Genomic DNA, 72089 nt, shown 5'->3' on the forward strand with positions numbered 1-72089 from the left:
TCCAGTTCTGGGTATCACATTTCAGGAAAGATGTGGACAAATTGGAGAGAGTACAGAGAAGAGGAACAAAAATGATTAAAAGTCTAGAAAATATGACCTATGAGGAAAGATTGAAAAAATTAGGTTTGTTTAGTCAGGAGAAGAGAAGACTGAGGGGGGACCATGATGATAGTTTTCTAGGGATAAGGGTGAAAAATTCTTCTCATTAACCTTTGAGGATAGGACAAGAAGTAATGGGCTTAAATTGAAGCATGGGAGGTTTAGGTTGGACATTAGGAAAAACTTCTTAACTGTCACTCTTGCTAGCTTCCTAACTGTTAAGCACTGGAATTATTTGCCATGGGGAGGTTGTGGAATCTCTGTCATTGGAGGTTTTTAAGAACAGGTTAGACAAACACCTGTCGGGGATGGTCTAGTTATTATGCAATTCTTCCTTGAGTGCAGGGGACTGGACTAGATGACCCTTCCAAACCTGTACTTCTATGATTCTATGTAACTAGCTTTTTTGAAGTAGAAGCTCATCATTCAGATCCAGCATTCCATCCTGGGATTTCCCTGTGCTTTCTGGGCTTGATTCATGCTTCACGTCCCTCTATAAGACATTTACATTCATTTAAAAAGTTTCCTTTCAGACTCTCACTTGTTAGAGCTACTTTGCCAACATTATCATTGATATACCAGCCCACAGGAACAAGGGATTTTTCTTTCTTCCTTTTCTCTGGCTCTCTAACTTCCCTTCTCTCTGTAGCTCATAAAAGCATCCTAGCTCAGCATCTTCTATTGCCTGTAATGGTTGTCCAGAATCTGTGCTTAACGATTAGCTTGCCTATGAGCTCTCCAGACTCCTTTCAGACTTTCTGTTATCTGAAATTTTATTCAATATGGCTTGCAAAAAAACAGCCTATCTTGCTTGGGACAGATTATAGAAAATCACGTTAAGCAGCAGAAGCTTTCTTCCCTTCAAGAAGATTCTGCTAGTCACCAGACAATTCTTTCTTATCCCAGGTGTTCCAACAAGAAGTGTGACCGCGAACAGCAATATACAAGTTCCAAGGGTCACATTTTCATCACTGGCACTTGCATATGAAGAGAGTTTCTGTTTTCCTTAGTTAAAACTTCCCCATTAATGAGCACACCTGTTTTTAGTTTATTGGCATATAATGCAACTTTCTGATAGAACATGTGAAGTTGAGGAACTATTAACTATGGTTTGTAACCTGTCCTTTAAATTGGCTTCTGTACCCAATGACTGGAAGATAACTAATGTAATGCCAATATTTAAAAAGGACTCTAGAGGTGATCCCAGCAATTACAGACCGGTAAGTCTAACGTCAGTACCGGGCAAATTAGTTGAAACAATAGTAAAGAATAAAATTGTCAGACACATAAAAGATCATAAATTGTTGTGCAAAAGTCAACATGGTTTCTGTAAAGAGAAATCGTGTCTTACTAATCTATTAGAATTCTTTGAAGGGGTCAACAAACATGTGGACAAGGGAGATCCCGTGGACATAGTGTACTTAGATTTCCAGAAAGCCTTTGACAAGGTCCCTCACCAAAAGCTCTTATGTAAATTAAGTTGTCATGAGATAAGAGGGAAAGTCCTTTCATGGATTGAGAACTGGTTAAAAGACAGGGAACAAAGGGTAGGAATAATTGGTAAATTCTCAGAATGGAGTAGGATAACTAGTGGTGTTCCCCAAGGGTCAGTCCTAGGACCAATCCTATTCAACTTATTCATAAATGATCTGGAGAAAGGAGTAAAAAGTGAAGTGGCAAAGTTTGCAGATGATACTAAACTGCTCAAGATAGTTAAGACCAAAGTAGACTGTGAAGAACTTCAAAAAGATCTCACAAAACTAAATGATTGGGCAACAAAATGGCAAATGAAATTTTATGAAGATAAATGTAAAGTAATGCATATTGGAAGAAATAACCCCAACTATACATACAATATGCTGGGGGCTAATTTAGCTACAACGAATCAGGAAAAAGATCTTGGAGTCATCATGGATAGTTCTCTGAAGACATCCACGCAGTGTGCAGTGGTGATCAAAAAAGCAAACAGGATGTTAGGAATCATTAAAAAGGGGATAGAAAATAAGATGGAGAGTATCTTATTGCCCTTATATAAATCCATGGTACGCCCACATCTTAAATACTGCATACAGATGTGGTCTCCTCATCTCAAAAAAGATATACTGGCATTAGAAAAGGTTCAGAGAAGGGCAACTAAAATGATTAGGGGTTTGGAACGGGTCCCAGATGAGGAAAGATTAAAGAGGCTAGGACTCCTCAGCTTGGAAAAGAGGAGACTAAGGGGGGATATGATAGAGGTATATAAAATCATGAGTGATGTGGAGAAAGTGGATAAGGAAAAGTTATTTACTTGTTCCCATAATAAAAGAACTAGGGGCCACCAAATGAAATTAATGGGCAGCAGGTTTAAAACAAAAAAAAGGAAGTTCTTCTTCACACAGTGCACAGTCAACTTGTGGAACTCCTTGCCTGAGGAGGTTGTGAAGGCTAGGACTATAATGGTGTTTAAAAAAAGAACTGGATAAATTCATGGAGACTAAGTCTGTTAATGGATACTAGCCAGGATGGATAAGGAATGGTGTCCCTAGCCTGACTTTTGCTTGTAGCTTAACTCTTGCTAACTTTGTTTCATACTAGCAGGGCCTGATTACCTTAGTTCAGGACTTAGGCCTCAGACCAGGCCCCTTATACCAGGCTTCATGCCTCAGGCTCTCTTTCCACTACGGCTCCAGTCCCCTCCCTCACAATTTCTTCATCTCACCTTCACTCCATTCCTGCTCCCCGTCTTCTCTCCCGTCTCCCTAACCCTCTTACCTTCAACATCTCCTCTCCCTTCACTTTTCTTTCCATTTAACTGATCCCCTCCCACTAAACGTGCCCCACCCAAAAATTGTGCAACTAACATGACATTTACCACCATCACATCGAACGCTCTGCTTGTGTGTTCTACCTCTTCCCCCACCCTGTGTGCTTCTTCTCTATTTAGATTGCAAGCTCTCTGGGGCACAACTGTCTGATACCGTGTTGTACAGTGCCTACCATAATGGGGCCCCATTCTTGGGCGGCCCTTAGGCATCACTGCAATAAATATGATCAGTGATTAAGGATCTAAGGATATCCTTCTACTAGGCTGTCAGATTCTTCTGTCTCATTTCCCATGTTGCTTTATCTAGACTAGTAGAGGTTCCAGGGTGGGTTGGGGAGGAGAGGAGTGGAATTATACAGACCCATTAATTTCCAATGGATCACCTGTAGTTGGGGTTCGTGACCAAGTCCAGGGCTTTATTTTTTTTTAATTTTTTTTTTTTAAACAAGAGAACTCTGTGTTTTGCTCCAGGCATTCAGATCATTGGACTTTTTTTCAGGTGACTGAGTGCCAAGACGAATGTGTTCAGGAATGTAATGCAGAAGTTAAAACAGAGAAGGCCCAGGTTAACTGAAATGGCCTCTATTGGTGTCCATATCTAATACTGTGAAGGCAGCTGCCTGGCCTAGAGAATGGAGAGTACTGGGACAAACTCTGAACTCCGTTGCACTGATGTAAATCCAAAGTAAGCTACACTAGTGTAAGTCCAGAGAAAATGAAGGCAGAATTTGGCTCCTTGTATTTAATGTCCTTCTAGACATTAATTTTGTTGGTAGTCTGGAAAAATCTGTGTTTGAGAGATTAAAGTTGCATAAGCTTTCTTTTAGCTTTGAGTTTTGCATGCAGCTCTTTGCAGGTTCCATCTGAGCGTGTAGTTATTGAAAGGACAGCCAGAAGTCCTTTTGTCATACAGTGAATTATAATGCAAAACTTGGCGTTTTTAAATGTCCTTACCACCATACACAGCTATGTTATATTATCATTCATACAGTACATAATTGGGTATTTTATACAATATAACTAATTGATGATAAAACAATACTGGAATGTAGAACATTGTCACAGAGTTCTTTAAACAGTAGGACAGAGCAATAAAATGAACGCCTTTTAACCTATATTTAACAAAAGATGCACTATCATCTCAGTCTTCATTTTTAAAGGAAGAGAATACCATTGTGTAAAAGCTGTTACCCCATAAGGCTTGTAAGTGAATCTTAGGACAAGTGAGAGATTTCCCTGAGTGTACACCCAAGAACAAAAAAAGTTAAGAAATGCTGGACTGAGGCCAGGTAGTACCTTGTAGGGTAAAAGCGCAATTTAAAAATCAATACTTTTGTTTAACTGGGAACCAAGGTAGTAGATTCAGATTGGGTGAAATGTGTTAAGAACAACCCCTTTTTTACAAAGAACATTGTCTTGTTATCTGTGCTAAAGTACTATGCAATGTTAGACATGTAAATCACTAGAGAGTTGCAAATAATCTAACCTTGATGTGAAAAAAGCCTGAATAATCATTTAAAAACCTGATGGAGATAGAAATGGCCATAACTTGGTGATATCCCATAATTGTCAGAAAGTCAGCCACAGAATTTACAATAGATCTTTTCCAAAAGATGAGAAGAAAACTTAAAATAGCCTCTTAGCCTACTGGAACTGTAATATGCAAGGGCTTCTGAAGTGCAACCAGGCAGTCACCCTGTCTCTCTTTTACATATTATGGGTTCAATCTTGGCCTGAGTTGTGTGGTAGCACATCACCTCATGTTTTCTTAAACCACCGATTGTGAACATTTGTGGAAATGAAGTATTTCATATAACAAGACGTGCTCAAGCACACCCAGATTTGATCTCTACATGTAGATTTTAAGCATTGCCTTTTGTCCTCTGCAGCTTGTCAGTTCACACAGGGATATATAACCACCTACAGACCCTTTTATGATCTCTGCTTATATTAGGCTATCCATAAAAAGAAACAGTTGAATTATCCCTTAAAGTTATCTTCCTAGTAACAGTAAATTTGATCCCAGTCATTGGTGTGGTCCTGTAGGTATGACAAAGGACTGGAAATCTGGATATCAGGGTTCTAATCCTGGCTCTTCCACTACCCAGCTCTATCACTTTGCGTAAGTTACTCCCCCTGTATCTGTATCTGTTTCCCTTCCCACCCTTTGGCTGTATGAACTTCTCCAGGGTAGGGAGGGACTGCTTCTCACTGTGTGTTTATACAATGCAAGGCACAAACGTTGAGGCTTGTAGGTGTTACTTTAATAGAAATCATAATTAGTAATGTGAAATCTCTGCTTTTGTAAGAGATCTTAACTTTGCTGTTGGATAAGAGTATGTAAGTTGTATTCACCGTTAATACAAAATCAAGCTCTGTGTTCACTGCAGTTGGACATTTTTCCATACTACTTCTGGGTCCTGTCCACCAGATGCCAGCAGTTTAACAGTATCTACAGACTGAGGGATAACATGCATCTTAAGGAGCGTAACCCAGCTGTGGAGGAGTGGTGCCTTTAGAGGCATTGCGGAGAAAGCACAGTGAGAAGTGTTCCTTGCTACTCCTTTCAAAGGCTGGAGTTGGTGCTCCCTCCCAGAACAGGCAGAAAACTATAACATTTCTTGTAACATTTTCATGGTGTGTGTGGTTATATGCTTATATGAACCACTTGAAACTTAAATGGTCACAATTTTCAAATCTGGTGCCTAACTTTAAGTACCCAGGCCAAGATTTTCAAAAGTGACTAGTGATTTTTGGTATGTCAATTTTTTTTGTGTGCCCAATATGAGACACTTTGAAGGGGCTTGCTTTCCAGATGGCAGGTGTTCAGCACATTCTGAAAATTACTAGTCACTTTCAGAAATCTTGACCCAATGCTTGAAACTTGGGCCTAGGGCAGAAGACACATTGGGAGAAATCCATCCCTGGTATAACTCCATCAAAGTCATTTGTTCAACCCATTTTCCAGTCCTCACCAAATATCAGAACAACTTTTTGTTTCTAAAAGGCATTTAAGTTAATTTACCTGACTTTAAAATAGTTACATAAATTGACTTTGTTTGTGTCTAAAGGGATATATTTATAAAACGAGTGCTGATTTTTAAACATAATGTTCTTATTAGAATGATTAGGGGAAACATACAAATTAAAAATCCTTCAGTCTAGAACTGTCACCAGAGAAAAATGGTTGATAACCAAGCTTGAAATAGTGTAAGAAAGTGAGACGGCTGTTTAGTGCCTGTCACAATAGCCTCATCTCTTGGATCAATTCATTATGTAACCCTTTTTACTAGATAAAAAGTGGAGTTTCTTGCCATCTGGAGAAAGAATCCAGTTACCCCCAATAACGATAAAAAAAAATCAGTATTCTGATCCCCTCAGTGTATATTACCTTCAAAATGATCAATCAAAACACAGAAGATAAATCTATTAGATCAGTGGCAATTCATGGGCTCTATGCAGCAGGGCAGGCTGCAGGGTTTTTGCTGCCCCAAGCAGCGGGGGGTGGGTGGGAGCTGCGATCGCGATGGGCAGCAGCTCCACTGCGCCCCTTCATTCTTCGGCTGCAATTCGGCGGCGGGTCCTTCACTCCCTGAATTCCCGCCGAAGAGATGAATGTGCCACCCCTCTTCATTGGCCTCCCCAGGCACCTGCTTGCTGCACTGGTGCCTGGAGCCAGCCCTGTATACAGAATTAGACATTTTGCAATCTTATACAAAAAGATGGGTCATAGGTTTTCTATCATTAGTATGAGGCAGGAGTAGCAAAAATCTTCATGTCATCTTATGGCACAGTACTGAGGTAGTGAGAAAACATACACAACATTTTAATGTTCAAATGCATGAGTCTGTAAGCACATAATGAAGTGTTGTACAAATAAGAATGTATTGCTTTTTTAATGTTCTAAAGCAAGACAAAAAAGACAGAACAAACAGTAGTTTAGATGAAGTAACAGAGTGATTCCAGCCCTCTTACGTGCTCCTCACTTAGGGCAAAATTCAGCTGTTTGGTACATGCTATGGGTAAGATCCTCAACTAGTGTAAATTGACATAACCCCATTGACTTTCAGGGAGATACTCTAGTTGACATCATCTGAGGATCTAGTTATCCATCCATCCAGGTTCATATATTAGCACTTTTCTCCATTGTATCCAGGTTCATATACTAACGCTCTCCTCCATTGTATCTGGGCATTTATCTGATAAACTTTGCATGTAATGCCCTTGTTCTACTGCATAAATGGAAGTCATATTGATGTCAATGGAAGTTATAATTTTTGTGTCCTAACGTGATTGTAGATGCTTTGGTGAGCAATATAGGGAAGATGGATAGATTTTAACAACATTTGCTTGAGGTAGAAGAATTGATGTAACAATGTAAACAGGCAATATAGTAAAACAGCAGAGCTAAAAAAAAATCCAAGAAGAGTTACTGAAAGTGTTAAAAATTTACTTCAGGAGATGCCAACAAATATTTTCAAAAGTGACTAGTGATTTTGAGTGTCTCCATTTTTGATGTTCAATCTGAGTCTTTCTTTGAAAATCAGGCCCCAAGATATCTCAGGATGAGCACTCAATAATCGATGCCTCCTAAAATCAGTTGTCACTTCTGAGAATTTTGCCTTTTTTGGTCATTTGTATGAAACATAAATACTGCAAACTGTAGCAATAGTAAAAAAAACCTCATACGATGTCACACAAGAAAATACAGTTCTTAAGGAGAAAAAAGCTTTAACAAAAAAATTCCAAAGTATCTGATTGACTTATAGTAAAATAGTTCTGTGTTCTTGAAAATGTTTATTGGAAAATACATTACAAAACCTTGTAACAGCTGGAATATGGTGATCTAATTGCTGTTTCAATAGCACTGTGAACATACAAACATATTTCCTATGCAAAATGTCAAAAAGGCAGCCATCAAAGGGAGTTTTTAAGCTTCAAAACAAAAAAAAATGAGCTGATTTGTAAACATTTTATTTCTAAGGTTACCCTCTTTTTTTTTTAAACAATAGAAGAAGAAAGGGACAGCTTTTGAGACATTGTAACAAGTCTTTCTATATAACACAGGAGCTGGAGGGAGCAGAAGATCACATTGACTATAAAAACCCTTAAGGTGCATCAAGGATTTGTTCAAAGTTTGATGGTACTACTTTAACCAATATTTTTTTCTGATTCAAACAACTGGTAAATCTTTGTTGTGAACATAGAGGCATAATCTCTAGTAATAAAGGAAAATATACCTAAAGACCCAGGAATCTTTCATTCTGAGAACATAAATTAGCATTTACTTTCGTTTGCAATAATATGACCTTTCTATTGATGTGGTTTACTTGCCATGTGATCAGGGTCAATGACAATATTTACTCTTACTACAGCTATTGACCAAGGTAAGTTTGGAGTCTCTGTTCTGGGTTGTATCAGGATTTAGAGTGACCTGGCAGTCCTGTACAATTCTTAGAACTAATTGGTTCAGGGGATGGTGTTTGTTCAGTTTGATTGTGTTCTGAAAGGACAGATTATAATTTAAAGGTATAGTTTGAATTCCCTTGTAGTTTTAGCAGTCAGGTGCACCAAGTGACTGTTAACTAGTATATAATACAAACACGAAAACCTCCACATATATTGCAATAATAAACTTATTGCAAGAATGATTTTAATGCACATCAATCTTCACAAATCCTGTCTGTGTGGTGAAGCACACTAAAAACAAATCTCTGATAAAGAAATAAAATTATTAAATCAGTGCAATCGTGTATCCCAGGAGAGGGACACAATTGTCCTGCCTGTTAAATGTATAATCTTGTAGGGCCTGGTTCTCTCTCCCACCCCCCCCATCTCTCCCCCCATTACATCCGTATAAATCACGAGCAATCTCATTTAAGTCAACGGAGTTTCTTCAGGGTGAAATCAGAATCAGGCCCATAAAAACGAATACATCTACTGTTCACCAAATTATGCCAATAGAATACAATAAAAACCTTCTTAAACGGGTATCTGATAAAGAAATAAATCTGTCTGAGGAGTGAATTTACTTTTCACCAAGGCTATGCATTTGTAAGATTTCTACTGTATTGTGCTTGCAAATAACATTTATTTCTGTAGTGTAAATATGCAAGAATTCATTTTAATAAAAAGTAAGCCCTAAAATAAGATAAACCCCATGACTAGACTTGCATTGAAGATTTAAAGTGCATTCATCTGCTGTTTTTCTATATAAATATTCATTGGTTTAGTGCTCTCAGGTGTTGGAACTTTTTAATCTGCATTCAGATGGAGGTACTTTAATCAGAGAGTTCATAAAAGTCTCTAACTTTTTTCATAAAAAATAGAGTAGTAGATATAACAGAGGGTATCTAAAGCTTAAAAAAGCTAAACTGCCTCTCTAGGAAAAAAAAAAGTAAACACCAAATGGCATTTTGTGCCATAATATCAATATTCTATTAAAAATAAATCTCTCACTGTTAGACCGAAGAGTCTCAAACAACCTTGTCACTTTACTGCAGTCTTCAGAGATGACTGATAATGGGTAAAAAAAATCCCATAGCATCTGTTTCCTATGTACTCACACAAACTGTTAGGAATGTTTTTAAATGTCAGCAGTAATGTATGCATGTATAAGCTATCACAGATCAACGGCTCAACAAAGACAGCATCCATGCCACACTGGAGGCTGCTGGTATAAATTAGGGAGGTCAAGTGACAGATACAAGCAGAGTACTTTTTAAACCATATTGTATGCCTTGTGAAAACCAGAATACATTGTGCAGTGTACTGCAGTTAACAGTAGTGCTACGAATTGAGTTTGAATACTTTCAAAATAGCTAAGTAGGATTATGGTAAATATTGCAATTGCAAGAAGGTTAACTATGAAAGACAGTAAATGTAAGGTCAGTGCGGGGAAAGAAAGCAACATGATTTAGGCTACATTTTGCATTAGCAAGGTATCAGATTTCATTTGGTAACCTGAGCATTCATCAAGTATAGAGAGTCATATAGGTGCAATTGCTGACTAAACAATGTTTGCGTGACAGCATTGTTAGCAGCTGCTATATTACTTGACAATTCTGCACTATTTAACTACTTAGGCATGGAACAGGGTATGTTGTCCTGGCAAAGTCATTGTACTACAAGCCACTTTTTGAGCTGAAATTCGTAAATCATTTTCCCCCTTCTACTATATAATAGAAACATATTTTTTTTTAAAAAGTGTGTGCATTTTATTTCTTGTTTTCTTCTAAGGGGATAAATTGTTGACTGTTAGTTCTGCAAAGGAAATTTTAAAAACAGCTTCAAACGTTTTTGTCACCTTGGCTTCTGCCCCTTTTTTGTCCACTTTAATGTGAAGCTGTGTAAAATTTAATTAGTTCGTTAAAGTGTGTTGAGGTTTAAGGGAGAGTTGGCTGATAAGTGAGAGAGAAATGACAATCCAAATGCATTAAAAAGAGCCCATACATTTATTCCATTCTCTTACTAGTTCACTGGTTCACATTCCGTTCGTTACTGGTCACTACAGACCCTATCTTGGAAGCCACTCTGTATAGGCAGATTCCTGTGCCCACACAGTGCCCTACTGACATCCAGGGGGCTCCCTCCAAGTAGGATCTTCCTAACTGGATCCGACTGCAGGACTGGGTCCATAGTGTTTAAGCACAAGTGTAGTGGGAGACTATATCATGGGCTGCAGACCTGATTCAGCAAAGGACTAAAGTACATGTTTAACTTTACATGTGTGACTAGTCCTGTTGACTTCAGAGTGAAACATGTGCCTTAAGAGCTGTGCTGGATCAGGGCCAGAATGCCTGGTGTATCCAGAATACACTGTACATGTTCTGCTTTGCTGCTCACTCCCTCTCCTGGTGAACATTTTGGAATGGCCTGTAAACACATGCCGCATAGTATATGACATCTGGCCTTCAGTGAGTTAAGGGGATTCCACTAAGCATTCCTTAGAGAGTCTGCTGCCCTGACATTTCTTTTATGTAAGTCTGGCCTGTGATGGCTGATGGACAGCTTCCATACATCCATAGTGGCCTTTAAAACCAGTAGTGTCTTTAAAAAGCCAAAAAGAATAAAGATGGATCAAGGACATAATGTTCTTGATTAACCAAACTAAAAACCCAGAACAACAAAGAGGTTTTTTTATTCTTTAATTAATTATTAGATCATTTGGCCAGCTGTGAGCCAGGAACTTAGCTGGTTAGCTGTGGGTTTGAAACAGTTTTCTTTGTTTATGTAACTCTTTAGGTTATGTTAAAAATATAAAAGTGGATTTTTTTCCTTCTTCATTGCAAAATGGCCATCCAGATTCACTGGAAAATTATTTCAGGTGCAGAGGCAGGAGAGTGCATAAGTAGAGTGTCCTCACATGGGTCTGAAAAGTCCTGATCCAGATAATTAAAGAAAATGGCTTCTGGCCAGCTATTCAGTGGGGTAGTTTGGTTGGATCATAGCAGAGCTGCGATCCAATTCTATAACTTCTGCAGTGAGTAACTGCAGTTGATTTAGAGCCCTGTGAAAATAATTATTACAGTCATCATGGAACACCTTGCTAAACTAACAGTAAATTAAACCTCAGAATGGGAAACAAGTAAAGGTATTGAGATTGGAGTTGAATGCATGTCTTTAAGTGTTTCTACTAGAATGATTTGCCTCTAGGATTGTTAGGCTAGCACTTTCTGAATCCAGGCAAAAGCAATTGGTGAGAGAAGTTTTGTGGTCAGGAAAATAAAAAACTTTGAAAACAGACTGGAGAAAATGAAAACACTCCTAAAGATAGAAAAAAAGTTCTGTAAAACATAACAGAAGGAGGGACCAAAGCTGACCACCCAGGAGAAAATGATGTCCTTGAATGCCATATCTTGAGGAACACTCTTACCTTGAGAGATGAGCTAAGTACACATCTGGAGAAGAAGGGATTTCCTTCCCTGCATAACTATAAGGCATTAAGTTGCTCCACTGATAAGAAATGTAAGAAGCAGGACTGTACAAGTTAGAATATTGAAAAAAAAATTAAGCCTGATATGGAGAGGAAAGCTGCCTTAGATTTATTACTGGTATACAGGCATGTCTTGGGAAGAGAACTGTATGGGAAAACCCAAACATAACAACAGCCTACAGCAAAAGCCTCACAACATGTATATAAGTGAGAGTTCCATAGGGCTACATTCTGCCACTCTTACTCATTCTGAGTTGTACCTTACTTGGCAAGGAGTACTATTAACAGGCTTCCTCATTCTTTCTTAAATTTCCATTATGCTGTCAGTTTCAGGATATAATATTTTAGGCATAAAACAAGTTAAGTCAAATAGTCAGTTGTAAAATACTGGTTGTACTATCTACCAAAATTATATCACCTTTCTGAGTACGCCTCAAAATGTACAGCTGGGAAGAGAGAGGACTTTGTTTAACCAAAACACAACCACTCCCTTTTTTTTCTTGCAGTAAAATAAGCTAGCTAGCCTTGTTTCCATTCTTAAGGAGGTTCACTGATTTACACCAGTTGAGAAGCTGGCCCTGTATATATTTTAAAAAAAAAGTAAATGATGCCTGTAGCTTTTTATTGACACATGGCAGATTATTTGAAAGCAATTTGTCAAACCCTTCCTATTTTTGTTACTCACAACGGTCTGTGGTTCTGAAATGGAGAAGGTATCTCTGTATGGTACACAATAGCCCTTATTGTCATGGTACAAGGTATATAGGAACATGCTCAGCAATCAGCAGAGTGGAAAATAGGGCTTTTCCTTACTTCTGAGGGTAACAGCATCCATGAAGCAGCAAAAGTCCATTTGCAACATCATCACAATTGATGTATCCTTTCAACTTCACTGCTGCCTCTTGAGTGGCTGGCCAATCCTTATACCATGGAAAATTCTGGAAAGTCCCATGGACTAAATCAGTAAATAACTTCGACTGATACACATGTAATGAGGCTGTTCCTAAATTTGGGTTTTCTGCATAGTTCTCTTTTCAGGGCACGTCTGTACAGCAGCGATAAATCGAAGGCAGCCTTCTTCCCAACATCACACTTTTCTTTCTTTCTTGCATTAATGTATTTGCAGATTAATGGAAGTCTGGAATGTTTAAGTACTGATAACTGTTTGTGTTTCTTTAAAACATTTTCCTGGATGTCTCATCTGGAAATTTGGGATGGTCATCACTCTGTTTCCAAAAAAAGATGAGACTTTAATGGCTATATATTTTATATATGAGAGAGAAAAGAATCATTAACCCATCCTGCTGTTAAAAATACTGTCATCAGACTAGAATTGGGGGGGGGAGGGGCAAAGGACGGGGAGGAGAATGTTAAGATCCCCAGTTCTGTTACTGTTTTAAATGTGGTTGCAATAGTGAATGTCTCTTGACATCTCATCACCACCTCAATGTAGCTCTGGTATGATTGGGGTCCCTCAATATTCAGTTATCAGGTAGTGAAGCAAATGCAAAAACAGCTGTGTTCTTTACCTCTCCATTTGCTTTATGATGCTACTTTGTATTTTTATGCTTTCCATGCAAGGATCTTGTAAGTGCTTCAGGCATTAATGAACTAAGTGTTTCAATACCCGTGCCAGGCAGGTAATATTATCCCTCTCTAAAAGTGGGGAAACTGAGGCAGAAAGCAGTGCTTTTGAAAATTTTACCTATAACCAAGTCCCAGTTTTCAAAAGTGACTTATGCACTTAGGAACCTATGCCTTATAGGAAGTCAGTGGGATTTAGGCTCCTAAGTGACTTATGCAAGGTCAGTCTGTACATCTAAGATTATTTCTGCAGAACTCAGTTTGTTGCAGAGATATTAACGCAGCCCAGGTTTCCTGATTCCCAGTAATCTGTTTTAACTACCAGATTACGCTTTTTCTCCTTGCTTTGCTGAAGAAGCATGATCTTGAACAGCAGCTCTGATTCCCCCTGCAGTCCTTTGTTACTTTGCTAGGATGGTTTCAAGAAGAGCTCTTGACTCACCCCAATGGCCTGAGTTTCATTCACAGTGACCCTGGCTATGGACAGCATCTCTCCAAATAAACTCTTTTTAAAAATGAAATGAACACCAGCCTTGAAGCTAAACATTGACAGAGCGAAGCACATGAAAAATTTAACAGTGACAATGTCAGAAATCCCACTGCATCATGCATGGGGGAAGATAAAATGTGCATGGTGACAGGCACCTTAGAAATATCTCGGATAGATGAGGCATCATCATCTAGCGATTAAAAAGTATGTCTGTGAGTTGGGAGAAATGGATTCTACTACTGACCTTGCCACAGGCAAGCTGTGTGGTCTTCTCTGTGCCTCTTTCCCCATCTGTGTAACTGAGATAATACTTACATACCCGACTTGCAGGACAGGTATGAAGTTTAGTTATCTCTTTGTAAAGCATTCTGTACACTCAAGGCACTATATAAGTGACATGCTAGAAAGAGAGGGCCAAATTCTGGTGTCATTTATGATGTAAATTTAGTTCACTGACTCCAGAAGAGTTACTCTGGATTTACTACAGAATTTGGCCCAGAAATAGATGGCTATTTTCGTTTGGAGAAAATGTAAGAAGCAGGTTTTGTCCGTTTTGTTTCAGTGCTTGCTTTCTTCACATACCAGGTTGCCTCAGATATTTAAGCTTTTTTGGGAGTGCCCTACCCGGCTTGCTGGGAATATATTACCTCATTCTCAGTCTATCAATGGTCTCATCTATTGCCTTGTAGTGCTTAGTGATGAATTGTATTGAACAACAGTGATTTACAGTTTGTAAATGTCTAACTTAATTCTACATTGTTTAGAAATCAATACTTAATTTGAATTGATTATGTTTCTACACCCTGAGATCTTTTATTAAGTAAAGGGCTGACTCTGGCAGTGGTAGATGAAGAACAAATTTCTCCATTTAAAAAAAAAATTCTAGGAAACATTCCAATCAGTAGAATGACATCTTGAGATGTGTATGGGCAGTCTTGGCCCAATGCTGAAATGTCTGCTTTGAAACTGGGTGTCCTGTTCTGATCTCACTTATGCTGATTTGATACCAGTGAAAACAATGGAGGTGCATCCAATTTACACCAGTGTCACTGAGAGTAGAATCAGTCTCCAAATCCCGGTAGTTATATGTTGCGGGGCTGATTCTTGGCTACCTTGTACCTTATGCATTCATTTAGAAGGTGGATGTAAGATATAAGGTGCAAGGCAATGGAGAATCAGACACTCTGTCACTAAAACTAGAGAGCACTGGACTAGTAGTCTGACTGGTAAATGGAAACTCTTGAGTTTCATCCCCAGCATTTACATTGACTTCCTCTGTGGCCATCAGTAAATCAGTTAATCTATTTGCCTCAGTTTCCTGTGCTGCAAAATGGGGATAATAGTAATACATGCTTAACTCCCAAAATTGTTGCAAGAATTAATGATTTAATACTTGTAAAATGCTATAACAGAGCTTGGAAAATTAGTTCAAAAACTTCCTGACTGCTAAGTGATTCTTCTAGCACTGAAAATGCAGGTATTTGAAGATCTTTAATTTTCCTAGTTAGGATCGCATCCACTTGAAGGAAGAGCCAGGGAAGTTGGTATTATTGAGTACAAATGATTCAGTAAAGTTGGAGTATAGATTTCTTACCTTCAAGATAGGGACGTAAACTATTTGAGTAATTGCAGAAACTAAGAGGGTTTTCTAAAATTCTTCAGCCCTTTTGTGTTTACCGTAAATCTGAGGCTGTGATATGATCAGCAAGCTTATTTACTCCCGAATACAAAGCATGAGTAAAATGTAAAAGATGTAGTCTTCCTTTCAAGTGTCTAAAATCACAGATTTAATACAACTCTTACAGTCACAGTGGACAGTCAGCATGATATCAGATATTGATTAGTAATTTATTTTGCAGTGAGATGTTGTCATTCTCTCTGCTAAGCATCTGCATGTCCCTTTTCATATTTTTCTCACCTTGTGCTAAGTTCTCAATGTTACTGAGGAATACATCCAGTGAATACTGTTCCTGCTTTTTTTCCCCTTTCTTGAGAGCAAGTCACTTCTCGTGTAGGTGAAGTCTGTTTCTCTAGAATTCAGTAGCAGCCACAGTTTTCAACATAATGTTTGCCGGGTGAGCCTTTGATTGAAAATAAGCAAGAACAACCCTTCTGTGGATGAAATGTGACCTTGAAATTATATATTGATGACACTATCAGAACCTGGCCCAGTCCCCGTCTCTGGACAGACACCAGTGTGTTGTGAATGGAGCTTAGCGGTTGCTGAATCCCATGTGCTTCTCAGCCCCCCGGGTCTGAGTAGTAACGTGTCATTGTTCCTAATTCTGGCACACTCCCTGCACAGACCCCAAGTCAATCACCCCTCAGGGGCAGTGGGACCCCACAGTCTAGCTGCCTAGGAGCCAGTGCCACAGCCCTTCTATGCCCCCAGTTGCTTAGATATGTTCCCCCAGAGTCCATTTGGATGTGGGGTTCTGTTTCCTTGATTAAACCTTTCAGGGAGAATGTGGAAGGAAACCAAGGAACTCAAGCATAGCAAAGGAATTCCTTAACTGCACACACTTTACAAATAAAGCACACGCGAGAGTGATGCATCTTTGAAAAACAAAAGTATTGAACACATCCCCCACAGTCTGATCTTGCTCCTCCTGTGAGTCCTGGGTTTGATCAGCATCCTCAGGCTAGGCAGCCTTTCCTGCCTCCTTTGCTCTGTTATAGCTTCTCAAGAATAGTCTTTCCACAAGGTATCAATTTCCTGTTCCAAAATGGATGCTCTGATCCATAAAGGAGGCTGCAATACATGACAGTCCCACTCCAAAATGAAGATTACAATCCGAGGTACAGCCCCTGAAACAAAATGGAGTTCTCAATTAAATACAGACACATATAAAAGAATTAATATGGAAGTATTGGTTTATTTTCCTAAATATAATGGATTCGTCTTCCTCAGAGTATGTATTGATCAAAAATCTGGAATGCTAACTTGAAAATCGTGCTCACTATTTACGGGCCTTGTATAGTGTTATGAAATAGTTGCAAAAGCAGCTCGCTCTCGCTAAACTTTCATCCCTGTTAGAATGATGACACCACAAAACTCCTGACAAACAGATGAAAGCTGTTTCCTGCTACCTTTATTTGTGCTATAATGTATCTGGAACCGTTTTTCCTTCTTAACAAAACGTGTGTGTGTGTGTGTGCGCGCGCGCGCTGCTCCATTCTAGGGACAAGGTAAAACTGGGCCTTTTTGTAAGGTTCTAAAATATCCAGTTAATTTTTAATATCTTTTTTTCACCCTCATTTTTGTATAGTTCTAGGTTTCTGATAGAATTGAGGAGTAATGAAATACCTGAAAGAGCCAAATTGGAAGCAGAAAGTATAAGAAATACCACAGAGTCTTTTCTCATGGGTTTTCCAGAATGTTCCTACCAGCTCAAAGGGTTAGTTTTGTTCAGATAAGTATCCATGCTCCATGTTGATCAATTATCAAACCAAAGCTGAACTCTCCTTGACGTTCTATTCCTAAATCTTATTTTCCTTAATATGTTTGTGTCTCCTCCAGCTTGTAAACACTTTTGTTTTAAGGATATAACTAATTTTAGAACTGAAATATTCTAAATTATCAGCAGCTTTAATGAAAAAGCACTAGACTGAAATTGTGTTAAAAGCTAGAGTCACTGTAAGGTATGTTCTCCTTTCAGTGAATCTGCAGAATTCCCCTCAAGTTTACAAAACTGAATACAATGAAGTTTGTATGCTATCACATTTGTCAGATGAAACTGACTTTGCATTGATTTTAGTGCCATAGACAATGTCATCGAGTCTTATTTGTAATCAAAATATGAGAAACTGTTTCAGCTAGCTAAGGAATGCCACAAACTTCTAATTTTCCAAAAACACTTAATTACATAGGACTTTTCTTTCAGGAAAGGGAATATCTGATGCCCAAAAACAGAGGGCATGTTAACAAATATTGGTGCAGGGATAAACTTAATGTATTTCCTACATACTGGTGACTAATAATCCTGTTATTAAACTAAAAACTGTGTGAATTAATGTATTAAATGAAAACACATATGTTGTACATCGATTTATGCTACAACAGCATACACTGAAATCCTTCACAAATAAATACCTGGTAAAGGAATCAATTGACTATACAAGATTATCCTCTTGATAGATCATCAGTGGCGCTAAGAACCACTGTTAAGAAGCACCTGCTCTGCCTCTTCCCCATGGACCCCACCCCACTCTTCCCACTCCTGCTCTTTCCGAGCCCCACCCCCACTCCAGCCCTTCCCCAAAGCCCCTGTCCTACTTCACCCCCACCGTGCCCCTGCTCCGCCCCCACTCCCCTGAGGACTGCAGCAGGGCCGGACCTGCACTCACCACGTGGTAAGTGGAGTGACCTGGCCCTAGCCTGCTCTGCTCCCCTGGCTCCCAGCCACGCCACTGGTGAGTGCTGGGGGGTGGTTCCCCCTCTGCCCCCCAAGGCTGGGAGCCAGGGGAGTGGAGCAGGCTAGGGCCAGGGGGCGGTTCCCCCCAGTCCTCCCTCCCCCATGGAGGCCTGGGGACCTACACAGCCCCCCATGGGGGAGGGGCTGCATAGGGCACCAAAATGGCTAGGGACGGCCCTGGATTGGATGGACATTTTTTCAGATTATGGTCCATTATTCCTAACATTGATAAGCAGTATTGACTGTAAAATATTACATTGCATTGACCTCTACTTAATTTTCTACATATATGGGGGGAAAGTATTACTGATTACACTGTGTTCCATTTTTAATATCACACCAGTATGTCATGTTTATAGATGGATACGGATGTGGCATCAATCTCTGAACTGAAAAGCGATTTTTATTGGTTTTTATATAGTGTGTGTATATATAGGGATCATTATATACGTCAGAACAGAAAATAAGGCACTTCATCTGAAAGGTATTAAGTTTATCAAAATTCCATGGCCTAGAAAAGGTAAAATTCTCTGATGTTATATAAAAAAAAAAGTTCCACTAGTATGTTTTTGCCTTTTGTCAGGCTTTGACTAAAACAATTGGAATAGAATGATATATTTGTGTTGTCTCAATCTGAAATTAAAAAGAGGCAGGGATGTCAGCACAAGCAAAGAACACTACAGCCTATATAGTTGAAGATGAACTATGCCTGTTTACCGTTTCGCAATCTTAACCAGTTCTAGCATTAAAATTGACGAAAATATGCGGCAGTCCTATTTTCTGTGTGACCTGTAGCTGTTTCTTGTATTCTGATCTTCAGACTTTAGTGCAGGCAAATCAAAGTGCTAAAGTTTCAGCCTGATTTTGATGTCACATCACATTTTACACCAGTGTAACTCCATTGACTTCAGTGGAGTTACTCCTGATTTCTGCGAGTATAAGAGAAAGGAGAATCAAACCATCTGGCATTGTCAATTATAGGAGTAAAGTGCTAGTTTTTAATGCATATATATCTCATAGTCTGTTTATTACAGCCAGGATGCTAACACTATTGGATGTTCTACACATAACCAGAATAGATGCAGTGTCAAATTCTGGCTCCACTGAAGTTGATGGGAGAACTCCTCTTGACTACAGTGGGGCCAGGATTTCATCCTTACTTTTTTCCCAGTGATCACATATTCTTTAAAGGACAGCAATGTGTGACAGAATAAAAAATAGCTCCCATAAAGACATCTGCAGCCATGTCTTGTGGAAATAAAGAGGATGTGTAATAAACAGTGTCGGTGAAATTTCAGGATTTTTTTCCTGAGTCAGAGTGTGACCAGGCTGAGCCAAAGTAGTTTGACAAAGTGTGGTTGCTGCTCCAAACAAGTATTAAGTAGCCTCAGGAGATTGTAGACCTGTACTACCTCCAGATCATTGACCAATGTGTGTCTAAACACAGTTTTCCAAAATGATCCTTCTGCAGTCATATAGAAATGCCGATTGATTGGATATGAAATGATGTTTGACACCATTAATATCCATCATGCTTGCTCTCACAGAGACAGAAGACATTGGACTGTTCCCCATTCCCTTCATGCACTGCGATAGATTTTCCTTCCTGCATAATTGTTTACATTGGTCCTTGTTTGATCTTGTATACTAAATTATGATGTGCTTTTCACTATCAGAGTCCCCCATAGCATTCAGGAAACACCCACACAAGCAGGTTACCATGGAATTGCAGAAAATCAACATCTCCTCTATAATTCTGTCTGCTAATAGTTAGATTCCTGTACTATGATACCTCATTGGTTAGAGCTAAATAAAAAGTCAATGAAATTAAGCAGAACAGGGCTTTGTTTGATTCACCATTTCCGGCTTTCATTCCCACCTCCAAAACAACCCTGGGGAACTGCACAAACATCTGGCAAAACTGTCCAGTTACATCTATATGATCTGTGATGATAATCACTACTGTAGGCTATGTAAAAAAACTCTCAGGATCTGATGTTTTTTTTCCAATTTTTTTACAGGGGTGTGTTTTGAGAAAACCAGGCAAAGTTCTTTTTTTTTCTTTTCACTTAAAAAAGGTCAAATTGTTTTGGGCGGAGGGATAGCTCAGTGGTTTGAGCTTTGGTCTGCTAAGCCTAGGGTTGCAAGTTCAATCCTTGAGGGGACTATTTAGGGATCTGGGGCAAAAAAAATCTGTCAGGAGCAGTACTTGGTTCTGCTGCAAAGGCAGGGGACTAGACTCAATAACATTTCAAGGTCCCACCCAGTTCTGAGATAGGTATATAAACAAAAACATCCAGTTTTCAAATTAAAACCTACAATTTTTGAAAGTCTAGGATGAGGTGGACTAATATCACAATAGTTCCATGCTATCACATTTGCTTGCTGCTAGCATAGAATTTCCAGGCATGCTCACTCAGTTCCTGCTGCTTTCAGGTTGATTTGTGTTACTAGCCTTCCATTCCCTCACTCCATAGCAGACAAATTTCAGGCAGCACTGTAGCACCAGAGCTTGATAAATCCTGCTCAGGCTTGTTTTTCATGAGGTTGGAAACTTGGGGCCCTGTTTAATTGGAGTGAGGGATGGCATGTGAGAGGATCTGGGGCACCTTACAGAATTTGGATGGCATCAGGGATGTGCCATGTCCCTTTGATTGGGATTCATGCATGCAAGAAAGGCTAGGCGAAGGTGGCAGTAAGTTATAAACCCTTTTTGGGGGTATAACATAGTTCCTCTCATCCCAGTGGGACCATTCAGTTCCTCTAGCCAGTGTGTGGAGGTGGAGAGCTATGTCTCCATCCACTTCCTCAAGAAGGGGAGTTTTGGATGCACAGTCCCTGCTTCTCCATCAAGACCTGCAGCTATAATCAGGTAGGTCCTACACAGCCATACGGCAGGGCCCTTATTTCTCTTTCTCCTCTGCATTTTCATGCACTGATAACTTAAACAGTAATAAGTCACCAGGATGAGAGGATATTCACCCAAGAGTAATAAAAGAACTCAAATATGAAATTGCAGAACTATTAACTGTGGTATATAACCTGTCATTTAAAATCAGCCTTTCTACCAGTTTGACTGGAGGATAGCTAATGTAAAGCCAATTTTTAAAAAAGGCTCCTGAGGTGATCCTGGCAGTTACAGGCCAGTAAACCTAACTTCCGTACCAGGGAATTTGGTGGAAACTATAGTAAAGAACAGAATTATCAGACCCATAGATGAACACATGTTGTGAAAGAGTCAACATAGCTTTTGCCTCATAAATCTATTTGAATTCTTTGAGGGGGGGGTCAACAAATATGTGCACAAGGGTGATCCAGTGGCTATCTTGTCCTTGGGCTTTCAGAAAGCCTTTGACAACATCCCACATTGGAGGCTCTTAAGAAGATTAAGCAGTCATGGGATAAGAGGGAAGGTCCTCTCATGGATCAGTAACTGATTAAAAGATAGGAATAAATGGGCAGCTTTCAAATTGGAGAGAGGTAAACAGTGGGGTCTCTGAAAGATCTGTACAGGGACCTGTGCTGTTCAACATATTCATAAATGATATGGAAAAAGGGGTAGCAAAGTTTACAGACAATACACATTTATTCAAGATAGTTAAGTCCAAAGCTGATGACAACGTGTTACAAAGAGATCTCACAAAAGTGTGTGGCTGGGTGACAAAATGGCAGATGAAATTTAGTGTTGATAAAAGCAAAGTAAGGCGCATTGGAAAATATAATCCCAACTAGATGTACAAAATTAGTTGTTACCGTTCAAGAAAGAGATTTTGGAGTCATTGTGGAAAGTTCTCTGAAAACATTTGTTCAATGTGCAGTAGCAGTCAAAAATGGTAACAGAATATTAGGAACCATTAGAAAAGAGATAGATAATAAGACAGAAAATATCATGATGCCATTATATAAATCCACGATATGCCCACATCTTGAATACTGCGTGCAGTTTAGGTCTTTCCATCTCAAAATTAGAATTGGAAAAAGTTCAGAGAAGGGCAACAAAAATGATTAGGCATATTGGACAGCTTCCATATGAGGAGAGATTAAGAAGACTGGAATGTTCATCTTAGAAAAGACACGACTAAGGGAGAATATGATTGAGGTCTATAAAATTGTGCATGGTGTGAAGAAAGTGCATAAGGAAGTGTTGTTTACTCCTTCACATAATACAAGAAGCAGGGGTCACTGAATGAAATTAATAGGCAGCAAGTTTAAAACAAACAAAAGGAAGTATTTCTTCACACAACACACAATCAATCTATGGAACTCACTGCTGTGTGATATTGTGAAGGCTAAAAGTAGAACTGTGATAAAAAAAGAATTAGATAAGTTCATGGAGGATAGGTCCATCAGCGGTTATTAGCCAAGATGATCAGGGGATGCAACCCCATGCTGTGGGTGTCCCCAAACCTGCTGCCAGAAGCTGGGACTGGATGATGGGATGGGTCACTCGATAATTGCCCTGTACTGTTCATTCCCTATGAAGCATCTGGCACCAGTCACTGTTGGAAGTCAGGATACGGGTCTAGATGGACCATTGAGCCGACCTAGAAGTGCAGTTCTTAAGTAGGATCAGGGCACAATGTAGCTTAAAATGTTTATTAAACTTAGCCACTAGAGGTGAGATTTTCAAAAGTGCTCAATGATGGCCTAATTCTGTTCCCATTAATGTCAGTGATAAAAATCCCCATGTAATAACACTGTTTAACAAACTCAGTTTAAAGTAAAGTCATTCTTCGGGAAATAATGATTTTAGAATAGCATTGATGTCACACAGGATCTTCAGCATTTAGATGGTAAATTCATGCAACTGTCCTGAGATAAAATGGATCAACATTGTGTAAACATCCATAGTGAAAATATATATGCATACTCTGTATGTGTGTGTGATTCTTTAATGATGAGAGATGTAGCAGGACATAGAATGCAGTTTATAAAAAAAAACAAGAATTTTCTCACCAGAAATTTTGAATGAAATTTTTTTGTTTAAATGTTTTGATAGAAGAAATTGTGTTTCCCACACGAAGTTTTGAACTAATTTGAAATGAACATTTTGAATTAACATTACATTAATATTTACTTAAAATTTCATTTCAGATTTTAAGTTTCAAAAAACCAAAAGAAAATGACCATTTCAATCAAAATGAAACAACATTTTATGTTTAACGTCAATTCAAAATTTTTCATTTCAAATTTTCCTGTATGAAAATCAATATTTTGGTCAGAATTGTCATTTTTCCATATAGACAAAAATCATTTTTGATAAAACTATATTTTTCAGCAGAAAAATTAATTTCTTCATGAAAACTTTTGTTTAGCTGATAGAATGTTAGGACGTGACGATTCCTGTAAGTGTTTACCTAGTATTTAGCTTGAGCTACAGTTTCATTATAACTTTATATTTAAACTACTAAATGATGCTGCTGATATTTAAAGTAATATACATTCCGAAGCAGCAAACTATCTGTTCATTAACAAACACAGGATTTACATAGCAATAAAAGGTATCTTTGCATCACCCATAATCACAATAATGTTTATTTAAATATTAACTAGTTTCCTCAGCACTTTTATTATTTACTGATAGAAAAAGAGACATCATTACTTTTCTTCTGATTTTCTTAAAATGACAATAGTGCAATTAAATTACTGAACTCATTTGTATTTAATTGTACTTTTGCTTTTAATGTCCTGTGGAGGACATTTCTTTCTTTGACTGTTAGTTTTCCACGCAACAAGAGAAAATGTAAAGCTATATTAAGGAAATATATTACATGGGCAAGACAAAGTCTCATTAGTGTTATTTATAGCATGCTGAAACCTCATTAGGAGAAGGTATGCTGGATTCAAAAATGCATTACTGAGAACGCTTTTTTATTTTTTGTCAGAAAGAAATAGCTTTTATTGTGTTTCTTAGTTATCACATCCATAGTGGTCACGGGACATGTTGGTATCTTAAAGCATAAAATAAATTAAGATAGAGGAAAAGAAGTAATTAATCTACTAGCAAATATAACCTCATTATAGATTGAGAATAGCTCACACACGGTCACAAGGAATTTCTGTTTACTATTCACCTTAGTCTCAACTAACCATTAATTTTTAACTTCTTTCGCCGGAGGTAAAAAACGATATTTTTTAGCATAGTAGTTTGCATCTTAAGCAGTAATAATGTGCTTTTAGTGCATTTCAGATCTGGGATGAGTGAAAGTTGAGGTGTAGAGTCACAAATAGCCCAATTTAGGAAGTAGTATTTGCTCTAATGAGAGCTATATATCCAGTCCAGCATAAATATTGTTTGGTAGGCACGCAAGGGAACCATTATTTGCAAGTAAATGAGAACAAAAGGAGCGTCCCTGAATTGTCAATCTCAGACAGGAAAGTCATTTTGTGCGGGTAATATTCTTCAGCAGGTGTGTGTTACTGCTATTACTTACCACTGGCTAGAGCAACCACTCCTTATGTTAGAAATAAAATCCCTGTTTTCTTCCAGACCTTGATCCCTGATGCCATTGGTGCAAAACAGATGTGAATAGTTAGTTCTCCTCTTCATTTTGTTCCCTGCTGCAGTTGGTCACTGTCAACTCTGTTCCACAGCTGACAAACTCTTTTACGCTGGTGCTTCACAAGGCTGCCTCTTGACAGCAATATTACCTCGTAGCCAAGCACATTGTTTTGACTTATTATGTCATACCCACTTTACGCGAACATACACACAACCGCTTTGATGGTGTATGTATATACAGTATTAGACTTCTACATGAAACCTTGCATTAAAATGTGAGTACCTGCAAGGCCCTTTAATAATAAAAAAAACCCCAAAACTATTCCTATAGCAATAGTTCTTTTTTTAAAGCTGCTCCAGATGTGACTTCTGTGGCTGCAGCTGTTACATTTATAGATGGAGTGCTCTGTGGTTTGTAATGGGAGGCTGAGAGTCAGAATGTATGGTAACATCTGGTCAAGGCTAGGTCACCTCAGCAAACCCTAAAATGTTGTACATCTCTTCTCTGTTTATATTCTTAACCCATTATTCCAAACCAGTGATTGTTTAATTATTTTAAAGTGCTTAGAGATTCTCAGATCAAAGGTGCAATAAAAATGCAGTGTATTTTACTGTAGTCATAATTATACAAACACCAGATTTATGACTTAATGGATGCGTAGTTGCAGTGATCCTTCTATGGGCCAAATCCTTTCTCTAGTGCACTTTGAAAATAAGTGGTTCTGCACTGCAGAGGTGTAAAGACCAGATGGATGAGAGAGAAATCTCACCCAGTAAGGTGTCATGGCTGCAGTAATAGTGTCCACAGGCACCAACTTTCCAAAGTGCTGGGGGGTGCTCGACCCTTGGCTCTACCCCAGGCCTCGCCTCCACTCCGCCTCTTCCCATGCCTGCTTCACCCCCACCCCACCTCTTCCCATCCAGTTCTGCCCCCTCCCCCAAACGCACCACATCCTCACTCCTGCGAAACAGCTGATTGTGGCAGGCGGGAGGCGCAAGGAGGGAGGGGAAGGTGCTGATCCGCAGGGCCCACCAGTGAGCAGGAGGGGCTGAGGGGAGCTGATAGGAGGGCTGCCGGTGGGTGCTCAGCACCCACCATTTTTCCCCCATGGGTGCTCTAGCCCAGAGCACCCACGGAGTCAGTGCCTATGGTAGTGTCTACTGTTGTACTTCCCTTGGTCCTTGGGGGGCCAAGTTTATTTCCTAGTTGATCAAAAATTATTATTACTATTATTTATTTGTATCAGAGTAGCACGTAGCGGCCCCAACTGAAGTCAGGGCCCCTTTGTGCCAGGCACTGTACAAATTTAGAGTAATGGACAGTCCTTGCCCTGGACAAGACCCAGTGGGGGAAGAGGAGACATCATGCAAGCCCAGCGCACAGTGTGGTGTTCTGCAAACAGCATTATAGTGCCGCTCTTTGTTTATTTTTGTTTTATAATTTTTTGGGCAGGGTTATGTTTGTTTGCAAACAAAGACAAAAGAAGGGAGTGAGGATATTGCACTTTGGGACTTAGGGGAACAGGAGAGGGCAGAAGAGGTGAGTAAGGGTGGGAAGGATTTGGTGCAAACAGCCAGTCAGCACATGGCACTGCTGTAGAAAGCAGTCGGACATGACGCTGTTGATGTTACCAGTGTTCAAAGAGCCCTTCTGTGCAGCTGCTCCTCTCTGCTCCGAGAAGATTCTTTCTTCCTCAGAGTCGCATTGCTGTGGGCAAGGAGGAAGGCTAGGTGGCCCCATGTGCCCTATGGAGATTTTCCTTTTCAAAGGTTCGGTTGCTTGGACAGGAGAGGTGAAGCCATCTGGGCCTCATCTTTCCCCCTTTCCCCTTGTGGTGTGGCAGTACCTGGGAGGGACTGGGACTCGTCATCCCGTCTCCCCTTCCACGCACACGCTCCCTCCCTGTGTTGCAGCTGTAATTGCTGCAGCTGCTTGCCTCTGCTTCTGCTGGGCTAGGAGGTTTTTTCTGCCCTTAACTCATCATGAAGATTCAACCGTGTTATGCCTTTCGCTCTTTTACTTCTGGGGAATTCTGTGCCAATAAGTTAAATTCTGCACACACAAGTTTAAAATTCTGCAAAATTCTGCAATTTTTGTCAAAATAAACATGCCACTTTCACTTATTTTGGTAATTTATTTCAAAAGACCTGTCAGCAAGTATGTCTGTAACAATACAGAAACACACTAATTTTCCCCCAGGTGTAGAGAGTTGAAGAAACCCCTACAACAACTCAGTTCCTGTTTCTCTGTCCCCTCCCCGCCCAGAGCCCAGCCATGCCCCCCCAGCCCAGACACTCACAACCCTGTCCCCCCTAGAGCCCAGGTGTGGGGCCCTCTCTGCCCCAGACACTCTCACCCTCTCCCCACAACAGCCCAGCCACTGCCCCTACCCCCCAGCCTGGACACTCACACCCTCTACCCCCCTGAGTCCAGCCATGCCCCTCTCCCCCCGGCCCAGACACTCACACCCTCTACACCCCAGAGCCCAGCTGTGGACCCACCCCCCAGCCAAGACACTCACAGCCCCTACCCACCAGAGCACAGAGATCCAGAGGGAGAAGCAGCCTGATGCTGGGTCCTGGACTTGCACAGAGTTGCCTCTAGGGTGACCAGACAGCAAATGTGAAAAATTGGGACGGGGGTGGGGGGTAATAGGAGCCTATATAAGAAAAGACCTAAAAATCAGGACTGTCCCTATAAAATCGGGACATCTGGTCACCCTAGTTGCCTCTGCATTGCCGCCTCCTTCCTTCAGAGCATGCTGGGAACTCTCTGGTTCCCTCCCCCTCCCCCTGGCTTCTCTGATATTTGCGAACTGGGCTCTGCCTGGTCCAGCGGCCCCTAGTGGAGGCCAACAGCTCTGCAGCCCATTTTTGTGGAGGGAAAAAGGAATTTCTGCAAACTTCTGCATTGCGCCGTGGCTCAGAATTCCCCCCAGGAGAAGTTCTTTACATGACAAAACAATGCAAAGAAACCACATGGGCATGGCTGGGTCCTTAACAACTCTATTGACTAAACATACACACAACATGCAAAGCCTAGTTACACACACTCTGGTGGTTTATGGTAGCTTCTAAAACATAGAACATGGTGAGTGTGATTAGAGGGCTTGCAAATTATTCAAAGGAATACTGCCCTATTCCTATACACTGCAACTAGCACTAGTCTTAAAACCACACTGCACACTGTGGAGCAGCCTGTGTGGAACAGAGCTCCATGTTGTGCAAAGGTTCAGCTCCTCTGTGCAGACCTCTTACCACATATCAGCTCTGTGTTCAGGGCCTTCTGTGACTTTGAGCAGGAACAGGATTTGTACATATGTATCATTGTAACATAAAGATGGAGAAGGAAGGTCTTGTGGTTAAAGCACTGGATTCTGTGGCAAGATTTTAGTTTTATCTCCGGTTGTGCCTAGAACTCCTATATGACTGTGGACAAATCGCTTAGGGCTCATTCCAATGTCACTGAAGCCAGTGGGAGTTTTTCCATTGACTGTCATGGGTGTTGAATCACCCCCCACCCCCAAATATTTGAGCCTCACTTTCACCATTTGTCAATTGGGAATAATGCTACTTACTTGCCTCACATGGAGAACGTTAGGCTACATTGTTTAATGTTTGTAACATGCCATGAGATTCTCTGATAGAATTGTCAACACACAGTTTCAAGGTGTTTAAATAATAATCGTTATAATAATAGGGTGTTCATGAAACTGCAGTGAATGTCAAAGGTAATAATGAAGATTTACCTCTTTTTATAAATCTTTCATTAAAAAGATGGCCCATAACACCACTGGCTTAGGAGAGCTTTCAACCATCAAGATAGATACCTCTGTGATGGCAAAGAGTTTCTGTGTGTCACGGGGAGCATAGCTGTATAAGGGTGAGTGATGTAACCACACACCGGAGCACTGCTAGTCTGAAGTCTGCCTCAGTGTTGGTTTGTATGTTCTGATTTTGGGGGTAAAGATGGGCAAATCATGATTTATTTTCTATGCATTTTCAGGGCATTTATAACCCAACTTAAAAAAACAGCCAGAATCAAGTGTCGACAAACTGCTGGCACACCTTGACGTTTCCACCAGAATTGTTGTATTGAGAGCTAGTGTCACATGCAGATTGACTGGCAGTGCTTGTGGGGAGATCTACTTCTCAAAGAAAGGCAGGCAGATTTCATTCCAGTTTGACTCTAAAGGGGAAATTGAGAGAAAAATGACAACGAATTTGATTATTTCATTCTTTCCTTTTCCCTAAATGATGCTCACGTCTAGCACAATATAAAGGAGCAAATAGAGCTTCCATCTGTCACTAGCAAACTTGTCTGAGGATTTGATGCAATATATTACTTTAAAGATTTATACCATTTCCCCATCTTCTCTACTGTGCATTGTTAGTGTTAGTAATCCTCTAACATGAGAGATGGAGTGGACGATTTGTTGCTCAAGTGTCCGTGATGATTTGTGAGAATTTAAACTAAAGACATTTGGAATCTCTCCTCCACTTCAGCACTGATCATGTGGCTAAACTAACGATTATTAGTTTACAAGAATGTCTGCTTTTTACCATATGCCTAAATAAAAGCAGGGTAATATGTGTGAGAGTTGGAGGGAGTGTTCCCATTAAAATGCTGCAAGAGATACTTTCCATTTATAAGTGCGGAAATTAAAAATAACAATTCAAGACCTTACAAAGTTCAGCTGCTTAAACTGTGTGGATTGGCTTGTTTGTCAAATAAAAGATAGCTGAGATGGGGTCAAACAATATTTATTCTCCTTCTTTCTTTTTATTTCAAAGAGTAGCAAGAGTCTTATCAGTGACAATATTTTAAAATTCAGCCTTCGAGCCTGGCCCAGAGAGGAAAATGGGGGCACGAGGCACCTAAATACAATTCCCATGAGCCATAGTGGCCGCTCAGGGAGACACAGACTAATGAGGTTCTCTGAAATGATGGACTGAAACATTTTGATTTATGTCGACCCAGCCCAAAATGAAATATTTTGTTTCCATTTTCCCACCAGAGAGTTCTTATAATAAATAATAATAATACTTAACACATGCTAAATTTAAATGTTCCTGTTGAAAAGTTCACTTTTATGGAAACCGTGTTTTCTATTGGAAAAGCATTTGATGGAAATTTCCTGGCCAAGTCTACCAAGCCCTATGGCTATTGCCAGCATGTGTGGGAAACTCCTCCTTCAGTGGAAGGGCTGGGCCTTAGTTGTTACTGTTTTAGGGTCCTACCGTTCTCAGTTGGAAACTAGCGTTCTGTCAGTGGAGAGCCTGGACAACCTGCCGGGCTGTGGCTGGGCCTTGCACCCACTGTGTGCCAAACTTGGGGTTGGGCCCTGTGTATCGAACCTGTCCCATGGTTAAGTAAAACTGCTGATAATTTCCTTGTTATTCCAGACACCAGACTTGTTAACTCTCCATAGAACAGCAATGACTATTTAAAGTTTATTGGGAAAGTCACTTCATAGTGACTTTTTCGTAGGACTTTCATAGGTTTTTCATAGGACTTTCAGCACATTTTCTTTACTTTCTGTACTGATGTGACCTACAATTGTATAATGGGAAGGAGAAAGTAAAGGGACTTTTTTTTCTTTTCCCACATTATAAGCAAATCCCACCTTTCAGTTGCTCTAATTTTTATAGAATCATAAAATTAAAGGTGGAAAAGACCTCTTAGGCCTTCTATCCAGTGGTTCCCAAACTTTTTTAGTAAGGTGACCCAACAGCTGCATTTATACTTTTTTTTCCGACACACCATTATATATATATATATATATATACACGCATCCTTCACCCTGGCTTCTGTCCCATGGAGCTAGGCCTGGCTCTCCACTCTGGGCGTTACGACCTGGCAGACAGGGTCATAATGCCATTCAGGTTTGGCCTGGCCATCCCTCCATCATGACAGAGAGGTAACCAGGCCAAATTTGAGTGAGTGGCATTGTGACCTGGTGCATGTGACCTGGAGCAGGGAGCAGGGTATTGCCACTGCAGGGTGAGTGCAGGGTAAGATGGCTCTTCAACCTCTTCCCCCTCCCCTACAGACTCCCTGCTGTACTGGGCCAGGAGAGGTATGTTTCCAGGGCCGGTGCAACCCATTAGGCGACCTAGGTGGTCGCCTAGGGCGCTAACATTTGGGGGGTGGTGACCGCAGCGGCCGGACCTTCCGTCACCTCTGTCGGGGGTGGCATTTCAGGGGCGGGACCTTCTGCCACCTAGGGCGCCAAAAAAGCTGGCGGCGCTCCTGTACGTTTCCCTTGACCAGAGAGCAGTGATGGGTTAATACAGCCTGGTTGTGGTGGCCTATCTAGAAATATCATGCACCAGTGCAAGCTTGCTCCTAGTTTAGATTTAAATGCCTCAGGTGATAAGAAAATAGGCAGAATATTAACAGTCATACAGTAGGGCCCAATCCTGAAGTGGAACTACTCTCATGTCTAGAGTTAAGCAAGTGTGTGTTTGTAGGATCAGGATCAAAGAGTGAAATTCACCAGCATGCCAAAGGTCCCTTGTACCTGGCCCTCCATACCACTTAAGCCTCACGGAGAGAGTCATGCAAAGTGTGTCTGCACTCCCTGTGCATTACAGCACATATTTATGCTGGCTCTGAACTGACCAATGCAGATGGGAGGTTTCAAGGACATTAAGGAAGGGGCCACTAGCTCCATTTCTGTGTGAATGTAGCAGCCCAAAATCTGCATAACAAGGTGCAGACTAGCAGTAGCTGCAAAAGAGATGCATTGGCCCATGTTGTGTAGAAATGGAGTGCGCTTAGCAAAGTCCAGTTATTCAAGCTTTGTGTGGGAGGGCTGAATTTTAGCATAATTATGAACTTCGTACTGATCCACTCTGCCTCTGATACTTCGGGGGGGGGGGGGGGACGACAAACCCAATTAATGATCATTTGGGGGCACTATCCTTATTTTGTAACTAATTAAGTTGCAACTTACGTAGGAATTTTATTTTCATGAAAGTCCTGGAGGATAGAAGTCCTACAATGAAACTGGAGCACAAGCACATCACGGACAATATATTCAGGACACTGTCTGAAATAGCAGACAACAACAGTGAGCGGGCACAATTTTTCAGTTTAATTTACTTTGTAAAGGCTTCTTACAATAAAGGATCGAAAGTTTCTTAAAACCAAACAACAGGCGCCCATATGAGAGAAAGAGATCGCTTATTCCAGCTGTTGGGGACATCGTCCTCAAAAGCCTGCCCCCCATGGCCTTTAGGTGCTTTAGAATGAATAAACTGGTTCCAGTCAAGGATATGAGCTAGTTTGTGTCCAGCCCCACCCGTCCACATGGGTGTGGCAGGGGATTGCAGAGCTGGGTGCATCAAGCCAACATAATCTTGTCGGGGAGCATTAGTTCTGCTCCTGAATGGTGTTGATAGTAGTGCTATTCTTCTGAAAGTGGTTGGGGAGGGACAAACTGGGAGTAAGGCCATGGGCCTATTTCAGGGCACTGGCCAGAAGCAGTGGTCCCAGTGCAGTAGTAGTATTCTCCATCCCATTCCTTATGTATTCTAATAGCTTGTTTGATCACAGCTGTACGTTAAGCACATGCTGTACATGTTTGGCAGCTCTGCCAAGCTTTACAGCAAATTTGCTTCAGTGGAGTCAGAGGAGGAACTCTGGCAGGAGATCTAACTGCAGCACTGGGTGCTCTCATGCTTCCCGGCATCCCCAGCCCAGCCTCTGGCTCATTAAGAAGTGAGGCAACAACAAAGTGGCAGCTGACGTCAGGGATGGTCTGCTCTGGTGCAAATGTGGGAGAGATTACATCTCCCACTGTCTATTCTAAAGTGGGAGTCAAGGGGCCATGAGTAGATTGGTTTAAACCATTAAGAATGAGGTTTAATATCTCTGCCAGAATTTCTGTTAGCATTAAGTGTAGATATTCTTGTATCATTATAAATGTCCAAACCCTTTTTTGAAACTTGCTAAATTCTTAGCCACAGCGACTCCCTGTGTCAATGGGTTCCACAGTCTAATTATATGTTTTGTGACAAACATTTGTTTTTATCAGTTTTGAATTTGCCATTTCATTGTATGTCCCCTGGTTCTTGTTATGAGATGGGGAGAACAAAAACTTCTGACCCACTATCTCTAAAACAGTCACTTTTTAACATAATTTTATCACATCCTCTCTTTCTTTCTAAGATAAACAGTCCCGATCTTTTGAATCGCTCTTCACAGGAGAGATTTTCCGTGCCCTTAGTCATTCTCATCACCCTTTTCTGAACTCCTTTTAGTTTTGCAATATCCTTTTTGAAATGGGGTGACCAGTACTGCACACGGAATTCAGATCAGGCCACATCATTGATTTACATAGTGGCATTATCATATTTTCTCCATCCCTTTCCTTATACATCCTAACATCTTGTCTGATCACAGCTGTACATTAAGCAGAGGGCTTCATTGACCTGTCCACAGTGATGCCCATGTCCCTTTTCTGAACTGATAATGTTTGGTTAAATCATTGGCCTCAGTTATCAACTCCTTGGCTTATCTCTAAGTCCTATATTGGTCCTAAAGACTGGGAGAAATAAAATAAACTTAATAGTGTAATACTTTTACCATGCTATGAGTGCATGTTACTCAATAGAAAACAGATAAAGGAAGCATGATGGTAAGTGAACATTTTTTACGTGTGTGTGTATGTATGTTATATATAAAAGTGCTTTCCTGTATTGGCACCATCTGGAGACAATGAAATACCTGTGTGCTTATCTGCTCTGCTGATTTACACCTGCTGCAAATCTAACCCCCCCTTCACCCAAAACAAGCTTTTTGTTTTAGTGTCTTTTTTAACTTTGAGAATTCTGATTGTACTGAGAATTTCTGGTCAGATGGCTAAGCGTTGAGGTAGAACTTAGTTAGCTGATTTGACAGGCCATGGTTGGTAGAGATCCAAAACTATATGGTAGCTAACGGCAAAATATTAGCATCCTTATCTGACCTCTTGATGCAGTTCCTCATACTGGTTACTAACGAGGTCATAAGAACTTTTGAATATACAATCTTCATGTTAATGAATCTTCAGTTAAACGAACAGGGAATTATATATGTTTATATATTATATATTAACACTGTTTGTACTGTGGTAATATTTAGGGGCACAAATCATGGTCCCATTGCAGTAGGCACTGTCTGAACACAACAAAAAGATGATCCCTACCCTTTTGATTCCAGTCAAGAAAATCAAGGGAATTTGGAGTGAACTTTAAAATTACTTGGTCATTCTTAACTCATTTTGGGGTGTTTTACTGGTTCTCCTTCTCCTGTCTCCCCTCCACCTGTGATGTAAGATAGACAGGAGTCTCAGCCTTAATTCTAAATCATCTTCTTTTGTGGTTTTAAGTCAGATGGTGAATGTTACTTTAACATAGGTTCTTTGTGGCTTCATTTATTTTGGTTGGTGACCAATATTCATCACTCGTATAATTCATAGGATATCTGTTGATTCTCTTCTCCTCATTTGGTATTTTGACATTTTATAGCACTCAATATTGATTTATACAAAATCTGTAGTCAAAATGTCCAATGGAGTGCTTTATTCACTTGTCATTTGCTGTTTTTTAAAACTAATAAATATAACAGCCATGTATATCAATCTGTTAAGATCTTGTGGCTGCTCTCAAAGAACTGACAATCTGGCAGTAACAAATGAGGAATTCTCTCAGTCAGAAGCTCATAAGTGGCAAGATAGAGAAAGAAACTCCACCCTGATTATTTACTAGCAGGAAAGAAAAAGCCTATCATGTAGTCAAAGAACACTTAAGGCAAGAAGAAATGGAACTCGGATTCAACCTTCTGAATTTCAGACACCATGATACTCTGATGGCAACTTTATTTACTGACTGTCCATATATAATCAATATGCATTACACACGCAGCAATACTTGTAAGATGGCAAGTATGTCTAGGCAATTTTGAGCTGCCATACTGTCCGCTTTCCAAGGGTTGCAGTTACTTCTGTGGGATTACAATTGATTTGAATAAGATAGAGTAATTCTCATCTCTAATATGAGGAAATGGCCTGTAATGTTGTTGTGTAAATTTTTTCCAAAGTATCTACGTGGTTGAGGAGCCTAAGACATTTTAAGAATGATTTAGGATTTTGGAAAATCAATGGCATTTAGGCTCCTAAATCATTTAGATGCTTTTTGAAAATTTTACCCTACATGTTTCACCATCTTGATCTGATCTCTGTCAATTGTAGTTCTCCGTCCCTGTATAAGTTCATTACATCACAGGGATCTTTTGAGTAGTGATCCCGTGCCTTGTGAAGAACAAAAGAAGGGAGGATTATTGTTGTTGTTATATTAAGCACCAACAATTAGCTTGGCATTGTTCAGGACACAAATAGAAATCATTCCATGCCCTGTGGAGCTTGCCATCTAGGAAACCAAAATACACAAGAAAAGGTGCATTGGGAAGACACCTCAGGGAGAATGTAAGCTTAGAGCTTTGCTTTCCAGGATCTCATGCTCTTCTTTTCTGATGCTGAGGTTCAGAAGGCATATGATGTGGCTTGTGGGCATGTCAGAAAAATGGAATCTTTAGGAGGTATTTAAATGAGTAGCAGGTACTGGCTTGACACGCTGGAGCAGTTATTCCGTTTCTAAGGGGTAACGTGGAACAAGATACAAAGTTGGGCAATGGGAGCAGGAAATGAAGGGGGTGTTGTGACTGACACTATTGGCAGAGCAAAGGGGGTTGGAAGAAGCATGTAAAGAGATTATGGGCAGTATCCTGGGCTGTGTCCAACATGTCTTCGTCACAGCTTTTGTGTGGATGAAGGGGGAGGAAAAGGTGTTTTGTTTTTGTTTTGTTTTAACCCAGCTATGCGTTCTCCCAACATCCCGTCCCACATCCCAGAGCAGTTTTTCTACTATGATACCCAGCATAAAGTAAAGTAGCTTCAGAGCTTCTGTACTCCATACCAGCTGCTAATATCCCCAAAAGGGCCTTTTTAGCAGCTGATGTCATTGGGATGCAGGAATATCCCCTCTCCCACCTGACCACTAACCCTACATTGGAAGCGGTGAGAGGGGATGGCATAGTAGCTGATACGGCAGCTCTAAGCACCTCTCTAAGAAAGCTCCCCTAGACAAGATGTGTCCTCCATTGGCCATATTTGACATGTTTAATGCCATAGTTGGAAAGGCATATACAAGTTGCACAGAGTCTGAGAATCCAGCAACAGTATCTCTCACTGTTTCTATAATGTTTTGAAAATCTGACTGTGGGATTTCAATGTTTAGCTGCTAAAATTACATTCCATGCTTAAACGTGTGTATTTCTGACTTTATTTCTTTATACTGCTGCCAGTATGTGGTATCACAATAACAAACTGTGGAGATATTTAAAAAAATCGAAACTTTTACTGCATGTTTATGGCCTTAGTAAGTTTTTGGAATGGACCTTGGAAGCATCCCATTTACCGGGTATTGCTAAATCTGTTTTCACACAGGTATTTTTCTCCCTGGTGGTGGTTAAATTGCTACTAAAGCCTTTTAGACTCTGAGCTGTACCATCTAGAGATGTTTTGTCTAGAGCAGTGTAAAATCAAGTATATTGTCTGAACTGCAAGCAAGATATATCTGAGTAGAATACTGGTTTATGGAGAATGATGTATGGAACTTCTTTAACTGTGTAGAGTTAAATTTGATTCTTAGCAAATAAGTGACAGATTCTTATGTAGGGAAAAATTGAAGTTTTCAATTGTTTTTTATGATGTTTTCTTTGCCTCAGGCTCTAACATATCAAAGTAATTCAGACACCATGAGTGAAAAAAGTAGCTTGATTTCCATCAATACGTGTCTTCATATTCCTGCAGTTCATACACAATTTGGGCTGTTTCATGATTGTAAAAAAGACAAGCTAAAGTCATGAAATAATTAATTGAAGTCCAGCGTAGCTTTGGTTTGAAGCATTGCAAATATTTACAATTACAACTAAGCCTTTTCTATCAGATACCCTGTCTGATGTAGAATTACACTCTTTGCCCAATGAAGATATGTCAGCATGCTGGTTTGCATCTGTCTTTGCCATATTAAGAATGAGACAAGAATTCCTTTTATTTTTCTTATCCCTCCAAAATCAGACCATCTGCTGCCTAGATTCTGTCCTTTGCAAACTACAGCACTCTTAGAACAGAGCTTGATTTGTGCTGATTTTTTTTTTGGTATGTTTTGTTCCCACCAGACACTGAATCACATGATTTGTCAGTTGCATTGGCAAGTGACCTATTGTTGCCACACAAATATAGTTCAAAGCATTCATTTGTTATTGGTTACCCCACTGGACATTGCTGGGCTCATAACACTGAATATGGGGAGAAGGCAGGAGAGGTCAGCATTCTCGCAAGTGTGTTGAAACAACCAGTAGTTGGTGCCTCCAGTTTTTATTAATGGCAATTTTATTCATCCCCTTCTCTTTTGTTGCTTGATGATATGTCTCTTTCTGTCTGTGAAAGCGTCTGAATACTTCCTGTGTTCGTATTGGTTTACCTCATGCTCTCTTGATCTAAAAATAAAATATCCGTGTGTGTAATAGAATCTGGTGTTCACGTTTGCTCTTGTTATGTAACATGAGTTCTAAAGTCAAACTGAATGCTCCAAAGAATATTGCTTTATAGTCCACACAAAAATCTTTTGATTACTTTAGCAACATTAAAAAAAATTCTGAGCTGAGGAGTAGAATTGTACTTTAGATGCATGATATATATGTAGGTCTGCCCGAATGTAAAATGTCAGATTCAGGTTTACATTAGGGCCATTGTCAGGTTGTGTAAGGTCCAAAGGTAAGGATTTGTGAAAACAAATATTTGTACGTCCTAAGAGCAATAGAAATATTTCCACAATATAAAAAAAAATACAAGGAAAATGGTTTTTGTTTGTATTTAAACATCTTTGTGCAGAGTTAACACTCCACGCTTTACAGAACTGCAGGAGTGTCTAAGAGCCCAAAGTGAAAATGATGATAAACAAAAATTAAACCAACGTGTCTATTTCTATTGTCCCTGCAGAGTGCAATAAAAAGAGCAAACAAATGCTATGAATGGTAAAAGTAGATAGGATTTTAAAAATTCTTTCAGTTTTAATAATCTCAAATATTGTTAACACTTGGATGTTTGTTTCTTTACGTATATATAATTTTAAACACGACTGTGTTCCTTTAATTATAACAAGCTGGTATAAAAGCTAATTAGGCTTTGGTTTGTTTTAGGTTGAATAGTTCAGAGGACCCATCATTTAATTTTCACCTACAATCAGTTGAAATCTGCTTTGATTTTCTAATTGCAATGAGTTTGGTGATCTCAGCTAGTCTTTAGTGAACAAAACGATATAGTAGGAAATCAGTTCTCCTAATTTTTTGCAGTGTGGCACAAATGTCAGTCTCTGCTCTGAGGAGTTAGTATGTAGGCTGAGGGATACTCCTGCTAGGTCAAGGAGTGATGAAAAATGTCATAAAGTCTTGAGAACACATCTGCCAGGTAGCGTCTGTGTGACGGGCATCTTCAGGCACAACGTGGAAAGAGAAAGCTCAAGTGACTTTTATTGATATGTTTTAGATAGGGACTATTTTTTCTGCTGTTGGGTAGAAATGCATGTGTCTGACAGTACCTATTTCTGCACTGCTGAATCTGGTGTCTGAAACGGCTCGGCAGCCACTATGGTAATGAGCCCATTTCTATCAAAATGGCCCATATTATTATTCATGTTTATTGGCTACTGAGTAATTCATGAAGATACATTGAAATATATATGTATTTCTAAAACCAGACTGCGAAGCTGGTTGTGTAGTCTGTGTTTGTATCAACTCCACTGGTATAATCATAATTACAATGACACAAACAGGCAGTAGTACAGTATATGAAATAATATTTTGGGGCGTGTGTGTGAAAATATTTTCATTAGCGTCACCAACCCTAATATACTTGACATCTAATTAGGGCTATTTTACCAAAGTTTTTTCATTATATTGTATTGTGAACTCCCTGGCTGTAGCTATGCATTCACTGGAGCAGGTGGCACATGTCAGAGCATAGTCACACTTTTTCAAATCTTTTCACACGTGGGTTCTTCATGTCCAACCCCCCCATCCGTGGTGTGACATTTTCTTCATGACAGTCTGCCTCTGAACTACACTTGCTGCTGCCTTGGTAAAGGCATACAAAGATAGTGTAACAGCCAGTGGCCAATCGAGTTTGTGCAAGCTACATCAGCTATGGATGAAACATCCACGAGAGAGAATAAGGACCTGGAAAAAGACTGGATAAAAGGGCTGCGATGGGAAGCTAGTGGTCAGGTTAGTGATACAAAGACATATGCTTTGGACGTGCATTAAATCTAAGTACTAAAAATCTCTAAACTTTTTTAGCCCTATGTGGAGGGGAAACGTGCACGTTGATTTCTAGCACAGCAGTATCTGAAGGCATATTCATATAAGATATGTGATCATTATATTTTCATTTTCTTGGAAAGAATACTTATAGGATTCCAAATCCATTTATTCCAAATTACAGAACAAGTAAATAGGGTTTTATAAATCTAAAAACATTACTAAATTTACACTTGCTTAGTAAAGGTCCTTACATTAACAAGTTGCAGGTGTCTGCTGTAATATCAAAGGAAATATGTGGTTTTTGTCTGCGTAAATGCAAGTTCATTCCATTATAAAATTGTAATACAACACCTGTCATCCTATTACTTCATGGTGTCATAGTAACTTGTAACAGGGGGGTTGTTTTAGCCTCTGTTAATGAGGTGACCATTTTTTTAATGCACAGTGCATTTTTTCCTTATTATATTGTGCTCACAATAGGTGTGCATGCTATTCAGCCCAAAGGCAGCCAGTTTTCATTAAAGTGTGCAAAGCAATACTGTTTACATTATGCAGTACCTCTTCCAAATGTGCAGAATTAGATACTGCCATTTCATCCCTGCTCAGCCCCACTGAGTGGCTTTGATTGCTCTTTACATTACATCCTACACATCAGCTATGCACTTGTTCTGCTCTATTGCATTTTAATTAGTTAATCAACAATAATCAAGAGATGTGTCCTGAAGTTGATTCTTCGTTCTTCTGCTGCTCCCTACAAGGGGTGTGTGGGTGTGGTTTGTTCTGCCATGCCATTATAAAGAGAAATTCAGACAAGTTGCTGATTTGATCTATTTCTATCAGGTGAAGTTGTGCAAGAGTCCAGGGTTGGTGCAGGCTACTGTAGCCCTCATGCCAAAAAGCATTTTTTTCCACTGTAAGGAGAAAATTCTGTTTAATTTGACACCTTCCCTATAACTTCACTTTAGAGAAGGGAGTAGAACTCCCTCTTCTGAGGAGTCCTGATACTGATTTTTATGTGAACTGGCTGCATAAGTGGTGAAATGCGATTCTCCTGTCTAATACAAAATCAGGATCTTGTGAAGTAAAGGTCAAATGCTCCCCTCCTATCTGTACCACCCAGGGCAGAAAATGTGCACTAAACTGTGTGAACTAGGCCCAGAATTTGCAGAAGGAGGCAAGCAGCGTCTGTGTGGCATTATTTATTTATTTTTATTTCACTAGCACCCAGAGGCCGCGATCCTGTTTTGCTACACGCTGTACAGAGACTGGGAGACAATCCCTGCCCTGAAGAGATTACAGTCTAAATTAGGACAGAATGCAGTGAGTGAGTTAGTACATGGGGGTTATGGGGGAAGCAAGGATGAGAGTAATGGTGATAGGGACATGAGGGTTTTCAGCTAGTCTGTGCACAGCTAGATGGATTTGAAGCATGCCTCCCTTTATCCCTGTGATGTTCTAGCTTGTGGTATTTCTATATATATGGGTTTCTATGTGTTTTGGGACCAGAACAAGGGAGTTGCTTCTCTAGGCAACATGATTCTCTGTGAAACCCACTGGCTTTCCGGTAACAAATGACTTGATAGTTACTGGTGCTCAGAGGAGCATTAATTTCTGGTCTGCCACATCTGCCTCCTTTTAGGGTGAGGAGGTAGTGTGCCACTGCAGAATGAGGGCCAATGCCAGCATAGCCACTGGGCTACCTTTGCAGCTAATAAGTGAGAGTGGAGGACAAGGAATGTCTCAGACGCTCCACCGCGATGCAGAAGGCTCACCAAAGGCTGTTACGTAAATTAAGCTGTCATGGGATAAAAGGGAAGGTCCTTTCATGGATTGAGAACTGGTCAAAAGACAGGGAACAAAGGGTAGGAATTAATGGTAAATTCTCAGAATGGAGAGGGGTAACTAGTGGTGTTCCCCAAGGGTCAGTCCTAGGACCAGTCCTATTCAATTTATTCATAAATGATCTGGAGAAAGGGGTAAACAGTGAGGTGGCCAAGTTTGCAGATGATACTAAACTGCTCAAGATAGTTAAGACCAAAGCAGACTGTGAAGAACTTCAAAAAGATCTCACAAAACTAAGTGATTGGGCAACAAAATGGTAAATGAAATTTAATGTGGATAAATGTAAAGTAATGCACATTGGAAAAAATAACCCCAACTATCCATACAATATGATGGGGGCTAATTTAGCTACAACGAGTCAGGAAAAAGATCTTGGAGTCATCGTGGATAGTTCTCTGAAGATGTCCATGCAGTGTGCAGAGGCGGTCAAAAAAGCAAACAGAATGTTAGGAATCATTAAAAAGGGGATAGAGAATAATACTGAGAATATATTATTGCCCTTATATAAGTCCAGGGTACGCCTACATCTTGAATACTGTGTACAGATGTGGTCTCCTCACCTCAAAAAAGATATACTGGCACTAGAAAATGTTCAGAAAAGGGCAACTAAAATGATTAGGGGTTTGGAGAGGGTCCCATATGAGGAAAGATTAAAGAGGCTAAGACTCTTCAGCTTGGAAAAGAGGAGACTAAGGGGGGATATGATATAGGTATATAAAATCATGAGTGATGTGGAGAAAGTGGATAAGGAAAAGTTATTTACTTATTCCCATAATACAAGAACTAGGGGTCACCAAATGAAATTAATAGGCAGCAGGTTTAAAACAAATAAAAGGAAGTTCTTCTTCACGCAGCGCACAGTCAACTTGTGGAACTCTTTGCCTGAGGAGGTTGTGAATGCTAGGACTATAACAGCGTTTTAAAAAGAGAACTGGATAAATTCATGGTGGCTAAGTCCATAAATGGCTATTGGCCAGGATGGGTAAGAAATGGTGTCCCTAGCCTCTGTTTGTCAGAGGTTGGAGATGGACGGCAGGAGAGAGATCACTTGATCATTGCCTGTTAGGTTCACTCCCTCTGGGGCACCTGGCATTGGCCACTCTCGGTAGACAGATACTGGGCTAGATGGACCTTTGGTCTGACCCGGTACGGCCGTTCTTATGTTCTTAAGGATGGGATCCATAGATACTTAAGCTCCACAGCCTGAGGTTATCATATACCCTGCTCCCTGTCCATGCATCTGATTACCCCTTCTGCAACTTCACAGTTGTAGACATTTTGTATTAATTTTTACCCATTCACACATTTTTTTATGGTCTGAGATGTTTTTTCATGGAATTGGCTCTCTATTAAATTACTGTGGGATTTTCAAAGACGCCTGTGGGAATGGAGTGCCCAAATTTCATTGTAATTTTACATAATCGTGTATTTTTTGCTCTGCAAGGCATCTGGATAGAACAAGAGAACAGAACTAGAATGAATACTGCAGAACTGGAGCTCCTCCCCAGTGGTACATACTAAAGAGCACCTAGGTGATGGCGTATGTTGCTTTCTTTTAAATGGGCCAAGACTTTTAAAATCAGAAGCCTAAAGCTAGGCTCCTAAATCCATATTTAAGTTCCTAAATAAATGGGCTGATCATCCTGAGAACTTAGCACTTCTCAAAATCAGGCTATTTATTTAGGAATCATCCTACTGGGAAAGATCTGTGCAATAATCAAATACACATTAACAAACATCAAATATAAGAAAAAGAGGTTTACAGTCTTGCTTTCCGGGAAATATAGTTTGGAAAATTGCATATATATTGTGGATATGCTACGTTGCAATATAAGCCGAAGGTCAGACTCAGGCTTGAACTAAACTTTCCCCTTCCATCTACATACAAATCTCCGAGACTTGGGCTTGGATCTAGGGTCATAGGACCCTGTGGGATAGAGGATTCAAGCCCAAGTCAAGCCGGGACCAAGGTTCAAGCCCTATTGTTTTGCAATGCAGTCTCAGCCCCTCAGACTCGGATCTTAGGAGTCTGCCAAAAGTATCCCACAATGCCATGGGCCAACTTCCTTTTTCCTCTGTATCCCAAGAATCGCCAGTCAAATCCAGGGAAATGGAAGCAGCCCCTCTTGTAGTGCCACAGCTTGGCTAATCAGCATTTAACCCTTCCATTGTTTTCTGACTGTGAGCTGCAGACACACCTTCAGAGAACCTTCTGTTTTTGCAATGGAGACTGACAGAAGTCCTTTGCAAAGCGCGCTGCTTTATGGTTGCAGGAGCACAGCTGGACTGTAGTGAATCTGTGGTGCAAAGCCAGCAAAACGTGGACTTTAGTGAGAGCACCAGGAATGACCACACATACCAGTAAATAGCGAAGAAGCTGGCAGCTTTGGAAATTTACCAGATTGGTGATGGTGCAGGGAGCAGATTAAGTGCTCAAGACAGAGTACAGGAAAGTTGGGGACCAAAACTGCAGCTCGCTGACAACATTCCCATTTTATGAGGAATTTGACCGGGTGCTAGGTACTGTGCCAAGCATGGAGTGGTACATGATGGCCTGGTCAGGTGGGATGGCAACTTGCTGGCCCTAGAATCCAGCATGGGGACTGATGGGAACCATCAGTGGGCACTGAGTGATGCCAGCGAAGTGACTCTGTTGCTGAAACTGGGCCCAGAGGAGGCTTTACCACAGGAGCAGTAACAGCAGCAGCACACCCTGGGACTGTACTTGGAGGAGCTTTTTGAAGTCACATTCTCCCCCGCCCAAGAAACAGCCTGTCGTGGAGACTGCAGGAGACAAGGAAGAGACAGAAGCCACTTCGGAGCCTGGTAAGTTTCTGGCTTCATTTTAATGTTTAATAATATAGGAATGAGTGGGATTTCCACTCTATGGACTAATGCAAAAGTTATTAGAAACCCCAACTAGCAGCTTGTATCTGCTAATGGTGGATTGTATTCCAGCACCTTGGTGTCTCCCCACCCCCATCATGTGGATTTCAAAATGGCGACTGGGGAATGCAAACTGTAAAAGTACTTTGAAAGTGAATTTTTACATGAAAGGCGCAGATTTTTGTTAGGGCATTCCTGTGTATTAAATCGTATAGCCTGACATTGCCATGCCTGTCAATACGCCACTTTGTAACTGCCCAATGGTGCCCTGAACCTCATGGAAACAGTGAACTGTCTGGGGGGAAGGGAAAACATGCTCCATTTACAAATCTAGTCCCGTTCAGTTAAATGTAGTTCATATGTGACAAAATCATTTGTCCCAAATATGACTGGGGTTTGAAATTTTGTCCAGAAATGTGCCAGAATGTGGGGTGAGAGGGATTAGGAGGATGGCTGTGGAGTTCTGTGTGTTGAGATGCAGTCAAAACCGGCTAAGCTATGTGGAAGCTAATATAGTAGTTGATTTCCTCCTGAATTCTGACCCAATCCCGGGTGCTGATAGCTGCAACCTTTTCCTGTAGCAGGAAATCCAGATAGATAGTCGAGTTCTGGGAAGGATGTATTTTCTAGGGGCACCTGGGTAGCTGACCAGTCCACGCCACTCGTAAATGTGCTGTTCAATCACTATACATTTGAATACATTGGTTGTATACACTGCTGGTTTCCCACCAGTGGCTTGGAATAACATCTCCCTTTGCCAAACGAGCACCACAAGAATTGTTATGTCCTCCAAAATGTAGAAGTCTTAAAATGAGAAACACCTTTTGTAGCATGGATACCATCTGCCCCCTGCCCACAACTTCTTTTGCTGCAACTAATGTGGCTGTGTCCAGGAAGCTTCTGTGGTCTGAAGCATCTCTCTCACAATATGTTGTAGTTCAATTTGGAAAAGTATCATTTTATGTTCTTGGAATTCCACAAGGATACCTGCCCCTGGAAATTTCCACTACATGCATCCGATGAAGTGGGTATTCACCCACAAAAGCTCATGCTCTAATACGTCTGTTAGTCTATAAGGTGCCACAGGACTCTTTGCTGCTTTTACCGATCCAGACTAACATGGCTACCCCTCTGATACTTGATAAGGATTTTTTTGTGTTCCTGCACTGAGCTAGTTCAGACAATAACCCTCTGCGTCTTGTCCTGCTGGCTGCAGCACCTCCACAGCTCATCCACACTGCAGCAGAAGCCTGGGCCAATGAAACTTCATGGACCATTCCAAGAGGAGGCGTTTCCATGACAAACTTATGGTTGAAGTTCTGGAGAGGGCCAACAAGTAGGTCCAGTGCCAAAGAGGAAAGGTATAGTGAGAGGACAGAGGCAAGGCTCAGACTGGCTGCACAGCTTCAGGATCGGGTTTCAGCATGGGAGCAGGTGTTTGCTTTGCAGTTCCTGGTAGCTAAGGAAGGAGGGCAGAGCTCAGCAGAACAAACTGTTTGAGCAGCTGCTATCACTAATGGCCACCAGAGTACCAACTTCTGCGGCATCACCTACACCATAGACTGAGTCCTCTATGCAGTACCCTGGGATGTATTCCAGCAACAGCTTGGGAAATTCCATGCCTGGGTGACCTATGCAATTGGACCCCATGAGTGGCTGAGCAGGGCAACTTTGCCCCATGCAGTCCTCCATATTGTACAATATTGATCCCCTCTCCCAGAAATGCCTCCACCCTGATTCCCTGGCACTAAGTGTGTGGCCAATATGCAAAGAAGGGAAAGAAGAACATGGGGCCAGGGGACATGCAGCAGGAGGTGGTTTCTGTCTTGTACATTGTTTCATTGTTTGAAGTTGTTCATACGCTTAGGTTTTTTTTAAGGTTTTGTTGTTACTGGTGTTTTGGTGTCGTAATGGCAGCTCACCTGCCTGGCAATAGGTGAACGTTGTACTTTTCTAATACATGTATATAGTTAAAAATATTTATTTTATCAAGAAAGTTTATTGCTATCACTGCATCACATCAGACAATGTGTATTTAAATAATAAAGGCAAACACATGGTCAGGGAAAATTGGGAATTAGTAAGTGAACATTGTTCTTCAATATAGATAGCTACGTCAATCCATAAATCAATCACTTCCTTACATCAAACTTACTGGGAATCAGCTCCCCTCCCCTCATTTGTTAAGGGGTCTGATCATTCATAAGTCCATCGTATGGCAATCAACTCCTGCCAAGCACTGAAACTCCCCACAAGCAATCAGCTCCTTCCTCCCCTCTTCACTGGGCCATCACAGTCCATAAAGTGGGAACACAAGGCAGCCCTGACTTTGTCGCCCAGGTATATCCAGCTCTAGCTATAATAGGTGCATCTTTTGGCTGAGTGAACTGGTTTGGCTTTTCAACAGTGTCATATGTCCATTCAGGAGAAAATGGCTTACCTCTGGCTTCACAAAGATTGTGAAGAGCACAGCAATCCACGGTGATACAGACTGCATTGATAACACTGAAATTCAAATGGGTCTGTAGACATCTCCCATGGGAATTCAGTCTGCCAAATGCACATTCAACAGCCATTCTAAACTTGCTGAGAGCATAATGAAATCATCTTTGGCCAGGGCCTATCAAATCAGGGTATGGTTTCATCAGTCAAGGCAAAAGGGGGTACGCAGGGTTGCACAGAATAACAATGGGGACAGTAACTCCTGTAGATGCCTGATCAGTGAAAAACCTTGGCATCATGAACTTTTCAAGTGCAACCCACGCTGACATTCATAAATTGACTTCTGTGGTCCACGAGGGCCTGCAGAACAACAGACTAGTACCCTTTGCAGTTTATGTACTCATGTGCTCCTTGAGGAGGGCACAATGTGGGCACGAGTCCCATAGTATCCCAGGCACAGTTTGAAACCCCAGTCTCTCAAAGCCAGCAGTTACTTCAGTAATTACACCTGATTGCCTCAGAAACCTCCGCCACCACTTTACCCCAGTCAACATTCCAACACCAAACTGGTTGGCAATGGACCTGTAGCAGTCTGGAAAGTTCTGGATCCTCTGCTGGTCATCCCAGGTCTGGATGATGTGATCCCATGAGTCTCTGTTTGTGGCACTGCATCAAAGTGCCAGTATATGTAGGGGGCATCAGTGACTATACAGAGTATCATGAGCAGCATCAGCCAGTTTGAGTCTACCATGGCTGCATCTTCCTCTTCCTACACCATCATAAGCTCTGTCAGGTGACTTCAGTGGGTTGGAAAATGCCACCAAAATGTCCACCAATGTCTCACGGAAGCTCTGTCCGTTTCCTGATGCAGAAGTGAAAGCTACAGCAAGAGAAGTCCTTCAAAAGGTACCTCCTTCATACTGCTGGCTCCAGTCGCTAGTAGCGCACAGACCAAAATGACTGCTCGGTGGGATGTGTTGGCAGGCTGGTCAGACTTTCTGTACTGTGCAGGACGGACAGTCAAATTTCCCCACAGTGCACCATGGTCAAAGGGCAGCCACATTTTGGGAGGGTACTCGGGAGTCTGGAATATGATTGATTTGACTCTGGTCTGTGTGCTGTGGTGGGGATACCAGAGCCTCAGGTTCAAGCCCGGGTGAAAAAATTCTTAACCTAGGGTTGACAATCAGCGTAGACGCTCAAGCACTGGGCTTGCTAACCTAGGGTTATCTGACTCAAATCCCACTAACCCTGGGCTTACATTGCAGTGTAGGCTCCTAAATGGACAAATTTTTCTGTAAAATGCGATACAATTATAATTCCCTATCACTTAACTTTTTAACTGTTTGTCCACATTGTTTCCATACACAGTAGACTCCTCTAATAGTAATAGTGTTTGTGACACCATTTATTTTTTGATATTCCATAAAGAAAGATGGGCCTTCTTGCTGATGTTAAGCAGTTCTTCAGAGCAGGTTTCCAAAACCCTGTCTACTCCCTTTTCCTGATGTTCCTTGGGATACAACTGTCCTACAGATTATAGTTGTCATGAAACTGGCACAGTTTTAACCATAGAACAATCACTCATTGGAGTGACCATTACTATGCAGGGAGACTGAAGGTTAAAAAAAATACAAAAGGGTGTGGGTGCTAACATTTAAAAATAAACTAAAAAAAGAAGATAGACCCTGAATATTTAAAGACACAAATGGATTTTACTTCACATTTATACATCCAGGGCCAATTTCTGCCCTCAGGGAGGCTGGCATAATTCCAACTGACTTAAATGGGAGTTTTGCCTGCATAAATAAGAGGAAAATTTAGTCCAAAATGTCCTGAGAAATGAGAAATACTCCAGTGACAGCTACTTGTCAGAGCAGCGAATCCCTTTGCTGACACGTTGAGATCTCAAAAGCCACAGTTTTCTACCTAATTCATGGCTCAATCAGACCATGTCCTCTGTTTCAAGCCTACTTTAAGCTTTGCCTTTGGCATGCTGAGTTATTATATAGCCTGAAAGTAATGTCTTTATTGGGCAAGGAGGGATACAGTGAAAAAAAACGTTGAAGTCATTCTGAAATCATTTGAGATCCTTCACCAAGATCGGCACGCGGTTGATTAAAAATAGGCATTTTGTCAGAGCCTTCAACAGTTTGATGATCACTTTCTGACAGGATAATATGAACAGACATTCCCTGCCACTTCCATTTAAATTTTTATTCTATTCTATATTTGTGGGGAATGGGAAGAGTTTGGCTGAAATGAGATCTTATGTAGCTTCAGAAAAGCAGGAAACACAGCAATATAAAATACCAAAAGTGAAAGACTCCTATTCCTCCCCAATGTCATGACATTAAGTAAATGTTATTTGGAAAAAAAAAAAAAGGGGGGTGGTGGTTTTGGAAAAGGAGGTATAGAAATCACTTGGCTGAAGTAATGTGTAAATTCTCATGTTAATTCCTGTTCTGTGGTCTGGAGTAATCTATCCTAAAGCTTGTAAAATTTTCCATTCTTAAATTAATAAGCATTTAGCCTGAAGAAATCGTTCTGTCACGTGTAGTAAGAGAATCAGACATTTTAAGCTACTGAAGTTTTTTTTTCCTTAAGGAAACAAATGCCATTTTTCTGAAAGCATGGAGTGAAAAAACCTCACACTTGTTTTAAAAATCCATTGTTAGTGCTGATCACAGAGCTGTAGGCACTGTTTTCTTGCATTGGTGATGAAGTCCAGAAGGGCTATTACATAGCCAGTGATCTACCAATGCACTACAGACAAGCATTCAACAATTTAAAAGAAACTTCTTTGGCCCCGTCCCACCGGATTCTCCCCCCGCCCAAAGTAAAACTGATTATATTACCCAAACCACCTAATTTACATCACGAGTGCACCATCATGTGACATTTGCTCTGACTGAGCAATATTGCAAACCCCTTCAAATAGTGAAGTCAGTGGAGCTACTTGTCTGAGTAACTGTGCTTAAAGGCTTCACAGTTTGGTTCCAAAGCCAATAATTTTTCAAATCTGAATCTTTTTTACAGAACATTTATTTGGATATGTATTTTTAAAGGGGCCACTGTTAGTCTAATTTTTGTCATACAAATATCTTCAATTGCAAAATATATTTTGTAATAGTGATGTTGACAACTATGAGGGCAAAGAAACATTTATGAGATAGCATATTAGTGGCACTCATTTCAGAGCCATTTATAATTTATTATTAGTTGCCATTTTTTGACCTGATCCAAAGCCCATTGAATTCAGTGTGGAGTTTTTCCATTGATTTTAATGAGCTTTGATTTAGGCCCTTTGTGCAATTAGGCCCTGATTCAGCAAAGTACTTAAACATGTGCTTAAATCCAATGGAACACGATGGCACTGAAGCAGAGGTTTAATGTTAAGCTCATGCGTAAGAATTTTGCTCATGATGTACTTAAACATGTGTTTAGTTGGGGGGGTGGTTTGTTGCTCATTTGGAGACCTAGACCCTGATTCAACAAGATACTTAATTACACATGCTTAACTTCATCAAATATGAGAGCATTTTCATGTTTCATGTTTGAGTACCTTGCTGAATCCAGGCCATACACAAGCTCCTTGAAAATTTACCACACTTCATTACTTCTTTAGGTCCCAGTTATGCAAGCTGCTTCACATGGTCAGATTCTTATACCCTAATTGAACCCCACTAAAATCAGGGGGCTCCATTAGAGCACAGGGTCTGCCCATATGGACCAGTTTGTAAGATTGGGGCTCAGTTCCCTGCCTTGCACTGGATCCTCTATCACAAACACATGAGGCTGTCCAGACCCAGCCTGAAAGTTGAGAATTACAAGCAACTGAAAACAGGTAGTCTGAATGGAAATGCTTAATTTTAGTGATGGCTGCTGATCTTTTAGTGATGCTCACTGCTCAACCCCTCGCTCTGCCACAGGCCCTGCTCCCACTTCACCCCTTCCCGCCCCCTCCCCGAGCCTGCCGTGCCCTCGCTTCTCCTCCTCTCCCCCAGAGCCTCCTGCATGTCATGAAACAGCTGATTGGGAGGTGCAGGGAGGGAGGGGGCAGTGCTGATCGGTGGGGCTGCCAGTGGGTGGGAGGCACTAGGAGCGGGGCTGGGGAGCTGATGGGGGGCTGCTGATGTATTACTGTAGCTCTTTGGCAATGTACATTGGTAAATTCTGGCTCCTTCTCAGGCTCAGGTTGGCCACCCCGATATAGTTCATTACTGGCTACCAGGGCATGTTTGAGGATGAAACCCCAGAGAAACAAAGTGATTCCCCTTATTTCCATTATTCATAGAAATATGTTCTCTCCTTGATGTTTCTCATGAGCATTAAATGGGAGCTCTTCGTTGAGTGATTGCACCTGTCCATTCCACTGTAGGTGTGTGTGCATCTTGTGCACAGTTGTCGGATATTCTTCCCAGGCAGGTATAAAGGGCACTGCTGTCCCCAGATCCTCCTCTGTTTCTTCCTACCACCAGTGACGGTTGTTGGAGCTGTGATCTTAGTGTTTCAAAAAATCATCCCTCACCTTCTTGTGTGTATAGTTCCTGTCATGTAGAATACTGTTACAGGGGGAGGGATAGCTCAGTTGTTTGAGCATTGACCTGCTAAACCCAGGGTTGTGTGTGAGTTCAATCCTTGAGGGGGCCATTTAGGGATTTGGGGATTTAGTTAGGGATTGGTTCTGCTTTGAGCAGGGGTTTGGAGTAGATGACCTCCTGAGGTCCCTTCCAACCCAGATATTCTATATAGTTACCAATTATAGTAATAGTTCTTAGTGTTGGTCACTCTCTGGTGACTGTTTGAGTACTGAGTCCGGTACTGCACTTATGTTGTGCTCTCCTGGCTTTAAGGCCTGTCACACCTGTGGCAAACCAATGCCAGACAGTGACCTCCTACCCCCTTGAAATGACTGGGGGGAGCCCAGGTAGGTGACACATGTCTCTTTTGTAGAGAGTTCAAGTTCCGTTCAAAAAAGGACAGGGTACCAGGCTTAAAATATTTGCTCATGGAGTCTGCACTTCACCCTGCATTGGAACCTTCCTGCTCTGAATGGCTACTGAGCACATCTGAGTCAGTCAGGAGTGCTCTGCCCACTTTTTCTGAGTCTTCAGGCATATCAGCCTCACTAGTACTGAAGAAAAGACTTCGTAAGTCTTCAAAGGACTCAGTACTAGGGGCTTTGAGATCTGCAGGGAAGGCACTTGGTGCAGCAAAAGACACTGCGGGGCACTAAAAAATGAGGCACCCTCAGGCACAATTGCCCTGCAAAGAAGGATTGCTGACTCCAGAACCTAGGAAGGGCCCTTTGAGATCTCTCTCAGGACTGACACAGCTCTTGGTACTGCAGGGTCAGGAGCCTTTGGCAGTCCTGTCTACTCCCAAAGTGTTCAAGGCAGCTTGGGAACTACTGACCTTGTCAGTACCAGTTTCACCAGTGGGACAAGATTCCCATCTGGCACTGGGCATGTTGGATCTGCCGGTACCTGCTCTGGCACCAGTCGGTACCAGTGGCTGCTACCGTTGCAGTATTTTGGCAGATTCCATCAAGGGGAAAGCCTGCAATGATTGTGCTGTTGCTTCCATCACTGGATTTGCAGCTAGTCTCCCTGGTACTATCGGGGTCAGCTCTCCTGTGGCCAGAGGAAGTGTACTCATCCTCCTCCTCAGATTCTGAGGTCAGATCTTATCCATCCAGGCCAGAGCAACCCTAGTTACTCTAGTGACAGGTTGGTACAGATCTCAACCTAATGACCAATGGCCAGCACACATCTGGATCCCACTACTATACCAGTGGCCTTTCTTGAGCTTCTGGGACATTCCCTCATACTCATCAACACCCAGTAGACACTGGAGGCATGGACACCACGGTCGCCATTTCCCTTCTGCCAGTACTGGGGGTGGTACCATGAAAGAGGAATCTTGGGACTCTCCTGTACAAGAATGGGACAAGGCCTCCCATCAACAACCACTGGCCTCTTCCTCTGTGATGCCAGATGAGGCATACTTACTACGAATGGCCTCCACAGTGCTCACTTCATCCAGGCAGACTGGTTCCTCAAAGCAGTCATTTGGTTGAGAGCAGCCTTACTTCCAAAGTAACCATCATTCCCTTCCCCTATTTTTGGCAACCGCCTATCTCAGTGCTTGGGCCTCCATCACCATGGACAAGTGGGTCCAAGCATGCTGGAACTGGATTATACCCTTCAGTTTGACTCTATCTCCCCCCTCCATCCCCAACCCTCTTCAGGGACTACTCTTATAAGAATGTGATGCTTCAGGAAGTCCAGTCTCTCGTCTTCATGGGTGGCCATAAAGGAAGTTCCCGTGCCTTTCAGAGGAAAGGGTTTCTATTACTGATACTTCCTAATCCCAAAGGCAAAGGGGATCCTCAGACTATTTTAGATCTAAGGTAACTGAACAAGTTTCTGAAGAAAACAAAATTCCAGATGGTTAATCATGTTTCTGTTATCCCTAACTTAGAAACCGGGGACAGGTACACTGCTCTCAACTTAAAAGATGCTTACTTTTATGTGGCAATTCATCTCAGCCATAGAGAATCCATGTGTTCTCTACCTGGATGACTGGCTAGTGAGGGGCTGATCCAGATCTCAAGTACTCTCCATCATAACCACTATCCAGTCATCCTTTTACACTCTCAGGCTTTTAATTAATACAGAAAAACCTATCCTGACTCTACAAAAGCTAGAGCGTTCCTGTCACAAAAAAGGTTGAAACACCACAGCCTGTTGCTCTAGATCTAAAAGCATATGCTCTCTCTACAGTTCAAACATGCCTCAGACTTCTAGAGTACATGGCAGCATTCACCTACAAGGGCAAGCATGCCAGAATGAAATTCAGGGAGCTGCAGGATTGGCTTGCCTCAGTATATTAGGTGGATGGGGTAGTTCAGGTATCAGCTCGAGTCTTGTCACCAGTCCAGGGAGGACAGACCCATTGCATGTTTGCACAGAAGTTCACTTTGCTTCTCATTGACAGACAATCTCTTAAGGCACAGATGCATCAAATCTAGATTGGGGAGCTCACTTAGGCCCCCATCAAACTCATAGGCATTGATCATTGCAGACCTCACTCTTCATATAAATATCAAAGAGTTCTGGGCTATCTGTTTGGCTCGTATGGTATTCCTTCCGCATATCAGGGGGCAGACGTTGTTAGTACTCACAGACAACACAACAGCCATGTTTTATGTAAACAGACGAGGGGAGTCCAGTCGATGAAGTTATGCCAAGAGGCCGTCTCCCTTTGGAACTTTTGCATAGCCAGGTCCATCAACCTCAAAGCAGCCTACCTTTCAGGGGTTCAGAAGACCCTGGCAGAATGCCTGAGCAGATAGTTTGCAGGCCACCCCGAGTGGTTCCTTCGTCTGGGTGTGTCCAGTGCCTTTTTCTGTCAGTGGGGTACTCACTGGTGGACCTATTTGCAACTACAGAAAAAAAGAGAGGTCAGCTTTTTTGTTCCCTGGTGGGTCACAGACTGGGGTTACAGTCAGATGCTTTCCTCCTGATTTGGCCAAAAGGCCTGCTTGTATGCCTTCCCTCCAGTTCTGCTCCTGCCCAAGATCAAACAAGGTGGTGCTCACGTCATACTAATAATCCCAGCCTGGCCTCGCCAACATTCAATCACCCTGATATCTGCTGTGAGAGCTAAAGAGAGGTGCACAGACAATCCAGGAAGTTTTTGGAAAGTGTAGGGGACAATCTCCTGGCGCAAGTGCTGGAGGAACCAACTAGGGGCAGGAATCAAACAGGGAAGAATTAGTAGGGGGAGCAAAAGTGGATGGGAACCTGGGAGGCAGTGACCATGAGATGGTCGAGTTCAGGATCCTGACACAAGGAAGAAAGGAGAGCAGCAGAATATGGACTCTGGACTTCAGAACAGCAGACTTTGACTCCCTCAGAGAACTGATGGCCAGGATCCCCTGGGAAAATAACATGAGGGGGAAAGGAGTCCAGGAGAGCTGGCTGTATTTTAAAGAATCCTTATTGAGGTTGCAGGAACAAACCAGCCTGATGTGTAGAAAGAATAGCAAATATGGCAGGCGACATGCGTGGCTTAACAGTGAAATTCTTGCTGATCTTAAACACAAAAAAGAAGCTTATAAGAAGTGGAATATTGGACAAATGACCAGAGAGGAGTATAAAAATATTGCTCAGGCATGCAGTAGTGAAATCAGGAAGGCCAAATCACACTTGGAGTTGCAGCTAGCAAGAGATGTTAAGAGTAACAAGAAGGGTTTCTTCAGATATGTTAGCAACAAGAAGAAAGTCAAGGAAAGCCTTAGGCCCCTTACTGAATGAGAGAGGCAACCTAGTGATAAGAGGATGTGGAAAAAGCTAATGTACTCAATGCTTTTTTTGCCTCTGTCTTCACGAACAAGGTCAGCTCCCAGACTACTGCACTGACAACACAGCATGGGGAGGAGGTGACCAGCCCTCTGTGGAGAAAGAAGTGATTCAAGGCTATTTAGAAAAGCTGGATGAGCACAAGTCCATGGGGCCAGATGCGCTGCATCCGAGGGTACTAAAGGAGTTGGCGAATGTGATTGCAGAGCCATTGGCCATTATCTTTGAAAACTCATATCAATTGGGGGAGGTCCCGGATGACTGGAAAAGGCTAATGTAGTGCCCATCTTTAAAAAAGGGAAGGAGGAGGATCCGGGGAACTACAGGCCAGTCAGCCTCACCTCAGTCCCTGGAAAAATCATGGAGCAGGTCCTCCAGGAATCAATTCTAAAGCACTTAGAGGAGAGGAAAGTGATCAGGAACAGTTAGCATGGATTCACCAAGGGCAAGTCATGCCTGACTAACCTAATTGCCTCCTATGACGAGATAACTGGCTCTGTGGATGAGGGGAAAGCAGTGGATGTGTTATTCCTTGACTTTAGCAAAGCTTTTGATTCAGTCTCCCACAGTATTCTTGCCAGCAAGTTAAAGAAGTATGGGCTGGATGAATGGACTGTAAGGTGGATAGAAAGCTGGCTAGATCCAGCTCAATGAGTAGTGATCAATGGCTCCATGTCTAGTTGGCAGCCAGTATCAAGCAGAGTGCCCCAAGGGTTGGTCCTGGGGCCGGTTTTGTTCAATATCTTCATTAATGATCTGGAGGATGGCATGGACTGCACCCTCAGCAAGTTTGCAGATGACACTAAACTGGAAGGAGTGGTGGATATGCTGGAGGGTAGGGATGGGATACAGAGGGACCTAGACAAATTAGAGGATTGGGCCAAAATAAATCTGATGAGGTTCAACAAGGACAAGTGCAGACTCTTGCACTTAGGATGGAAGAATCTCATGCACTGCTACAGACTAGTGACCGAATGGCTAGGCAGCAGTTCTGCAGAAAAGGACCTAGGGGTTACAGTGGACGAGAAGCTGGATATGAGTCGACAGTGTGCCCTTGTTGCCAAGAAGGCTAACGGCATTTTGGGCTGTATAAGTATGTGCACTGACAGCAGATCAAGGGACGTGATCATTCTCCTCTATTTGACATTGGTGAGGCCTCATCTGGAGTACTGTGTCCAGTTTTGGGCCCCACACTATAAAAAGCATGTGGAAAAATTGGAAAGAGTCCAGCGGAGGGCAACAAAAATGATTAGGGAGATGGAGCACATGACTTACGAGGAGAGGCTGAGGGAACTGGGATTGTTTAGTCTGCAGAAGAGAAGAATGAGGGGGATTTGATAGCTGCTTTCAACTACCTGAAAGGGGGTTCCAAAGAGGATGGATCTAGACTGTTCTCCGTGGTACCAGATGACAGAACACGGAGTAATGGTCTCAAGTTGCAGTGGGAGAGGTTTAGGCTGGATATTAGGAAAAACTTTTTCACTAGGAGGGTGGTGAAGCACTGGAATGGGTTACCTAGGGAGGTGGTGGAATCTCCTTCCTTAGAGGTTTTTAAGGTCAGTCTTGACAAAACCCTGGCTGGGATGATTTAGTTGGGGATTGGTCCTGCTTTGAGCAGGGGGTTGGACTAGATGACCTCTTGAGGCCCCTTCCAACCCTGATATTCTATGATTCTATTGTTTTTTCTCTACTAACCCTGTCAGAATCCCTGTGCTGTTCCCAAGAGATGCAGATGTGATCTCCCAGGACATGGCGGCCACCTCCTCAATTCCAGTCTACAGGCCCTCTATTTGACCGCGGGATGCTGCATGGCTAACTTCCTTGGACAGTCTTTGCTCTAAAGGAGTATAATAAACTCTCCTTAACAGCAGAAATCCTTCAGTCAGGTCTACTTACCTTGCATAATGGAAGAGATTCTCCATATGATACAGTATGTACAAAGAGGCATCCTCCCAGCCCAAGCTTTGATTCCTCATATCCTAGATTATCTCCTGTTCTTGAAACAATGAGGCCTTGCTGGTAGTTCCATCAACATCACCTGGCAGCTGTCTTGGCTTTCCACCCTCCAGTGGATAACAGATCAGTTTTTACTAACCCTACGTCCATTAGATTTCTAACAGGTTTAGACAGATTATATGCACATGTTCACAGCCCAGGTCCACAGTGGCATTTCCAAAGCCTCATTCAAGTAGATTTTAAGAGAAACTACATTTGCTAGATATTAGAAGGTCTTTGGCCTTTTATTAGGTCATCAGTGCAGCTATTCATGGCAATTTCAGACAGTGTAAAGGGCCACCCACTGCCTGCTCAGAGAATCTCCTCCTGGATTTCAGTCTATAGTGCGAATGCGGAACTTGCATCAAAAGTGGTGGCTCATGCAACTGGATCACAGGCAGCTTCCAAGGCCTTTCTGTCCTGGGTGCCCCTTTTTAATATGTGTAAGGCATCAATCTGCTTTTTAAACCACACATTTACCTCCCGCTATGTCATTGCTCATCAGTCTAGAGGTCATGCCAGATTCAGACAGGTGGTCCTACAATTCCTGTTCAAGTAGGTTCTGAACCAACAACCAGCTTGAATTGCTTGTGAGTCACCTACAGTGGAATGGACATGTGCAATCACTCAAAGAAGAAAAAATGGTTACCTATCTTTCTGTAACTGTTCTTCAAGATGTGTTTTGCATGTCCATTCCATGACCTTCCCTCCTTCCCTTCTCTTTCTGGTAGGAAGGATCTGAGGTGGGTCTGGGGCAGCAGGACCCACTATACATGTGTGCAGTGGCACAAGGCATCAAAGGGTGCTCACGCTGCCCTGATGGAAGGAAAAATCTCCAATAACTGTACACAAGGTGTGCACACATGTACAGTAGAGTAGATGTGAGCAACACATCTCGAAGAACAACAGTTATGGAAAGGTAGGTAACCATTTTTTACTTGCATTGAAAGGGAACATCCCCAAAGAACAAGACTCCATCACTCCTTCAAAAAATCAGGTTCATTCATAGTCCCAAGAGATTTATCAGAGATGCTCCAGGATAACATGTGATGAGTTTTGGATAATAGGATATATAAATAGGGAAATGAGAAAGTAAAGATATTAGGAGCAAAGTCTGATATTATAAAGATGATGCTTTTAGCAATTAAACAACTTAAGACCACCAGAAGAAAGATCAAGAGATCTGCTTCTGTGAATCTCAGTTGTTTAATACTCTGTGAAATGCACAGTGCTTGTTGTACTTTGTGCTTAGTTTGTGCTCAGTACTTTGTCCGTTCATAACCATTCACAGCACTTAGGATCTAAAGATACACTCATCCTTTGATAGGACTAGGTCAATTATTATCAATTTATTGCCAGCACAGAACTGTTTCTGTAATTTATTTATGAGCTTTTTTGTATTAAAGATATTTGATGGTGAAATGGGCATTTTATATTAAGATAACTTTCTCTGAGACACATTTATATATAAAGTGTGTGTGTTTATAAAGTAAATAAACCCTATCTTTTTGTTTTCCCAAGGTACCCTGTTAACTTCTTTTTAACTTGATAAATTATTCTCAGGCTCTCTTTAGTTATTTATATGGAGGGTACTGATGTACAGACATCTGTTTTTGAGCATGGAATTATTTAACCAGCAGCTTGTCTCAGTTGGAACATCATTTGTCTGTTAAGGTGACTCCGAATAAGTCCTCCATTTTTCCACCTTGCTACTGGTGTGAGATGAGGCAATACGCTAGGGGCCCAACCCGAATACACTACCTGAAATATCAGAGGGATAGCTGTGTTAGTCTGTATCCACAAAAACAATGAGGAGTCCAGTGGCATCTTAAAGACTAACAGATTTATTTGGGCATAAGCTTTCATGGGTAAAAAACCCACTTCTCCTTGCATCTGAAGAAGTGGGTTTTTACCCACGAAAGCTTATGCCCAAATAAATCTGTTAGTCTTTAAGGTGCCACTGGACTCCTCTCTGTTTACCTGAAATAATGCTTAACACCCACATTGTTCCAATGAAATCGAGAGAACTAAGGCCATTTCCGCAAAGCATTTAAGGACATGCTGAAGTCCATCTCTGTTCAATAAAGCACTTAATTCAATGGGACTTAAGCATGTGCCTTAAGCTAAGCACATATTTTAAGTGTCTTGCTGGAAAGTGATGGACTACTGACTTGGGATGTAAGCCCACTTATATCCAGTAGTAAGTGAGTAGAGATCAGGCCCTATACCTGCTCAACTAATATAAAAAATATTGCAAACTATTTGACAACTGACAAAAATAATCAAATCATTGATTTAACATATGCCATTTGAGCCTCTAACTGAGCTGCCTGAATAATGGAAAAAATTATTTGTTGAATAATTGAAGGGGTGAAGGCTGCCAGAATTCATCTAATAAATTGTTTGACTATTATTGGACAAGCTCTACATCTAATGTTTATGCAGATGCTGGGCCTTGGCATAAAGATAAAAATAAATTGTTTGTCTTATTAGACCTCCCCCTCCCCCACATACTTCCTTTGGGTCCCTCAGAAAGTATCCTGAGGAGGGAAAAGGTGAAGCACTAATTACCGATAATGGGCCCAATTCTCCCAAGTTCTCCAACTGCTTTGGACCACACCAGAACAGAAATAATCTCAGTTAAATGGCCTGGGAAGGATTCATCCTAGTTCGGAAAATATTCCAGTGATGTAGAGCAGTCATAACCGCCCCTATATGAAGTCTCCTCCTGGCTCTTGGTGAAGGGGGGTAGCTAGGGAAAAACGGTATGGCCAGGCATCCCTGTGCATCAGCAGTACATGGTTACTAGGATGCCCAATGGGGCTTTTGGCAACTGGAGTAACAGAGCGCAGCCATCAGACTACTCGATTTTTCTCAAAAGTCCGGGTCTGCATCCTTCAGCCTGAGGATCTGATAGCTGCTAAGGTTGTTTAAAGCTACCATTCCAGATTCCGCCAAGCAAAACTCAGTCCATCCAGGAAAACGTAGCCCTTGTTTGTTTATGAATTTAACCCCTTGTTTTTTGATTAGTGAATTGCTCATAAATGTGCTTCCCGTTTGTAGTAGTTTGGACAAATATTTTTTCTGGCCTGGGGTTTTCAGGAACTATTTGCTTCAACTATTTTTCATGGTGCATAGTTGGTCCCTCAATGGATTTTTAAAAAATGTGGCTAATGAATAACAGCACACTTACAGGATGAATGTTCAGCCATAAACCAGTCATCTCGAAGTTCATGAAGCTTTTGGGATTTGCAGAGATTTTCATGAATACCCAGCTGATTTCTGAATACCCCCAGTTAATTAATAGTGTCACCCCAGGAATCACAGTGAGTCACATTCAGCACTTCTATTCACACAAATATTTTTAATCTTTTTTTGTGTGCTATTCATAGCCTATAAATGCAGCATAGCAATGTGTATATTTAAAAAAATGAACTGTAAAACTACCAAAACAAGACACTCCATTGTGCACGATTCCCCACTGCCTTCCCCGGGAGAGGATAACAAAAAATAACACAACTGGTGTGTAGTTATGTTGCTTAATGCATGACAAGAATAAGTTCAGATACTACAATGATGAGTATGGTATAAGAACCGGGGTGACAGAAGCTCCCTAAAAATGGGGGGGCCACTGGTGCTCCACCCATGGCTCCGCCCCCTTGCCACCTCTTCCCCCCACCCTTGCACCACTTGTTCTCCCCAAGCCCCGCCCTCATGCTGCTTCCCCCGAGGCCCTGTCCTTGTGCCACCTCTTCCACCCAAGACCCTGCCCCCACTCGCTCCTTGCTGCTCCCTTCCACGCCCCCGTCGCTTGCCCTTACGACTGGTAAAAAGTGATGGGAACATGGCCCCCTGCCCTCTCCCCCGTTCCAGCACCCCTGATAAGAACCTATAGAAGAGACTTGAACCAACTGTAATATTTATTCCAAGCTGGGAAGAAGAGCTGTCAGTCAGCAAGTAAATGTTGCTGCCTACTCCTTCCTTCAGCAGCTCTGTATGTGTCACCTTCTGATATGCCCCCCAGCCCTCATCTATTCAGGGAGTTAGAGCCTTTAGTCAGTTCCCAATGCTGGGACTCCTGGAAGGCAGTGTCAGCATGTTGCAGCTGAGCCACTTGTTAAGTAACAAGTTGCTTAGGTCTCCAGCAGATGTCTCTGCTTTTTTTTTTTTTTTTTTTAAATTCTAGTATCAAGACAACAAGAAATGTTACAAATGTAGTTTCTCCAATTCTCCAAAGAGTACTTTTTTGGGGACCACTGAGAGTTCAGAATAACCATTGTTTGACAGCAGAAATGAAGTGACTAAACTAGATTCCTTAATAAACCTTTGGCCGTTAATAAGAATGCTATAGAGCAAAGTCACAAGTTTACCATCATGAACTTCCTTGATTAGTTTAACTAGAGAACAGAAGGTCTTCAACATTTAAAACAGCTGACAGAAGGATCTATTCCCTAGCCTTTCCCTCTAGCTAAACCTGTTTTGTAGACCAAATCTCTAGGACACGGACTGTACTGTACTTTTGACTTTTAGCATATTCTCCACTCCACTTTGTCCCAAGCTATTTTTCTGCAACATGAGCTGAATTTTTCTTCTCTGCAAAATGAATATAGAAGGCTGCAAAATCCAAATTAGCTGAAACATCTTTTTTTACAGACATTTTATTACTAAGCAGCTTTATTAATTTTAGCATTTACCATATAGGCTCAGTCATGTGTTGTCTGTTTATTTTATAATGGCAAAATACTTCAAATGTTACACCTTTTTATATCTTGATTTAGAAATCACTCCAGAATATCATTCTAAATGAGATGCTACTTCACATTCCATGTATTTTGCTTGTTTTTGATAGCAAATTAAAAATAATATTTGGTAAAATTGATTTTTACACTAATAACATGAATTATAGGAGCTGATAAATGTGAGATTAATGGCTAAGAAAGCAGTCATTTCAGATGGATAATTTAGATTTTTATCATTTATTAATCATAAAAAGTAAACCTGCTATATAACTAATTTTAGTTTTATCAAGAAGATGAATTGTTCCCGCTAATGAATGTATAGATATTCTATGCCAAAGGCATTCGTAGGAATCTGTTAATCATTTAACTGTGTCATGGCATATGCTTTGTCTTCATAAACCAATTAAAACACACTACTCCCTCCACTGAAATGTGTGTAGGTCTTCAGTGCCTAAAGCAAATTAAAATAGCATTTGTCTTAGAATATGCTGCAGTATTGCAGATGCAGAATTCATTTGGTATAGTGTCTTCAGGCAAAAAAACATAGGTAAGCCAGACATATTGCTTTATTGGAAAGACCAGCTCAGTTTCTAGCATGTCAGGTGGTGCTGCAAATTAAGGCTCTGATCCTGTAAACACTTATGCACATGCTTACGTTGAGGCATGCAAGTCCCATTGTAGTCAGTGAGACTTAAAGTTAAGCATGTGTGTAAATATTTGCTGGATTGGAGCCTACATCTAGAAGAAATACTGTGCAACTGGAGAAGGACCTCATGGATTACTTCTGGGCACCCATTAAAGTACATGAGATAGGAGGAAGGCCTTGTCAAATTGACGATTGTCAACTCTAGTGTCAGTGTTACATGGTGACATGGCATCTCCTCATTTTGTGGGGATGGGATGCAGCAAGGAGAAGGCAGTGGGGGCAACAGAAGAAATGTGATATGGAGGAGTTCATGCCCCAAGCAGAGCCATATCCAGGCAATTTACTCTCTGTGTGTGCATGCATGCATGCACATACAACTGGCAGTGCTGAGTCAGAGCACAATACTGGTGCTCCCCACATCCCAGTTTTAGCCAGGATAGGACTCTGTATTGATGTAAAAACTAAACAAAAAAGGGTTTTGTGGGGGCAGGGGGAGTGCTTTTCTTTGAAATACATAGTGCAGTTTTAGAGTATTTCAAGCCATACCTAATGAGAGATTGTATGCCAGATGTATGTATTATTTTGTTCCCCTAGAGGCTTCAGGGAGACCTACCATCTGCTCTTGACTTAGGATATCTCCCTAAGTATCAGAGCCCAGGATGGGCTGTCAGAAGCTCATCCTGTTTAACAGATAGCCTCCATCCACTGTTTTCCTAAAGCCTCCCACAGATGTGCACTGCAGTTCTGGAGACACCCATTCTGTGACCCTTCTTTATGAAACTGAACTCATGCTACTGGCACAGGAGTACCGTAGGAGTTCAGGGCAGTCACAAGGGGATAGTTACATGCTGAAGTTTGAGCCTTGCAGCTGGGGGGTTCATTTGAATAGCTTTGCTAGATTTGCTTCAATTGACCCCTGCTGAGCATGCTGGTTTTGCATCATTCTTGTCTCCTACTGGCTATTCCAGAAGAGAGGGACCAAGGTAGAGCCTCAGATACCATTAGAGTGGGATTTTCAAAAATGGCCAGTCTTGGCCTATCTCAGTTCTCACTGGAATCAATGATACTAGCTTTAGTGAGAACTGAATTAGGCCAGTGCTGAGCATTTTTTTGTAAATCCTACCATTAACTTGCTTGGTGTGCATTGAGATCTCTCTAAAACAGCAGGACAGCCCCACAATATTTCTAATACATGTCCTAGGTATTATCATCATGATAGTGTTACTACAGATTTATAGGATACAAAATATCCAGATTAAAAAAAATGGTAAAGTGATATTGGGAGGGCAAAGGTAAATGAACCATGATAGCCCGTTACATTTATATCGAGCCTAATTTTGTACATCCTGTGCCAAAAAATCTCCCATTGAGAGAGGGAGGATAAACTTGTGTTTAAGACACTGTACTGGGATTTAGGAGATCTGACCCTGTCTCAGATTTCCTGCCTGAACTTGGGCAAATAAATAATTTAGGAGTGAATTGTGCAACACTTACTCACATTGGTGAGCTGACTCATCCGAGTAGTCCCATCGATCAGTAAATGCTCATCACCATAAGAGTTGCCCAATGTAGCCCATTATCGCAGTTTCCCATCTGTAAACTGGGAATTATAATATTTCTGCCACCTGCCTCTTTTGTTGGTCTTCTTTATTTAGATGGGCAAGCTCTTCGGGGCAGGGACTATCTCTTCTACATATACATACAAGTAACACAATGGGGCCCAATCTTGGCATGAGCCTCTCAAGTGCTACTTTCACTTGGAGATTTTCCTGGGTAAATCATATACAGTTGAGCCCTATCTAGAAATAAAAAAGGCAGAACTCCTGCCCTTCGATTACATTAGTCCAAGAAAAAGAAAAAGAAATTCCATTACAAAAATCACTGCCTGCTGGAAAAACTTGGGAGTTGACACAAAATCATAATCAAGAGGTAGCTTAAGTTTTAAGCCTGGATTTCTATGCTTTATTCATGCTAGTCTGTTTCTTCCACAGCGAGTTGAATTAAAGATGAATGTGAAAGTGTTTAGGTTTTATTTGCAGCATTGTACAAATGTCAAAATGAATACAGGCAGCAGCCAAACAGAAAGCACACAACAAAAAAAATCAAAAGGCAGCAAACAAAATAATCAGCACTAGTGAATTCAAGTCTAAACCATAGGTTTTCTGTTTAACAACCTATACATTGCTATACAATCTATACAGTTATTTTATCTGTATCCCTAATACCTTATCTGCAGGCAACATTATTGGTAAAACATTATTGCTAAAATAAAAAGAAAAATGTAGTTTTTCCTATAATAAACAGCTTGCGAAAATCTTTTTAAGAAACCTATCTGCAGTAATACACAGAAAAATAGTATTAGAGTGCAACATCAATTATTTAAAACAATGTTACATCCAGTTTTTACCCTACTGCTTTGCTAAGAGATAAAGTTCAGTCTTTCAAATTCAAGTTCTTGGAGTTTAAAGCCAGAAGATGCCTTCTTAGGTCAAGAGTCCATAGCTTTATGATGGACCTATTCATAAGACTAAGTAAAAGCATATTTTTGGATGCACGCAGCACAGGGAACCAGAAGGTGCAAGAGTGTACGGTATTAGCTGAGCACGTATAGGCATACTCACAATATTGTTCAAGTGATAGCTGTGCTATAAGGCAGAAGTGCAGTTGGCTGTAGGTTTTCTGAGATTTTGAGGAAAATAGTAATTTTAGGCCATGTTGCCCTAGATTTAACTGACTTCTGGGAATAAGGATGGGAAAATGGATCCTTGTAAAGACTTGAAGAATACTGCTGAGAGGGAGAGGGAGAAACTGGGTCCTTATGGAGCATTGAACCTGGTTTATAAATGGAATGTGGAAATGTAAGTCATTGTGCACTTACAAACTTGGATATTACTTGACTGTAGAGGGAAACCTTCCCTGAAAAAGAACATCTCGCTGTGCCAAGGAGATGAGGGGCATGGTGGCTTTATAGGCGTTAAGAAAAAGACAATGGGTAAGGCAAAGAAATAAAAACATATTTTTCTCTGCTGTGCACAAAATAGAACTATTTCATGAAAAAACAGGCTCCTTGACAGTTAAACGTATTGGTAAATGTAAAGTCTGAAAACTGTTCACTTCTTGTTTATATTGACATTTGGAAATAGTTCCTTCCTTTTGTTACAAACAATGCAACCAGCAATAGCTTTTCAGTGCATGTAAAATCTTTAGTGGCACAAACCTCACAAAAATAAATGATACTTTGTATGAATTCTGAGTGAATACACATAAGCTGAGAATACAGTTAGGACAGCTGCCATTGCTTAAAGGTCAGTAAAGCATAGCATTAAACGGCACATTTTGTGCTCCCAGACACGTAACTCATGATAAATTTTATGCAGTACATTTCTGAAACATCTACAGACACATTTTCTTCAATAATTCACAATCCTTTAAAAGCTTTTTTTTCTTTTGACAATCAATAGCAGGACTTGGTGTCTGTAAAACTTGCTGGTGCTGGACTTCAATGAAGTTTAATTGGAGAACAGATGGTGTTAAACTTTTATAAAAGCTGACAGAGGAATCTGCTTCCAAGCTTTTCCCTCTAGCTAAACTTGTAATACGCAGGCCCAGTCCTTAGGACACATATTGCACTTCTGACCTTTAGCCCATCCCCCTTTATCCTGGGCAATCTTTTCCCCTGCAAACTGAGTGTTTATCTATAAAGCAAGAGTAGGAGGATTCAGAACCCACATTAGAATGAGATATTCAGTGGGAAATGTCCTCTCTACTACAAGACTTTTCCCTGCTTCTGTTTGTTAATGTAAAGTCAGCAGAAGTAAATTAGCTGGCAGATTTCAGTGGAGACTGTTACCAGTATCCTCTGCCAGATACTGTGTGGAGTGCCAAATTAGAATTGATTTCTCAATAAAATTGAGTTCAGCCTCCCCAACATAATCTCAGACAGAAATGACAAAACCTCTCTAACTCACTTTTTAATTTTATTATTTTCAGTCAGTTTTGTTGTTGGATGTTTTTCCTTCTATAATTGCTTGTTATCCTCTTCCTAGCATCTTTTCCCTAGTCCAGGAGAACAAAAGCTCATCTGATTTTTACAAGCAGTTCAGAATAGTCAGAGGATCATTGCATAATTGCCACCTCCCATTTCCCCTCCCCAGGTTGAATTCTGGCATTTGAGGCAGAAGTGCAAGTTCTCTCTCTGCGCTGTGACTCACAAGCTCAGAGCACATGCTGTTGACAATCCCCCCCTCCTCCAGATGCATAGCACATTGCTTTCAGAACCACCAACCAACCTAATTAAAACAATTTTTTTCCTATTGAAGGAGTAATTCCCCAAATGCTCCACCTCGCCAGAACCATGCTGTGTCTGCTCAGTTCACTACCTCTCTCCAGCTCCCTCAGAGGCTCATCTTATTGTAAGAAAATCAATGCCTTTCTAATGTGGCTTTAATTCTTAAATTTGGTGCATTTATCACACTTCTAGGGGACTTCCTCTAATAAATAGAAGCACTTGAATGTCTTCTTTGCAAAAGGCCATACACAGTGGGTGACTTTTAAAATATCAGCAACCCCTATACTGTGATCTGGTTCGAGAGACATTCAGAATTAAATAGAGCACAGTTTGTTGAGAGTCAGGGAATCACTATTGTTTAAATTCTGTGATATTCAAGGGAATTCCAGATAACAGTACTGAAGGTGCCCAAAGGCTCTGCACCCATCCCTTGAACCTGCTGCTTCAGTATCTGATACATACCAGCCACAGAAACTGGTGGCACATATCCATTCCATACTTTGGAGAGAGTGGGAGGGTATGTTTGCAAGGAGGGCAAAGTTGTAATGAGTAGTGGTGAATGTAATTGTTCTCTTGTAGCTTGCCTACATGATGGGGCAATTCATACTACATGGGGTGTGATTTCTAAAGCATGCTAATGCGCCTTAATTGGTTCATGTGGACCCTGCTGGTGTGCGCTAAAGGATCCCTAGTGCGGTTTAATGTAGTACTGTTTTAAACAGCACTACCTTAAAGCATATCAGTAGGGTCTACACTGACTAGTTAATGTGCAACATATTAATGCATTTGAGAAATCACACCTCTGTAGAGCGCATTACCCCACTGTGTAGTCAAGCCCTTACTATAATATCCAGACCAAATTCTCTCTTGATGTAAATTAGCATAACTGAGGTCAGTGAAGCTACACCAATTTTTACTAGCGAAGAATGGGTCTTGTATTTTTGTAACCATTGAAATCTTCTCCTCTCACTACTCAACTATCTGTGTGCCTCTCCCTGACATCAAAATATAACATGACTTATGAAACTGCCTCAGCTGTTATTGAAAATAGTTCTTGAAGGAATGCTTGAAGGAGTTTGGCTGAGGTTACCCAAGGAGGGGCAAAGAGTGTGTGTGTGTGTGTGTACGCACGCATGCATGCATGCATACACACATACTTTGAGGGGGAAGACAGTGTTTCTAAGAATCCTTGGGTAATATAGTAGTTCACTGATGTTCTCCAAGCCACTTCTCCTCCTCAGCTGTCTTTAGCTTTTTATCTATTCCTTAGAATTTGCCACTTCAACGTCTTGTTAATACCAGCCACTGAAACCATCAGCACTGATGTTTCCCTTCAGCTCTGTGCCTGGGAGGACTTCACACACAGACCATTCCCATACCTTTGCTGGCTGTAGCAGTTGAGTTTGGGATTGTGTGAATTAATGAGGCCATGCCCTCCAGGTGAAGGGAATATGGCTCCAGGCCATTTTCTTTTGGTCATTTCTAGCTAGCGCTGATGCTTTTTGTTTAAAGTCTTGGAAAACTCAGCATCTCCTCTTTTCTCATTTCTTCTCTTTAATACTCACCCTCTCTGATGATATTAAGCCTCCCTGCTGTCTCCCATGTTAGGTTGTCCCTATCCCTATTTTCTCCTTCCGTGTTCTCTTTATTCTCCACATCCCATTTTTCTGTCCTACTTGTTCCCATCTATGCTCCATTGCACCCTCTCTCTGTAATAATAATACCAATACACAACAATTTAGGGCAAACATTTACTAATGAATCTTCAAAATAAAACTAGGAGATAGATAATTCTTATCCTCCCCACTTTACTGGATTGGGAAACTAAGATAAAAAAATTAAGGACCTATTCTTAAGGGTGCTCAGCTTCCTGTGACTTCAAATGGAGTTGTGAGTGCTCAGAGCCTCTGAAAATCAGGTTCCCAAGTGACTTGACCAAAGTTTCAGGCAGAGTCACTGTCAGGGCTTGATCCTGCAAGATACTGAGCACATTGGCCCTGATCCAGCAAAACATTTAAGCGTTGAAGTCAGTGGGATACCCACATGTTTAAAGTTCAGCATGTGCTTACATGCCTTGCTGGATCAGGGCCAGAGTGCTCATGAGCCACCCTTAGTTCAGAGGACCATACTGAGCCTCATGCTAATGAGCTGCTGTTCCCTGTAGCCAGGGGCCACACTAGATATGTTCATGCTGCAATAAAACATCCATGGCTGGTCAGGGTCGGCTGACTGGGGCTTCGGCTGTGGGGCTATAAAATTGAAGTGTACTTGTTTAGGCCTGGATGGAGCCCAGGCTCTGGGACCCTTCCCACAAGCCCAGTCAGCTGACCTGGACCGACCTGGGAGGTTTTATTGCAGTGTAGACCTACCATCTGACTGTTCAACAGAGAGGCTGTCTCAGCTGCTGGCAATCAGCCAAGGGCTGGGAAGACCCTTGAATTGGCCCTAATGTCAGCAACAACTTGGGAGGACCGTGTATGGTTCTGGGATTGGCTCAAAATTGAGGCTATGGGTTTTGTACACCACAGATTGACTCAGTGTGACTGCAGAGGAGACAAGGAGTAACCAATGCTTTTGAGAAAAATCCTGTTGGCAGACTAGCAACACGGCTTCTCAAGGGTGTCTTCACAAGGGAAAAGGGCTAGGAACTTATCTCGTTGTGCTTGCAAGCCAAAATTAACTTTGAGATTTTTATAGAGTCCAAAAATCAGTGGGAGTTGTATCCAGGAGCTTTGGGGATCACAAAGACCAGTTTTGGTCACTACGAACATTATATTTCCCACATTAAAGACCTGCTTTGCATGGTGTTTATGAGGGGTATGTGTGGGGCATAGAATCACAGAAACTGGAGAATGTTAGGTCATCGTGCCCTCTTCTCCTAATAATAAACCATCCTGTGCATCCCCCTGCCAGTGCAGGGTTATTCCAGGAACATGTGCGCCCTGAGCCATATTGAAGGGGTCATTTCATAAATCTAAAGATAAAATAAAATATATTCTTGAGTGCTTCGTCTAGCAAAGTTTTAAGTATCTCTAAGATTCGATATATTTTGCTGAATAGCTTTGAATATGCCAGGCATTACATATGGTATCTGCTAAGCATTATTATTATTATTTAGTATTTTATTTACTGCTAATGTATTTTATTATTAAGCAATGGTACTTCAACCTCTTCCTGTGGAGACTATTCCACAGTCTTATAGTCAGAAAGTTTTTATTGATAGCCAATATTTTCCTTTGCTTAATTGCAGACTGTTATGTCTACTTATGTCCTCTTGTACCATGATTATAAATGTTTCAACATCAATTTAGGGAAAATACCAAGAGGGGTTTCATGTGGGTCAGTACTGGTCCCATTATTATTTAATACTTTGTGAAACAATATACACACAGTAACACAATTTGCAGATGATACAAAATTAAGAGGGATCATAAACACATTGGAAGACTGAGAGAGATAACACATGGAGCTTGAGATTTTAAAGAACTGTGGAAAATTAACAAGATGAGATTTAATTTAGATAAAATACAAGGTCATACAGTAGGGGAGATAAATACCAACTGCAAAATGGAAGAATGCTGGTTAGAAAACAACAATAATTGTGATATATTTTACATACATATAGCACCTTCATCACAAGGGATCCCAAAATGCCTTACAAATTTAATAAACTAATTTGCAAACTGCATGCAGGGATTAGTTTATCCTCCACTGAAATGCAGCCATCTCTGGTGCAGAACATGGCAACTATTCAACAGCACATAGCAACTATACACAACAAATTAGAGCAAAAGAAACAAATTGCAGTGAGATTTAGGACAGTTAGAATGGGTCTAGGATACTATTTAACACTCCTGCTCTTCTGAAAAGTGCCAGGGGATCTTTAATTGCCACAAATGGTCAAGACCTTGATTTTTCATCTCATTCTACATTTACTGCAGCAATTCAGAGATAACTCCAGTGGGTGACAATGGACAACAGTTTTATGTGCACTCAGGGTATGATGCAGTTCCAACTAGTGAACGTTCTACTGAGAGATGCAAACATATTGCGCTTATGTGAAAAAGAAGAACATAAAATTCCTGTGTGTGTATCAATGGTAAGGCCAAACATACAGTTGTTTGAGAGCTGTTCATTATAAAATGGACAAGAAAGTTTAAGTGGAGGAAATACAAAGGGTGGCAATGGGGAGGAAGGAAATACAGTTCTGAATTGATTATAGGGTGTGACATATGAAGAGAGATTAAGAGAATGGAATGCATAGTCAAGTGAAGAGACTACCGGGTTTAGGGATAGAATAGATAACACTATTAATACAAGAGCAGCAATGACTGAGGAAGGGGGTGTGGATAATTTATTTAACATCTCTGCTGCTGCAGAATGTGCTGGCATTTTTTTCTGCTGGAATGTTGGCATTTCAAAGAGGACATAACAGATACATGGGGCAACACTGGCAGGTTTGTTTTTCCTGAAATATTTGCTACGTTAAGTAGATACAAAAGGAAGTGCACAATATTTACAGTTACTGTAGGTCACTTAGGCAATGGAATAATATGCCAAAGGAAGTGATTGTGGCAACAGTGCTAGTGGTGGTGAAAAATAGACAAAACACTTATGAGATTACAATGGAATATGTTAGTACAGGTGGAGAAGAGTTTAGACTAGATGGCCCAGGAGGTTCTTTTAATCTCTATTATCTGTCATTATGTGGTTATGTACAAGTGGAAATATGCAATGAACTGAACTGTTAGCAGTTGTCTTTAAGAACTCATGGAGGATGGGTGAGGTCCCACAGACTATACATAGTACCCATCTTTGAAAAGGGGAACAAAGAGGAGTTATAGAGCAGTTAGCCTAATTTCAGTATCTGGAAAAATACTGAAACAAATTATTAAACAATCAATTTATAAGTACCTAGAGCAGTGTTTCCCAAACTTGGGACGTCACTTGTGTAGGGAAAGCCCCTGGTGGGCCGGGCCGATTTGTTTACCTGTCCTGTCCTCAGATTCCGCCGATCGTGGCTCCCACTGGCTGCGGATTGCTGTTCCAGGCCAATGGGAACCGCTGGAAGTGGCAGCCAGTACGTCCCTTGGACCTAGAGGATAATAGGGTTATAAGTAACAGCTAGCATAGATTTGACAAGAACAAATCATGCCAAACCAACCTAATTTCTTTCTTTGACAGGGTTACTGGCCTAGTGGATAGAGGGAAAGCTGTAGATGTGATATATCTTGATTTTAGCATGGCTTTTGATGCAGTCCCACGAGTAAACTAAGAAAATATGGTCTAGATGAAATTACTATAAGGTGGGTGCACAACTGATTGAAAGACTGTATTCAAAGAGTAGTTATCAATGGTTCACTGTCAAACTGGGGGGCCATATCTAGTGGGACCCTGCAGGAGTCAGTCCTGGGTCCAATACTATTCAGTATTTTCATTAATGGGTGGGATGGAGTGGAGAATATGCTTATAACATTTGCAGATGATACCAAGCCGGGAGGGTTTGAAAGCACTATAGAGGATAGGATTAGAATTCAAAATGACCTTGGCAAATTAGAGAACTGGTCTGAACTCAGTAAAATGTAATTCAGTAAAGACAAGTGCAAAGTTCTTTCCTACACTTAGGAAGGAAAAAATAAACAGACAAAATGGGGAATAACTGGCTAGGCAGTAATATTGGATC

This window comes from Mauremys mutica, chromosome 5 (genome assembly GCF_020497125.1).
Source record: "Mauremys mutica isolate MM-2020 ecotype Southern chromosome 5, ASM2049712v1, whole genome shotgun sequence".
Lineage (NCBI taxonomy): Eukaryota > Metazoa > Chordata > Testudines > Geoemydidae > Mauremys > Mauremys mutica.